Raw genomic sequence first — 72,089 nt, 5'->3', positions numbered from 1 at the left:
TGAATCCTCAGGCGCCCTGCAGCTGAAGGCCCCCCAGTGGAACTGAGAGGAAGCGCGCTGCCCTCAGGAGCCCCTCAGTCTCCCAACACAGCCTGACTCTGGATGCCCCCTGGCTCTGAGACTGGTGTTGTGAAGGAGCAGGTGGTGCAGAGCCTGCTGAGTCCAGGCAAGGTGCTTGCTCACTGTTGTATGCAACCAGGCCCTGGTGTGCTGACTGGGTGCAAACTGGGCTCATGCACAGGCGCTGGTCATGTGAACATGTGGTACAGAAGGCACCTGGCCAGGCCCAGCCTGCTGTTTCTGGTTGTGCTCCTCAAAAGCCTCCTCCAATCACGGACAGGGCAGTGGGTGTCACCCTGCGCAACCCCGCCCCTCACTCAAAGTTCTGGTGTAGGTAGATGGTAACTCGGAGGTATCCTCTTATCTCTTCATTAGCCAGAAAATGGAGATTTTGAAAGCTTAGAATCTTGACCTGACTGCAAAGAAGGAAGAAATGGTGGAACTTGAAAATGACTTCAGGTTTTCTCACTGTGCTGAATGAAGTCAAACACTGCTGCAGTGAAATATTTTACCCGTTGTTCTCCCCGCATGAACTACAATAATAATGTGCTTTGTGTTGACATTTACTGCTGTGTTGCTGACAATTACCTGGAAGAGAAGTTAAGGGGATTCAATGGGTTGGAAAAAGTTGAGCTAAATCAGAAAGCAGGTCTAATTAAGCAAGTTTATTCTCTATCTATCTAAAGACACACACACACACACACACACACACACACACGCAGACACACACACACACACACACACACACACACACATTTATATGGCTAAGGTGACTCGTGCATGTGCCATAAGTTTGAACCTCTTGCTGGCGCCAATTGCATGCATGTGTTTCAAATCGGCATTGTCAATCTGAATTTGGTTGACACTGCTATTATAGAGAAAGGGCAAATAGCAGTACTAAAATATTTCTTCTAATTAATCTCCTTTCAATGTGCACAAATCCATGCACCTGGCCACTGGTATTCTAATACTGGCAAGATATCATCTGTGAATACTAATATTCTATTGGGCCAGGACATGCCAAATTGGTCACACATATCTATATATATAATAGCGTAAGAGACATTATGATTGGTTGGTACGATGCACACCGACCACCAGGACGCAGACGCTCAACACAGGAGCTTCCCCCAGGTGGTCAAGGCTCTCCCACAGCGAGAGCATCACTCAGCCAGAAGGCGGGCTAATGGCTGGAAAGTGCAGCTGTGACAGCAAAAGCCTCTGCTGCCTATGTGACAAGGCTACGAAGCAGTGGTGGCAGGTGGAGTGGGGCTTGGATGAGCGGGATCAGAGCACCTGACTCCAGCTTGGGCTCCTGCCCGGCTGCCTGCCATTTCGTGCACTGCTACATCCCTCAGGAGGTGTCAGACCTAACCTGGCAGTCCCACATCTCCCAAGGGGTCCCAGATTGTGTGAGGGTGCAGACCAGGCAGTGGGACACCACTGGTGCTTGAATTTCGTTCACCGGGATTCTAGTCATTTTATTATTTATCACCGATTTAGCATGGTTCTCTTCTAATGCTGAATAATTTAAAGGTATAACCTGAATTTTGGTAATGATGGCCATTGAGATTTAACTGCTCTTTAGCGGTATTATTTAATGGCTTATATGAAGGGCACTAATCTCCCTCAAAATATGAGAACTATTACATGTCCCACAAACAGTACTATGCTTCAGTGCTAATTCTTTCCACTAATGCCCCTAAGTGAGCCTTTCACTAATTTTCTTTGCTCACTAGCTCATCCAAAATTGAAATGGGCAGGCTGCTTGTCTATATTCAAGTGCAGAGGCATATTCTTCTTAACTACACTGATGCTATCAATACTTTCAATTTTCCAACATAATTTATAGTGAGGGTCTCTATGTTAGACTTTAAAACATCTCTTTACTAATATGAATAAGTCACTTTTATCTTATTTCTTCACAACTATGTGCACGCTCTGATGTAGCAACTTTCAGTGTCTGACTCTTTCAAGTGTCCCTTTACACCCTTCTTTTCATTAAAAACAGGCCATCTGAATCCACACTGATCACTTTTCAGCCTGTTGTGATAATTCAGACATTCCTTGGGTTACGTTGGACTCGAAGTACATAAGTTTTGTGGTTACGTTGCCATTCCCCATTTATTTATTAAAAAAAAAAGTTTGAGCATTTCTACGTATGTATATATGTGCTTTATGTTTTCTTATTATTCATTTACCACAAGAAAGGTCAGCAATTGTTATCTTTCTTCTAATTTTTTTTAAACTGTTGCACGCCATTACTGCTGTGTATGTGTCTCCATGTGAGTGACATACGTGCTTATGTAGGTGGGTTCTGACTTACGCGAATATTGCATTACATCCCACTGCAGGAACGTGTCAACAATGTAACGTGAGGAACTACTGGACTTGTATCATGTTGATTAAGATGTAGTTATTTGGTCTCCATATTTCTTCAATAAGTATATGATTGTTGGAAGTACAAATTATATCTTTATATATTAATGTGTTCATTAGAATTTTCACTCAATAAAAATAAATGCCTTGTCCTTACAAAAAGATCTGGCCTTATAATTGAATGGCCTAATACATATTAGAGTAGGGCACGACTACCAAAGTTTCTCAGAAGAACACGGGTTGAAATGAAGAGTATATCCTGCCTACCCCTACTTGAAACAAGAGCCTTAGTTGAGCTCCATCATGATCCAAACAGAAACAAACACTAAGAGACATGGCAGGTTTCTGTTACTATATGCCTACTGAGCATGCCTGAGTGCACATTTCCTGACGGTGCTACTGATCAGAATGTGCACTCACAGGACATTAGGGCCTTCATGCACAACTCCATCCTGAAACCACATGAAAAGGAGCGTATTGGACAAGAATGTTAGCAGGGACTTTACAATGCAGAGGGATTCTGAAGAAGATTTTAAAAGGTGGCATAACCCTAGCCAGTTGGGAACAGGGGAAGATCAACGACCTTCATACTGAAAGGCCCCAGTTTCGATTCAGGTCAAGGGCACTTGCCTGAGTGTGGGATCAATCTCGAGTCTGAGGCTTGCAGGAGGGAGCTGATCAAAGAATCACTCTCATCACTGATGTTTCTAACTCTCACATGCTCTCTGTTTCTCTCTGAGAGAAATAAAAATATATGTAAAAGCATGGTGGCAGAATAAGTGGATGCTACAGGGACATGCTCCCAGGAACAAACTGATATTCCAACTAAAATACAGAACAACTTCCGGAATAATCAATGGAAAACTCACAGGAGAGAACCCTGACACCTAGGACCGAAGGTGGAGGCCCCGTAGACACTGGTACGAGGAGAGGAGGCTTGAAGGGGCGGGCCTGACACCCACAGACAGCAACTGAAGTCTCGGAGAGATATCTCAACTATGGAGGACTGCCACTGAGAACTCTGGGTCTAATCCCCAAGCTACGCCTCCTAGCAGAGAGCACAGAACTGAGGAGGGTACCCATATAACCTGTGGATGTGAATAGCAGCAGGACACTGTCTGCCAGTGAGAGACAGCTAGAAATTCAGGTATCCTCTTAAAGAGCCAGCGCACAAATTTCCCTGTGGAGCCACACACCTTGTGCCCTGTCAAAGGGAGGGTGAAGTGGACTGGAGCTGTGAGGGTAAAAGCCAGAACTGGGGAGTCAAGGGTTCCAGCACAGAAGACAGACACTTCAAGTTTCCTTGGAGGAGTCATTTCCTCATGCAGCAGAGAAAATCTTTCCCATGCAGACATTTACCTTTCCTGGAGGGGAGACAATTAACACATGCTACTGGGAAACACCTTGCCCTGAGGACACTTAAGAGATTATAAATAACAATTAACCTCCACGCAGAGGCAACTGTCCAACCCTGTTGAAACAAACTCTTGCTATAACCTGAGGACCATTGCCTTGGAGGCAAGTTAAGTTGGAATCCTATCAGTCTATAGACAGAGGAGGTCTCTGGAGGCTTTGAGTCTTTGCCTGACCTAATTAGTCAGAAACATCCTTTAACAATTTTCTGCACTAGAGACTGATAGGCAGACAGGTCTGCCTAACTTGTCACCACAAACCCACACAGAAAGCCAGAAAGAGGAATTAAATAAAAAATCCTCAAATGAGAGAACTGGATAATTCTCCAGATATTGAGAGAGATGAAGCACACAGAAGACATTTATCTGAATCTGACTTCAGAGCTATGAAGGTAAAAGAGCTCAACAGCATGAAAAAAGATATAGTGACTACGAAAAGAAGAACAGTCCTAGATATAAAATGACATAATACAAATAAAGAACACATAGAAGGAATAGGCAGATATTAGGGAAAGCTGAGGATCCAATCACTGATATAGAACAGAGTTAAAAATATCACCCAATAAAAAAAGGCAGAAAAATTAAGATTTAAAACAAACAAACAAACAAACAAACAAACATCAGGACCACTTACATAACAGTATTAGAATAGCCAGTGTGCCAAAAGAGGCAGGAGGGGAGAAAGGCATAGAGAAGGTCTTTGAAGAAACAATGGCAGAACACTTACCTAACCTGGTAAAGGAAAATCCCACACAAGATCAAGAGCCAAAGAGAACCCCAAAGAAGAAGTACCCAAACAAACCCGTGACCAGACACATCATAATTAAAATGACAAAAATTAAAGACAAAGAGAGAATCTTCAAGGCAGCAAGACAAAAGAAAACTGTTAGCTATGAAGGAGTTCCCATAAGGCTGACTCCTGATCTCTCATCAGAAACTCTACAGGCCAGAAGAAGATGGCATGAAGTACTCAAGTTAATGGAAAGCAAGGATCTGAGACCAAGATTACTATATCTGGCAATTCTTTCATTCAAAATAGACGGTCAAATACAGAGCTTCCTAGACAGAAAAAGGCTGAAGGAGTACATCATCTCCAAGCCAGCTTTACAAGAAATGCTACAGAGATTGCTGTAATGAGAAGGAGAATCAGAGACAGAAACTTAGCCACACAGAAACAAAATGGAAAGAAATAAATACCTATGAATAATAACCCTAAATGTAAATAGGTCAATGCTCCAATCTAAAGGTGTAGTGGAGCCAAATGGATACAGAAACATGATGCAAGTATATGCTGTCTACAGGAGCACCATCTCAAAACAAAAGACACACACAGGATGAGAGTGAAAGAATGGGAAAAATTTCCATGCAAATGGAAAAGAAAAAAAAAGGCCGAAGTAACAATACGCATATCAGAAAAAAAAGACTTTAAAATAAAGGCCATCCCAAGAGATAAAGGTCACTGCATGATACTAAAGGGACCAACCAACAAGACGATATAACCCTAGTAATCATATATTCAGCCAACATAGGAGCACCTCAATATATATATGTCAAACAAACAAATAAACAAAAAATCAAAACAAACAAAAATTCTAGAAGACTTTAACAGAGAGTGTGACAAAAGGACAGTCACAGTAAGGGACTTTTATCACCCCTCTGACATCACTGGATAGATCTTCCATATGAAAAAATAACAAGGATGCAGAGCCTCTAAAGGACACACTGGATCCATTAGATTTACGTGACATTTTAGAATAGCGGTTCTCAACCCGTGGGTTGCGACCCCTTTGTGGGTCAAATGGCCCTTTCACAGGAGTCGCCTAAGTAAAGGGTGTCCCACAATTCACGCAAGAAGTAATTTTGATAGAAAACAAGGTTTATAATTAAAAACTGCACATTTTTATTGATTCATAAAGAAAGTAAAAGAACTGCACTTGGAAAACTACAGGACATTGAAATGGACATAAAGATATCAACCAATGGATTCATATACCATGTTGATGGGTTGGTAGACTTAACTTCATTAACATGTCCATACCACCCAAAGCAATCTATAGATTCATTGTTATCTCCATTAAAATATCAACAGAATATTGCACAGACACAAAAAAATCCTTGAAAAAATTCAAATGGTGTAAAAATAGTCTGAGGAAGAAGAAAAAAGTTGGCGGGCTCACAATACCAGATATTAAGCTATATTATAAAGCCACCATTCTCAAAACTGCCTGCTACTGGCACTAGAAAAGACATATACTCCACTGAAACAGAACAGAGAACCCAGAAGTGAACCCAAGTCATTACGCTCTAATATTAATTTACAAAGGAGGCAAGAGCATACAATGGAATCAAGACAGTCTCTTCAATAAATGTTAGGAAAATTAGAAAGATACATGCAAAATAATGAAACTAGACCACCAACTTACACCATTCACAAAAATAAACTCAAAATGGATGAAGGACTTAAACATCAGATGAGAACCTATAAAACAAACTTATAAGATTGCCTATGTAGCAATATATCAGATATGTCTTCGCAGTATCTTTATTGATACAGCTCCAAAGGCAATGCACACAGAGGGTAAAATAAACAAGTGGACTCCGTCAAAATAAAAACCTTCTGCACAGCAAACAAAATCCTGAACAAAACAACCAGAAAGCCCACTGCATAGGGAGAACATATTTGCCAATGGTATCTCGGATAAGTGTTGAATCTCCAAAGTTTTCAGGGAACTCACACAAATTAACAATAGGAAGATAAACAATCCAATCAAAACATGGGCAAAGGACCTAAATTAACACTTTTTAAAAGGAGACCTATAAAAGGCCAAGAGACATACGAAAAATGCTCAAAGGCACGAACAGTCCAAGAGATGCAAATCAAAACGACAATGAGGTACCATCTACACCTGTCAGAATAGCTGTCAGAAAAATATCAACAAACCACAAGTGCTGGTGAGGATGCAGAGAAAAAGCAACCCTTGCGCACTGCTGGTGGGAATGCAGACTGCTGCAACCACTGTGGAAAACCATATAGAGTTTGCTTAAAAAATTAAAAATGGAGCTCCCCTTTGACCCAGTGTTCTCTCTTCTAGGTATGTATCCCAAGAAATGAGAAAGGCCAATCAGGAAAGATATATGCAACTGTATGTTCATACCAGCCCAATTTACAATAGCTAAGATTTGGAAACTGTCTAAATGCCCATTAGCAGATGCACGGATGAATAAACTGTGGAACATCTATACAATGGAATACTCTACTGCTGTAACAAAGAATGAACTATTATAATTTGAAACAGCATGGATGGACTTGGAGAGCATTACAGTAAGCAAATTAAGCCAGTCAGAGGACGATAAATATCACATTATCTCACTCATTTGTGGAATATAATGAACAACATTAGCTGATGAACAACAAGACATCCAGACACAAAGAAGCATTGATCACACTGTCAAACCTTAGAGTAAAGTGCTTGAGGCAAAGACCAACAGTAGTATGGGTGTGTGTATATGTGTGTGTGTGTGTGTATACGTGTGTGTGTGTGTGTGTGTGTGTGTGTGTGTGTATGGAGGGCTAATGAACTTTGACATGAACTTTGATATTCAGCAGGGCTGAAAATCAGCATTATATTAAACGGCTGTTGGGAAAATGCTGAAGGCAATCTTGCTAACCTGATAATTAAAGTTTACTACTGATATGCCTGTCTGCTTTGCTAAAGGGCATATATGAGAAACCTACAGCCAAGTAAATGAAAGCTGATGGGTGCTGCATTTCAGACAGCCTCTCCCCAAGAGAAAAAGGTCTCCGCCTGGCTCCCCAATGCCTTCTAAATTTATATTTGTTGTCTAGTGTATTCATTTGTGTGCAGCTCCTTTCCCAGATCCTGAATCATTGCAGCAAAATGTTGCAACATTCTGGCGCCCAATGTGGGACATCTGGAGAAGAAGTCTCACCAGAGCAAAAAAAGAAGACTGTCAAGGGCATGTACCTTGGTTGCGGGGACATACCCAGTGGGGACTGTGCAGGAGGCAGCTGATTGATGTTTCTCTCTCATTGATGTTTCTAACTCTCTATCGCTGTACCTTCCTCTCTGTTAAAAATCAATAAAAATATATTAAAAAAAAACACAAAAAAACTCATTCAAGCATTAAATCTCACCATTAATAAGACACAATAAGTAAAAAGATAGTTTTACTTAAACTGTATGCATTACAGCATTTGCCAGCATATCTCTCTCCTATTGGTATTTCCGAAAAGAAACCAAGTTTGTAGCACTATTTAAAAGAAAGAAAAAGGTTTTTAAAAGAAACTCCATAACTGTGGCCTAAAAATTTGTCTGGAAGAAGAAACGGAAGGAGATTCCCTTCAAATATCTAGAAAACTGCATATAAAAATAAATGTATCAGGCCTCAAAAAGAAAACAATTTGCATTATGCTTTCCTAAAAAAAAAATTATGTCAATATACTCAAAGACTGATAGCAGAAATCCAATTAGTGTCATTCACTGTCCCCACCCAATGAGAAAGGAAGATAGAAAATAAGCCTTGTTTTAGACTGATTTAAATTAGCAAATGGAAATAAAAGAATATTCAGGGGAACATAGTTGGAATAGGCAGAAACCTATTCCTGGAGAAGTCACTGTTTTTACTGATAGTTCATCTCATGGTAAAGCTGCTTATACTGCAATGATTTCAGACCAAGTCATGCAGACCAGTCATACTTCTGTGCAAAGAATCGAATTAGAAACAATCAAGGCTGACTTGCAGGATTTCCAAAAGCCTCTTCATATTATCTCTTTATCTGCTTATGCTGCTGGCTTTGTAAACAGAACTGCAACTACTCAATTTAAATGACTCGGTGACCGAAGCCTTTCTATACTATTTGAACAAGTCCTGGTCCTTTAACAAAAGGAAATGAATATGCCTGTCAGTTAGTTATTTTATTAAACAAGTCACAGAATTTCACAAGCTTTTACATCAGCCTGCCAAAATATTGTACAGCCGGCAAAACAGATTATGAAGAAATGCCCTCCTTTCATGTTACATCTACTACAAGGGCTCTAAAATCCCAACTTGGAAAACAAAAGTGGCGGAATAGTGAAGACATCTCTTGTAAGTAGACCACACTAAGCCTTAATTACTTTAAATTTTACCCTTGTAATGCTGATGGTAAGACACCCATAGAATTACACTGGTGTCAGAATAAGCCAAAGCAAAATGGTCTGGTTAAATGGAAAGATACCGAGTATGGTTCAAGGAAGGGTCCCTTTATTAATCTTTGGTCAAGGATATGCTTGTGTATTTGCAGAAAACTCCTCCAAGCCTGAGTGGATTCCTGCAACATGAATCTGAGAGAGGAACTGACCAAACTACTCCAACTACAGATAGCAGTGCCCCAAGCAACATGCTGAGAAGACAGAGGAGAAACATCCAGAGATGGGGGATGGTGACCATGCCTTGCCACGCTAGCAGTCATCAGCTGTGCCTATGTGCCGGTGGCTCTTGACAAATCCAAAAGAGGTCAGACCTGCATTGTCATTTCTCACCGTTTGCCCACCATCCAGAACTCGAACATCATTGCTGTCATGTCACAAGGGAACAGTGACTGGAAAGGGACCCATAAAGAACTGATAGCCCAAAAAGAAGCCTACTATGGACAAATCACTTAAATACCTGAAAACGATATTTAAAGGGACATGAAAGAACTCAATCCTTTTCATTGAATCTCCTTACAGTTGCTTTTTAGAATAACCAATATTGTCTCTCTTTCTTGTTCTTCTATGTTTTCTTCCAGTCTGAAGAAGAATCACAAGTCTTAAAAGAATCTGAGCCCAGAAGATGGCATTCACCTTTCTAAATTAATTAAGAAAACAAAAAGGGGGAAATGATGGGGCAAAGACCAAAAGTAGTTAACATATCAATGCGAGAAGTCCCACAGAAGGCGAATGGACTTTGATATTCAGCATGGCAGAAAATCAGCATTTTGTTATCCTGTTGTGGGGAAAATGGCTGAAGGCAACCTCCTAACATGAAAATTCTTCTATTGTTTACCAAACTTTACCATTGATATGTCTGTTTGCTTTGCTAAAGGACAAATGTGTATTCAAGTAAATAAAAGCTGTTTTGTCCTGGGCTTCAGAGTGCCTCTCCATTAGAGAAAAAAGCCCACAGTACACAAAAAGAAAGAGATAAAAAAGGTCAGAACAGAAATAAATGACGTAGGGACGAAAAAAAAAAATAATACAAAAAATCAATGAAACCAAGAGCTGGTTCTTGGAAAGAATAAACAACACTGATGAACCTCTAGTCAAGCTCAGCAAGAAACTAAGAGAGAGCACCCAAATAAACAAAAACAGAAATGATAGAGGTGAAGTAACAAACGACCCCACAGATATACAAAGGATTATAAAAAATTACAATGAACAACTCTACTACAACAAACTGGACAAGCTCAATAAAATGGACACATTCCTACAAAAAGACAAGCTTTCAAAACTCAATCAGGAAGAAGCAAAAATCCTGAACAGACCGATAAATACTGATAAAATTGAAACAGTAATCAAAAAGCTTCCAAAAAACATAAGCTCTGTACCAGATGGCTTCACAGGGGAGTTTGACCAAACATTCAAAGAAGAAGGAAAACCAAACTTTCTCACACTATTTCAAATAATTCAAGAGGACGGCATACTTCCAATCTATTTTTAAGAAGCCAGCATTACCATAATCCCAAAGCCAGAAAAAGACACTACAAAGAAAGTGACTTACAGGCCAATATTCCAGATGAACATTAATGCTGCAATCCTCAACTAAATTCAGCAAACTGGATTCAACATTGCATTAGAAAGATCATACACCATGACCAAGTGGGATTTATTCCAGGGATACAAGGATGGTACAAAATCTGCAAATCAATGAACGTGAAACATCACATAAACTATTTGAGGGAGAAAAACCACACAATCATATCAATTGGTGCAGGAAAGGCATGTGACCAAGTGCAACAGCCTTTTCTGATAAAAACACTCAGCGAAGTAGGAATAGCAGAATCATCCTTCCACATAATAAAAGCCTTATATGACAAACCTACAGCCAACAACATACTCAAAGTGCAAAACAAAAACCATTTACCACTAGGACAGGAACAAGACAGGGACGCCCACTTTCATCACTCCTGTTCAACACAGTACTGGAAGTCCTAGTCAGTGTGATCACACAAGAAAAAGAAATAAATCGTTCCCAAATTGGAAAAGAAGAAGTAAATTGTCATTATTTGCAGATGACGTGATACTGTACATAGAAAACCACAAACACTCCTTCAAAAATTTAATAAACTTACTAAATGAATTTGTCAATGTAGCAGACTACATAATTAATGCCAAGAAATTTGCTAAAGGACAAATGTGTATTCAAGTAAATAAATGCTGTTTTGTCCTGGGCTTCAGAGTGCCTCTCCATTAGAGAAAAAAGCCCACAGTACACAAAAAGAAAGAGATAATAAAGGTCAGAACAGAAATAAATGACGTTTATGGCATTTTTATACACCAATAGTGAACTTACAGAAAAGGAGATTGAAAAAAGAATCCTATGTATCATCCCACCAAAAAAATTAAGACACCTAGGAATAAATTTAGCTAAGGAGGTAAAAGACCTACACTCAGAAAACTAGAAGATGTTGAAAAAAGAGATAGAGGAAGACATAAACAGATGGAAGGACAAACTTTGTTCATGGATTGGTAGAAACAACCTCATTAAAATGGCTATACTACCCAAAGCAATCTATACGTTCAATGCACTCCGCATTAAAACACCAACAGCATATTTCACAGACCTAGAATGAACTCTCCAAAAATCCATCTGTAATGAAAAAAAAGACCCTGAGCCCAAACAGGTTTGGCTCAGTGGATAGAGCCTCGGCCTCCGGACTGAAAGGTGCCTGGTTCAATTCAGATCAAGGGCATGTACCTTGATTGAGGGCACATATCAAGTAGGAGGTGTGCAGGAGGAGGCTGATCTATGTTTCTCTCTCATCGATGTTTCTAACTCTCTATCCCTCTCCTTTACTCTCTGTAAAAAATCAATAAAATATATTTAAAAAACAAACAAACCCCAAAGAGCTGCAGCGATCCTGAGAAAGAAGAACAAAGTAGGAGGGATCTCAGTACCAGATATCAAGCTGTTTTACAAAGCCACTGTTCTCAAAACTGCCTGACACTGGCACAAGAATAGACATATAGGCCAATGCAATAGAACAGAGAACCCAGAAACCAATCCAAACCAATAAGCTCAATTAATATTTGACAAAGGAGGCCAAACCATACAATGGAGTTAAGACAGTCTCTTCAATAAATGGTGCTGGGAAATTTGGTCAGACACATGCAGAAAATGAAACTAGGCCACCAACTTACACCATGCACAATAATAAGGTCAAAATGGATAATGACTTAAACAGAAAGCTGGAAACCAGAAAAATATATAGAGGAATCCATAGGCAGCAGAGTCTCAGATATATGCTGAAGCAATCTCTTCACCAACGCAGCTCCTGGGGGGATGGAAAATAAAGTTAAAGTAAACAAATGGGACGACATCAAAATAAAAGGCTTCTTCATAGCAAAAGAAACCATCAACAAGACAACAACAAAGCCCACTGCATGGGAGAACATATTTGCCAATGTTCTCTCTGATAAGGGTTTCATCTCCAACATTTACAGGGAACTCATACAACTTAACAAAAGGAAGATAAACAACCCAATCACAAAAATGGGCAACGGACCTAAATAGATACGTTTCCAGAGAGGACAAAAGGAAGGCCAAGAGACACATTAAAACATGCTCAGAGTCACTGATCACCCAAGAGATGCAAATCAAAAGGACAAGGAGGTACAACCTCACAGCTGTCAGAATGGCTATCACCAACAAATCAACAAAGGGCGAGTGCTGGTGAGGATGGGGAGAAAAAGGAACCCTCCTTCACTGCTGGTGTGAATGCAGACTGATGCAGCCACTATGGAGAAGAGCATGGAGTTTCCTCAAAAAACTAAAAACAGAACTCCCATTTGACCCAGTGATCCCACTTCTAGGAATATATCCCAGGAACCTAGAATTACCAATCTGAAAGGATGCATGTACCTCTATGTTCACTGCAGCACAATTTACAATAGCTAAGATTTGGAAACAGCCTAAGTGCTGGTCAGCATATGAGTGGGTTAAAAAGCCGTGGTACATCTACACACTGCATAGTATGCTGCCACAAAAAAGGAAGGGGCAGTGACCATTTGCAACAGCATGGATGGAGCTGGACAGCATTATGCTAAGCAAAGCTAGTCAGTCAGTGAGTCCGAGAAAGAGAAAAATCACATGACCTCACTCATCTGTGGATTATAATGAACAACATAAACCAATGAACAAAAACAGATCCAGAGACAGAGAAGCATGGATCAGACCATCACCCTCAGAGGGAAGGTAGGGGAGGGTGGGGCTAAGGGGGAGAGATCAACCAAAGGACTTGTATGCATGCCTATAAGCCTAGCCAATGGACGCAGACACCAGGGGGTGAGCGTGAGGGCATGCTTGCGGGGTGGGGGTGGGGGTGGGGGTGTGGGGGGAGTGGGGGATAAGAACACATATGTAATACCTTAATCAGTAATAGGAATGAAAAGGAACCCAGGAACATATCATCAGGTGAGAATTCACACACTCACACTCACGCACACTCAGGCACCCGCACACTCACACCAGGAGAGGGCTCTGCCGCTCTCAGTGGAAGTCACCTCTTATCTCCCAGCCTGACCACCGCTTTCTCACCAGCTGAACCAGAGGACAATGATGAGTGACGGCCCTGGTGCTCTGCGGAAAGCGACCTCTCCCTCCCGGAAAGTTCCCACCATCCAGCAGCCTCTTTTCGGCCCCCTCTCTGTCCCCACGCCCTGAGCAGGGCTGGGCTGGCCTGAGAGCCCACAGACTTGAGGACCCAGATCCCGGGGGAGTTGGCGCCAGGGCCTGTGGGGGTCCCCTTGGTCAACTGGAAACTCGGCCAGCTGAGGTCACACAATAAAGGCCGACGCCAGAGTTCCATGAATTGTTGCGTGTAAGTCCCCTCAGCGAGCTCCCACTCTGGCGCAGCAAGCGGAAGGCCTCACGCCAGCGAGCCAGGTTTGGACCTCAGGCCTTCACTCCAACCAGGTGGGAACTCATTTTCAGATGGAAAAAGCCGACTGGGGAGGGGCTGCGGGTTGCCAGTGACTAGAGCAAGTTCACCCCTGGAGACAGCAAGTTCACCCCCTGAGACAGCAAGAACCCAGAGTGTGCGCTTACCTTTTCCACAGGCCGTGCTCCTCACCACGTGGACTCCTGCACAGCAGGGAGGCTGGTGGAAAGGAAGAGGTGGGGGGCTGCGCCTGGCAAGCTTCCTGGGACTGCGCCCTGGTTCCTGCCAGGGCGAAATCTCGCGGGATCACGAGATCAGGAACAAACCAAGATCAGGGGGCAGGAGGGGGGGCGTGTTTTAACAGGCCCAGAGAAGGTGGGGACAGGGGCGCCTGTGCCACACCCACCAGGCTGCAAGGGGTGGCAGAGGGTGGGGGACTGTCAGGGGGACCCTGTTCTTCCAGGCATGAGGTTGGGGGCGGTCGCGGAAGTGGAGGGAGAAACAGGAGGCCGCGACCCCCAGCTAACCTCCCACTCGCCACCCCTGGTCTGTGTTTCTGGGGACCCCTTTCCCTCTGTGGTTGTGGCTGCCACTTACCTACCTTGTTCCCTGGGCCAGGCTTGGCGCCCCACTCCCACCCCACCGCAGCCCTCTGTCTAGAAAAGAGCGCCCTGCCCTTGGCTAGCCCACTGTCCCTACTGTCTGGATGGGGACATTTTAGTAACCCCCGGGGCAGAGGAGAGCTGGCCAGATGCAATTACATTGTCTCTCTCCACAGGTGCCCTACTCAGTCTACCCCTGGGGTATGGGTCACCAGAGCTCTTTGACAAGCCTGGAATCCAGCCTTTGCTCTGCTCACCTCCCCTAAGCCTTCAGGTGATGGCAGCCTCCCTGCCTTCCTCCCGCCTCAGGAAGGGGTTCTCCTCTCACCAACAAATCCCTTTGGCGAAGTCACACCTGGGCCTGAAAGCAGAACCAGTGGGCAGGTGGCTCCTGAGGAGGAGCAGGCCAACAAAGCTGAGGAGAGGTGGGGAGGCACCAGCCACAGCCTGGTGCTCAGGCTCTGGCAGAGCTGCCCCTTAGCTGAACCTTAACCCAGGGTTCTCCTCTCAGGTGGCGCCTCCAGGGGGCACAGGGGGCCTGGCACGCTCAGTCTGACAGGGTTTGCTGCCTGCTTTTCCATAGTCTCTTTAGGAGACAAAAGTCAGGCTTGTGAGGAGAGAGGGAGACGGGAAGAGCAAAGCTGAGGCCCAGCCCTGTCATCCAAGCTGGCCTGAGGCATCTCCTGGGCGTCCTTGGAAATCAGCTTCTCTTAGTGAGGAAGGGCATGTAATAAGAATAGAGCCGCAGTTGTTTAATCATTACTTACAAACTATAAATACGAGGCCCTGGGACACTGGAGGATGAAACAGGCTCTACTGAAAACATAGGCTGCCTCCATGGCCCACTACTCAGAAAAGAATTGCATTTTGGGAAGAGACCAGGCACAGGACCGGCTTTGATTTGGCAGCTGTGCCTGCACCCTGACCCCCTCCTGGGGTCTTCCTCAGGAAGGCTGACCATTCCAATCTCATCCCAGGAAGGGGCTGAGCTGTTCCTAAAGTCTTGGGAGATTAGCCACCTTGTGGTCAGCCTTTGAGCTCCTGAAGGGCAGATAGTAGGCCCTCCCCTCCCCTTTGCATGTGACACTTGCAGCTGGCAGCTACAGGTAGCTATCTTCTCCCCAAGAGGCTGAGAGCCGAATTTCCAGGGTGAGCGACTGCTCTCCCCATACTGACAGCATCCTTGGATAAATACTCATTGTGTGGTTCAACCCTCTCTCTGCTTAACTTGGCTCAAGGAGTGACAGGCAGCCTCAGACACATTGTGCTGCCTTTCTCTTCCCCACTCAGACTTGGGGAATATTCAGACTCTGCAAACTGTGAGACCTTATCTGAGAGGGAGAGTGGGCAGAGGACACTGCGTCCCTGTCATGCAGGTGGCCCTGCATCTCTTCACCATAGGCTGTGGGGAGGTCGTGTCGGCGGAGCGTAACAGCAGGGTGGTGAGGCTGGCTTCTTGTGTGTCCCTACCCTGCCATTCCTCCAGACGTTCCCCATGCCTATGAATGAGCAGAGTTTAAGGTTTCCAGCTACATAGATGGAGGAATGTGGACAAATGAGGCGACTGCTCTCAGCCCCAGTGGATCTGGGATTGTCACCTAGAGCAGAGCAGATAAAAAGCAGAAACAAACAAACAAACAAACAAGAACCAACTCTATTATTTTATACTAGAGGCCCGGTGCACAAAAATTTGTTCACTTAGGGGTGAGGGGGATCCCTCAGGCCGGCCTGTGCCCTCTTGCTGTCTGGGACCCCTTGGGAGATAATGACCTGCTGGCTTAGGCCTGCTGCCGGGTGGCAGAGGGCAGGCCCAATCCCTAGGTGCAGACCCTGGTCAGGCTCAGAGCAGGGCCGACTGTGGAGTTGGGGTGCTGCCTCCTGTCATGCACAGAGCAGGGCCTATTGGGGAGTTGGGGCGCCGCCCCCTGTCATGCACAGAGCTGCAGGGTGATCAGGGGTTTGGTCGCTCCCCCTGTCACGCTGATCCCGGTGCCGGGAGGTCTCCTTGCTCCGCTGACCCTGGGGCCAGGACCCCTCTCGCTCCGCTGATCCCGGGGTCCTGAGGCCTCGCGGCTCCGCTGATCCCAGGGGCTGGGAGGCCTCTCAGCTCTGCTGATAACCTGGACAGGGAGGCCTCTCGGCTCCGCTGATCCCCGGGTCCTGAGGCCTCGGGGCTCCGCTCATCCTGGGGTCCTGAGGCCTCTCAGCTCCGCTGATCCCGGGGTCCTAACGCCTCTTGGCTCCACTTATCCCCGGCCAGGAGGCCTGTCTGCTCCACTGTTCCCGGGGCCCTGAGGCCTCTCTGCCCTGCTGCTTCAGGGGTGTATGGCTTTGCTCAGCTTGCAGCCTGAGTATGCAAATTAACCGCCATCCTTTAGCCTCTATAATTAAAACATTGTATCTTTTGGAGTTGTTGCTTCAGGAGCTCAGAGCCCCCCAGCTGCAGATGGGGAACCTTTGCATCCTCATGCTGGGGCAAGCAAGCCTCCCTGTTCCCATCAACTGCCTGCCTGCCGGCGGCCATGTTGGCTGCCAGTTAATTTGCATATCTCGCTGATTAGCAAATGGGAAGGGTAGCGGTCGTACGCCAATTACCATGTTTCTCTTTTATTAGTGTAGATTGGAACTAGATATTCAGCCTAGCTCTCCCACCTCTTTCCTAGATGCATTTGGCAATTATTTGTCCTGGCGGGGTCTCCCCCATGGCCTGGGCTCTACTCCCTTCTTTCTCGTCAGGACACACGAGACCGTTCCCAAGGCAAGTTCATGTGGGTGCCTGCACTGACGCCTCTCCCTCCCCTCCAGGTTCACCTGAGTCATCCCCCTCTTCTCCTCTGCATTTCCCCCTCTTCTCCAGGCCCTGGGCCCAGCAATCCTGGACCCAGCCTCTGCCCTGTCCAGCTGTGGGCCTACGAGGTGTGCTGGGTGAGCTGAACTGCCACCAATTCCAGCACTGGACACAGCAGCCACTGGAATTTATAACCCTGCCTCCTGGGACCAACAATGTCTGGGAACCGCTCCCACACTCCTGATTGATGGTGACAGGGGAGGAGGGGTATCTAGCTAATAGACATCTGCTGAAGACTTGTTGTTTACCATGTTTCACTCCAATCAGGAAAAGGCAACAATCTTCTGAAGAAGGTCTCTCCCTCTCTCTCTTTTGGCCAGGAGGGTGCTGGGGTGCCCAAAGGTGCTCTCTGACACTTTGGCTACTTAATAAACAGCTGAAAATCAATATCCCCAAAAGAAGCTTCAGGGTGGCAGAAACTTGGTTTCCTTTATTTCTTAACCGTTGGCTAAGAGGGTTCAGACTGGTGTCAGTTGGCTAGATAACCCGTGTCTCATGGTTTCTTAATTTTCCTGACACGTGTGTTCTGTTCTTCCTCAACTACCTGCAAATTGCCCATTCTCACTTCTGAAAAGTAATGTCCCCCCGTTCTCCTTTGTTCAAAATATATACTACATAGTCCAATCGGCCTGGCTCAGTAGTTGAGCATGGACCTATGAGCCAGGCATCAGCATTCATTTTCCTATCAGGGCACATGACAGTTTTCAGGCTGGATCCCCAGGGTGGTGCCCACGGAAGGCTGAGGGTCAATGATTCTCTCTCATCGTTAATGTTCCTAGCTCTCTTTCCCACTCCTTCCTCTCTGATAGCAATAAAAAACTTGCTTTAAAAACTTTAAAAATGTCATATACCCAATGTTGCTTCAATGAGTTTGTAATTTTATGGCTACGTCAATTCTATGTGAAACCTTCTTGCACATGTACTAACCCCTGATGTTCTCCTGTTTATCTCTGTGTGTTAATTTGTCTATTCGCCTGGCCTAGAAGAACCAAGCAGCCACAAATAAAGGACTTGTATGCATGCATACAAGCAAAACCAATGGACATAAGACACTGGGGGGTAGGGGAGGCCAGGGGATTGTCAAGGGTGGGGGGAAAAAATTAGACATATGTAATACACTCTGTAATACTTTAAGCAACAAAAAAAAAGGAAAAAATGTTAATGAGGTATTTTACCTTCAAGTTTTGCACAAAGTCTTCTTAGTTTGATGTCTCTCACAGGCCATCTCACTAAGGATTGAGTGCTAAATTGTATCTTTTTAAATCAGGAATGCTGAGTGTGTATTTGCATTCCCTAACATTTGATAAAATAGATTCATTGACACACTCAAGGTGTTCTAAACAATAAACAAAGTATATGTTACCTTGATAGATTAAAATAAAAACTCAGCTCCTCAAGTGCACTGCATATATTTCAAGGGCTTAATCATCACATGGGGTTGGTGGCTACCGTACTGGACAGGGAGGCCCTGACCATCTGCTATGTGCAGCACAGGAGGTACTACAAGGCTGAGTACCTTGTTTCCAGGGGTGGGGAAGGCTGCTGTTGGTGAAACTGGTCCCAGGGGAGATGCTGCAAGCACTGGTCAAGGGAAGACACTGCAAGGGTAGATGCTGCAGCTCTGTTTGGCTGTGTGGCAGCTGCAGCCACAATTAGGGACACAGCAGGGAACCTTTGTTTGTGCCCCAGTGTCCCCAACCTCAGTCCAGGGCTCACTAAGTTTTGTGCTGAGCAGAGGTCTCTGGGCTCTGCAAACCTCCAAGTGGGGTGTGTGTCGGGGGTGTGGGGTGAGGCTCCGGGCTCCCTAAACTGCTCCTTATATTTGATTTGCACCCATAGATGAGAAAGTGAATCATGCGCAGGTATCATGAATGTTTGTTTACCAGCTGTTGTCAACCTCTGGGTCAGGAACAATGGAACTACATCCTGCATATCAGATATGTACATTACTATTCATAACAGTAGCAAACTTACAGTTATGTAGTAGCAACGAAAATAATCTTATGGTGGGGGGTCACCACAATATGAGAAGAAATAATGACAGAAAACTTCCCCCACCTGGTGAAAGAAATAGACTTACAGGTCCAGGAAGCACAGAGAACCCCAAACAAAAGGAATCCCCAGAGGACCACACCAAGACACATCATAATTAAAATGCCAAGAGCAAAAGACAAAGAGAGAATCTTAAAAGCAGCAAGAGAAAGAAACTGAATTACCTACAAGGGAATACCCATACGACTGTCAGCTGATTTCTCAAACAGAAACTTTCAGGCCAGAAGGGAGTGGCAAGAAATATTCAAAGTGATGAATACCAAGAACCTACAACCAAGATTACTTTATCCAGCAAAGCTATCATTCAGAATTGAAGGTCAGATAAAGAGCTTCACAGATAAGGAAAAGCTAAAGGAGTTCATCACCACCAAACCAGGATTCTATGAAATTCTGAAAGGTATCCTTTAAGAAGAGGAAGAAGAAGAAAAAGGTAAAGATACAAATTATGAGCAACAAACATGCATCTATCAACAAGTGAATCTAAGAATCAAGTGAATAAATAATCTGGTGATCATAATAGAATCAGGGACATAGAAAGGGAATGGACTGACTATTCTTGAGGGGGAAAGGGGTGTGGGAGATGCGGGAAGAGACTGGACAAAAATCATGCACCTATGGATGAGGACAGTGGGTGGGGAGTTAGGGCGGAGGGTGGAGCAGGAACTGGGAGGAGGGGAGTTATGGGGGGAACAAAGAGGAACAAATGTAATAATCTGAAAAATAAAGATTTAATAAAAAATAAAAAAAGAAAGAATTGTAGGTACCATTATGAAGTTTCAGGATTGGAGGCAAGGTTTGAATTATACAAGGTTGTATCATAAGTGCTGATTTAAATTACAATATACTTAAATGTTTAAATTTTACATATTTTATTGTTAAAATATTCAGAATATAAGCACAACGAACAGACCAACAGAAGCAAGACACTGGGAGTGGGTGACGAGAACAAGTGACTAGGAATAGGGGAGGCCAGGGGGAGGTAAGTAGAAAAAAAGAAAGAGACATATATATTACTTTTTGTAAAACCTTAAACACTAACATTACAAAAAATTTTCAGAAGAAAGTGCTCTGCAACATGGGATTTCTTGTCTGATTTTACTACACATAAAAGCAATGTGTTTGGATGGTGAGTTATATTCATAGCCCTAAATTTCCCAGGGTGTCTATGACCATAAGTGCATAAAGTCTTTGAAGTGAACTGCATACAAAATGAAGCAGTGTGTTATTTCGTCATGGCATGCTGCCCTGTTTTCCAGTTAGGGAGGGTAAACAAATGAGGTATTCTCCTTGGAAAACCTAAATGGATAAAAGGATTGAAGAACCTCTGACAAGGTTGAAAAACAAGGATTTCTCTAGTTCTGTGGCCCACACTTCGCACCCTAAGATACTGATAAGGCGCAGGCTTCTCCCACTGGCCCCAGGAGGAAGAAAAGACCTTGGGGAAATAGGAGATGGGGGTGAGCAGCAATAGGGCAATGCGGCGTGGAAGCACAGCAGCCTAGGCCTCGGCATGAGGAAGATTCAGAGACACGAGTATAGGAAGAACATGTCATGCCAGCTCCTGTTGAGGGGCTGGTGGCAAGGCCTGAAGGTGCTGTGGGAGGCCTAGAGGGAGAGTTCAGAGGAGTGGCGCATGTAATCTGCATTTACTCTGAGTGACAGTGGACATGCACACTCCCTCCTCCTGCCTAAGCCCCCCTGCCTGAACTGGAATTGCACTGCCCTTGTTGTGCTGGTAGTTCCTGTCTCAGCCACACACCCTGCGGCACTGGTGTCACAGGCTGTATCCCTCCCAGCATACAGGTGTCCCTGTGAGAGAAAAGTAATGGCCCAGGAGGGAGCCTGGCAGCACACCGGGGGAGAGCCCAGGCAGGCCCTCCTCACCCGTCCTGTCTGCTCACTGGGGGCCATCGTCCTCTCATAGTTCTCCAGGGGATTGAGCCACAGGTCCTTGCTGATGATCTGGTAGGGCAAACAGGAGACCACAGGGACCAGAATAGAAACGCAAGCAGCAGGCAGACACAGGAAGCTGTATGCTGACATGGCCAGTGACATCCCACCACAGCAATCCTGCCAGATTCTGCCACACTGTGGTCAGAGAACCAGTAGAAGAAGCTGGCGCTGCTGTCCTGGAGCCTGTGGCTGTAGGCTTCTCATTCACAATGCTGGTACCACTGAATTGGAGTGGCACGGGACACCCTGTATCCTGCAGGAGAGGGGTATGTGAAGCTGGGCACATCGCCTTCCATCCATGCCCACCACCAGCTGAAGCCCATGCAGGGAGCCTCCTCTTACCTGTGAGGGTGATGAGATACTCCTTCACAATCACATGGTTGTGGAAGTAGGGGTTGCTGCAGAAGTACAGGCTAATGGTGCAGCAACCCCAGGGATGCCTGACTTCCCTCACCTGCAGAAGGAAAGTGGATCCAGGGAGTGAAATCACAGCCCAGTGCTCACGCATGTAGCTCTTTTCAGGGACAGGCCACTTACCCACCTGCCCTCCACCACTCCATGGAGCAGGTGGACTGACCTTCAAATTGATCATGTGGCCAAGGATGTTTTCTTCTTGGACCCTAATCATTGCCGACAACTCTGGGTGGTTGACAAACTGCTTTGGGTCAAGCAACCTGCACCTTGGGAGCTGGGCATGGACCAGCTAGAAAGAGCAGCCTGGCCTGGCCTCTCCTTCCCTTAAGGCCACTCCTTCTCCATCAAGGGCAGAAAGGGGCACAGCACCACTCTGTTTCCTGACAGACCCTGATGCCCACCAGACTGTGTTGTGCTGAGGTTTTGACAGGCTACACATCACACATTCCTGCTTCTGAGCAATTGGACATAGAGACGGCCTGTAAGGCAGCATTAGTTAGTCCCAGAACAGCCCGTGCAACACAGCCCTGTCTGTGGGCATCAGCCCCTGGTGTATGCGTGCCTCTGCGTTGGAGCTCTGCCCCTGGACCCCCTGGTAATGCTTCTATGGTGCCTGTATAAGACAGAGGGTGTCTCCAGGGTCCTGGGCCAGACTGGGGTGCACTGCCCCTAGATTGTCCTCAATGTTTTTTTCTATGGGAATCATCCCCGCTTACAACGTTCTCCTGCACTGTCTCATGCTCCTTGTGATCCTGCTCCTCTACCCTTAAGGATAGAGCTGTGAGCCAGAACACAGGGATGCGCTGGATATTGAGGCTTCTCCGTTTGAAATAGGGCTTGAGCCTCTGCCGAGTCCTGCACCTGAGCCGAGAGAAGGCCCTGCTGGCTTGCTCGTTCATGGGCTCCATCTCCAATTGAAGGGGCTGGAGCACCTCCAGAGGGGACCAGGTTAACTTGGCCCCGGGCCCTGACTGGGCCTGCTCCTGCTGCACTGGCTCCTCTTCTTCTGGCTTTGCTTTGGCCTTGGACTGAGGCTCCACCTCTCCCACCTGTTCCACTGCCTCCATGGTGCACTTCCCCTCCCCCTGCAGGACAAACTGCTCCCCTGCAATTAATTACTCCTCCATCCACCCCTCCTCCTGGTGGTCACTCGCTTGCCGGTCACCTGGAGCATGTGCCTCCAGCCTCAGCTCTTCACTCACCACCTCCTCCTGCCTTCCCACCTGCAGATGTGGGAAAACCTCCTCACCTGCCCACATGGCCTGCCATGGCACCACCTGCAGAAGGCCCTCTGTCCACAGGACAAACTGAGCCTGTGCCTGCAACTCCTCCCCCAGGCCTTCCTTGTCTTCCCCTTGCTCCTCACTCTGGGTTCCCTGCTGCACCTCCCTCTCCTCTCCCTGCACACACTGCTCTGCAGCCACCCAGTCCTCCCCTGCACCCCACTGAAGATCTAGCCAAACTTCTTACCTGCATCCAACCTCAGCTCCAGGATCACAGCCTCCCTCACCTGCATGAAATCCTCCCTCTCCAGCCCTATAGCTTTCCTCCAAACCTCCTGTGCCCTTGTGTCCTGGCTATAACCACTTTCCTGCACCGAGGTGAAGCTAAAAGCCTTTGGGCCATCCTGCTTGCCCTGTCCTTCCTGGTGCAATGGCCCTGGGGTGCACTGTGAGTCCTCAGGCGCCCTGAAGCTGAAGGCCCCCTAGTGGAACTGAGAGGAAGCGCGCTGCCCCCAGGAGCCCCTCAGTCTCCCAACACAGCCTGACTCTGGATGCCCCCTGGCTCTGAGACTGGTGCTGTGAAGGAGCAGGTGGTGCAGAGCCTGCTATGTCCATGCAAGGCGCTCGCTCACTGGTGCATGCATCCAGGCCCTGGTGTGCTGAGTGGGTGCACACTGGGCTCATGCACAGGCGCTGGTCATGTGAGCATGTGGTACAGAAGGCAACTGGCCAGGCCAGCCTGCAGTCTCTGGATGGGCTCTTGAAAAGTCTCCTTCAATCAAGGGCAGGGCAGTGGGCGTCACCCTGCGCAACTCCGCCCCTTAGTCACAGCCCTGGTGTATGAACCTGGCCCCTGCAGCCCCAGGTTCCTGAGGAAGCCCACCCACTTTCACACACCAAAATCCTCCCCAAAACCTGAGTGTGAAGACTGGAATGGAGAAAGGCACGCCAGGCCCCCACTTCAACAAAAGGCAAGTTTTGTTCATGTGATTGCCTCCTTTGGGAATGGGTTTCCCATTTCATTCTTGCTTGACAGGAAAATAAACTTTGTTGTGTTGAGGTTCCCCCCTCTAGAATGTTCGGATTGGCTTATGCGGTTGTCTGTGTACAAGGAAGGCTTTGGTCTACTGACAGAGTTTTGACCTTTTCCCTTTCCCAAGTGCAACCCATGCAGGGTGCTGCAGTGCGCACCTGCCTCCATACACCCCAGGCCTTAGCACCCTCCCTGGCGTGTAACTCCTCTCCTCTGCCCCACACCCCACATCACTTCCATGCAAGTCTGCCCCACACAGGGAGGGTGGCTCTACCTGTAAACTTTCACGTTCACAGGACAGGCCCATGGCTTCTGTTGAGCAGTGCCTCCATCTTGAAAAGGCCAGCTGTCTTCTGTCTGACCATGGCATGTCTATGTGAGTGACCGCCCAAGCCAAGGGAGTTGAGAGCCTAAGAGACAGGATCTAAAGTCGCCCCCTGCACTCCTGCCCAAATTATAATACTTGTCATCAGAAGTCAGCCATTCTTCCTTCCTCCTCCCAGACAACACCCTGAAAGAAGGGAACAATATCAGAAGGCCTTCCGAGGCCTGGTGTCTCCTCTTCTGTAGCCCTGCCTCTTTCCAGGCAGGCTGAAATGCTGGAGATGCTGCTCCCACAGCCCCTTGTGAGGTCTTTGCCCAATACTTTTACATTTCCCTGCTACCAACAACGCAGAGTCAGCAACACCTTGCAAGCTTCTTTATGGTTCTTTCAGTGACACTCATGTTAGGTGGCATATGCTCTCTGACTCTTCCGCAGGCGATCCTTTTCTCCTCTTTTCCTCCTGTGTAAAGGGAATGGACAGAATCCCTCAGCCAACCTTGGTGTGTGCCCAAACACCACATCGTTTCGGTCCTTCGGGGCCATATTTGATGTTCTGCTCCATCTCCTCTGAATCTGGAGTGTCCCCTTCTATACACACACACCCACACTCACAGACACTGGCATGTGCCTGAAGGTGTGTGGGGCCCCTCTGAAGCACATGTCCACAGTCAGTACACCGTGCCTTTTCCTGGCCTGTTTAACTTTCCTACCCCAGGACTTCAATAGTCTCGTCCAGATCCTGCTGCCATTGCCAACATTGTGGGCTCAGCTCAGCGGAACTGAGCGGTGGGTATAAAAACAAAGAAACGTGAATTAGAGGCACTGAAAACGGGTAAGGCATGGGAAGGTAGGACTCCACTGGAGTGGCAAGAGGCCTAAGTGGGTGGTGAAAGCACCTACAACAGGATTGCAGAAACATGATGAAGAACCATGTTTGTTGCCCAGGGCCCGAGGCCAGTCATCCTGAAAGCCATGGTGCTTACAGCGCCCCCATCTGCTTACATTCTGTGGGCACCAGGACTCCCAGTTTCCCTTTGCTGCTCTCACACACATTCCTGGTGCACTAGGGTACCTCCAATTTACCCAGGCCCGGTTTTCCACATCCACTTTTCTAAGGAGATTCACAGGGGCAACTACTCACCTTTTAATGCCCAGCAGGGGGGCTCCTCCTCTCCAACAGGTCCCCTCTGCAGCTCCCTCCTCTGGGTCCTGAGTCTGCGGGGTAGTACTGCAAAGGATTGGGCCACAGGTCCTCGCTGATGATCTGGGAAGGAACACAGGGAAGAGGGGGACCAGACCAGTCTGCTACTCTGCTTTTCAAGCACGTGGGGCTTCCACCATTACATTTTCTGACAGTGGCCAGAGCAGTATCAATCACCTCAGCAATCTTGCCTGACCCGGGCAGGGTATGTTCAGACAACGAGTTGAAGAAGCTGACGCTGCTTGTATCTCTCCGGCGGCTGGGGGCTCCACGTTCATAATCCCAGAACCAGAGGATTGGAGTGGATCTGGAGGCCCTGTACCCTGCAGGAAGGAAGTTGGAAGGCTGGATTCCCATCAGTCCAATGTCAACACCCACCCACCATTTTCCTGCTCTTCCAAAGGCCCATCCTGGGAACTGTCACTCACCTGCAAGGCTGACATCATATTGCTTAACGATCAGGTCATTCAGGAAGTAGGGGTTGCTCCGGAAGTAAAACATCAACTTGCAGCGGTATTTGGGAAGGCTCACTTCCTTCACCTGCCAAGAGATGCAACTAGTAAAGTGTCTTGTCTGCCAGCTTCTGGAGTGAGCCTGCCTGCAGGAATCACCCACCTCCCCTCCCTTTCTTTCTGCTGGGACACGTCCCACTGGGTGCCAAAGCCCTCATCCCACGCTCCACTCTGCCTCCCAGTCTGACCTCCACATTGATCAAGTAGTTCAGCAGGTCTTCATCTTCCTCAGTGATGATGGCTGATATCTGCGGGTGGTTCCGGATCTGCTTTTGGTCAAGGAGCTCTCAGAGGCTGTGAAACGAAATGGGCAGCTAAAAGACACGGAGCCATCCTAGGGGCATACGAGAGTTGGCCGTGGATGGCAGACATTGCCCCTGTTCCAACATCCTCACCAACTACACTTTCTTCACACATGCTCACAATAATGGTACCTGTGGGTTCATGTTCACCTGAGCATGAACCTGCCCTAACAATCGTGGGTTCATTTCCAGACATGTTCTGAGCCCTCCCTGTCCTCCGTGTGCCTGTGCAGATGACGCAGTGCTTAGGGCAGCGGTTCTCAACCTGTGGGTCACGAACAATGAAAATACATCCTGTCTATCAGATATTTACATTATGATTCATAACAGTAGCAACATTACAGTGATGAAGTAGCAACGAAAATAATTTTATGGTTGGGGGTCACCACAACATGAGGAACTGTATTAAAGGGTCGTGGCATTAGGAAGGTTGAGAACCACTGGCTTAGGGTGTCTGCATGTACCCTGGCCTTGTCCCTTGGGATCGCCTACATGAAATGTATGGTCTCCAGAAACAGTGGCAGCACACATCTTCTAGAGGTCCATGTGGGTCACAAAGGCTGCATTCCGGGTTGGAAATAAGCCTTTTTTTGCACACGAGTTGCAATAAAAGGGTGTGTGTGTGTGTGTGTGTGTGTGTGTGTGTGTGTGTGTGTACCTCTGGTCCTTTGTGTATACCTGTGTTTGTGTGTCTGTGGAAGGAGGGAGGAAGCCTGCCTGGAATTCCTATGGGCATCTGATGTGTTGAGAGAGGACACTGGAAGCATTCGCCTTAAACCTGGCTAAAACGAGCTGAGTGTTTACACTGAGCTTTTTGGTCAAAAAGGGAGAAACACAAAACACTACCTCCAAGCATCTTTCCACTGCCCAGAAAAGGTGCCCTTCCACTATCTGATTGCGGTGTGGTACGTTGTGCCCATACTTCCTGACCTGACACCTAGAAGCCGGCCATCGCTTTGCCCAGTGCTGTGCCACTGGGGAGTGGAGGCCCTTTCCTCTGTCCTCCTCCGCTTCACCTTCTCCTGGCTCCTCCTCCATTTACTCCCTGTGGTCTTTGTCAGCAGTGAAGCCAGAAGGGCTCAGGCAAGGATACAGCTTGGGCCCAGAAGTTGGGGATGCACTGGATGATGGCCCTTCTGCACTCAAGAATGGGCTTTCTACGCCGAGAGGTCTTGCGCTTCACCCGAAGGTAGGCCCTGCTGGCTCGGGCACTCTCAATGCTCAGCTGGACCTGAAGGGCCGCCAGCACCTCCAGTGTGGGCCGGGTGCTTGTCCCACTGGGCCCTGGCTCTGCTCGCTGCTCCTCAGGCTTCGCCTCTGCTTCTACTTGGGACTCCGCCTCCTCTGCTGCACTCATTTTGTCCCCAGCCTCAGCTTCCACCACCTGGGAGAGAAGGTCCAAGTCCAGTAGCTGCTCCGCCCCAGCAGCACCTGGGCCCTCGCCTCCTAGGACCTCGGTTTCTGCACAGCATCACGCTTAACTTGGAGGTCACCTCGCCACCACTCCTGCCCTGGGTTGCGTGGTCCCTCCCACGCCCCGCCCTGCACCTGTACACACAAGCTCCTGTGTTCACCCGAAGGGCCCTTGCGGGTACACTTCTGACACAAAGTGCTGGCGAGATCAGCAGTCTACTGACCCAGCAGGACCCGCCCCTTCCCCCCCACCCCCCACCTCCAGATGGCACTGGTCCTGAACTGGGCAGATGCCAACAAGCAGGTGGCAGTGCTTGGAGCTCACTGCATGTCCCCAGGTCCCTTATCTGGATCCTTTAGGCATAGTCTTGGTTTCATAGGGTGCGTCTCCTACACAGGGGGTTTGGGGCCTCCTCGTGGAAAGGAGGATGCACCAGCTATGCTGGGTGCACTGGCCATGCACAAGATGCTCTTTGCACATGAACTTCAATCAGTGAGCAAGACTGCACTTGGCCCCATTCTGCTCCGCCCCTCCCTTCGCCAGCACCACTGCAGGCCACCAACCTCCATGCAAACTCCTCCTTGCACCCCCCTTCTGAAGTATAAATAATCCTCTGTCCTTTTCCTGACCGTTACCACCTGCTCTTCGCATTGATGCAAGCGCCAGAGTTTGCACATGGCGAATTTGCTTTCTGTGTCACTTACAGACTGGTACACATTTGCCCCTGGTAGAATGGACAGTCACAGTCCTGGCTGGTGTCTCCATGAGCTGGAGCCTGGTCCCAAACACCAGAGGTTGCTAGTCTGGCAGGTCAGGGAATTCACCTCGGTTTTGTGTTGGATTCCTGGTCAGGGTGATTAAGGGAAGCAAGGGACTCTCTCTCTCTCTCTCTCTCTCTCTCTCTCTCTCTCTCTCTCTCTCTCTCTCTCTCTCTCCTCTCACCAGTAAACATATCCTGGGATGAGAAATAAAAATGTAATAATAAACAGGTTCATAGGATCTAGGTAAGAGGGCACTTCAACATGGAAGGTCTCTGAGGTCCAAGTTGGAGCCAAGGGGAAGGCTTATGGCTATAGGGGGCTGTAGCCTCCATTCTTGCAGATCCAAGGCTTAGGAGAACAAAGCCAAGAAAAGGGCTCATTCTCTGGGCCTGCAGGTCATTGCTTTGCTATCTGCATCACATTTCTTTCATTCTCACTGGCTTTTCTTCTGAATATGTGGGTGCATATGCTCTTTCGGATTGGTGTTTGTCATTTCTTGAGATATGTTCCTAGTAGTGGGATTGCTGTTCAAATGGGAGCTCCATTTTTTCAATTTTTTGAGGAAACTCCATAGTATTCTGCATAGTTGCTACACCAGTCTGCATTCCCACAAGTAATGCAAGAGGATTCCTTTTACACCCCATCCTTGCCAGCACTTGTTGTGTGTTGAACTGTTGATGATAGCCATTCTGACCAGTGTGAGATGGTATCTCATTGTCCTTTTGACTTGAATCTCTTGAATGATTAGTGATTTGGAGCATGTTTTCATATGTCTCTTGGTTTTCTGTATGTTCACTTTCGAAAAGTATCTAAATCCTATGCCCACATTTTGAGTGGAATATTAATCTTCCTTTTGTTTGAATGAGATCATTATGAATTTTGGAGAATAGGTCCTTATTGGATATAACGTTGGTAAATATATTCTCCCAGGCAGTGGACTTCCTTGTTTTGTTGTTGTTGTTGTATTTTTTGGCTGCTTCTTCTCTACAGAAGCATTTTAATTTGACGTCGTCCCATTTGTTTCTTTTCTCCTCAGTTTCCATTGCCCTAGGAGCTGTATCAGTAAAGGTACTGCTGAGACAGATGCCTGCTATTTTTCTGCCTATGGATTCTTCTAAGATTTTCAAGGTTACCCACTTACCTTTAAGTCCTTTACCCATTTTCAGTTTATTTTTGTGTATGGTGTAAGTTGGTGGTCTAGATTCATTTTTTTTACATGTATCTGTGCTATTTGTCCAACATCAATTATTGAAGAGACAGTATGACTCCATTGTATGATTTTGCCTCCTTTGTCAAATATTAATTGAGCATAACTGCTTGGATTGACTTCTGGGTTCTCTATTCCATTCCATTGGTCTATATGTCTGTTTTAGTGCCAGTAACAGGCAGTTTTGAGAATGGTGGCTTTGTAATATAGCTTGATATCTGGTATTGTGATCCATCCAACTTTGTTCTTATTTGTCAAGATTGCTGTGACTATTTGGGGTCTTTTGTAATTTCATAGGAATTTTTGGAGACTTTGTTCTAGGTCTATGAGACATGCCATTGGTATTTTAATGGGGAATACATTAAAACTGTAGATTGCTCTAGGTAGTATGAACGTTTAATGATGTTGATTCTACCAATCCATGAATGTGGTGTGTTCTTCTATTTGCTTTTGTCTTCATCTATCTCTTTTAAATTTCCTGTAGTTTTCCAAGAACAGGTCTTTTACCTCCTTAGTTAAGTTTATTCCTAGGTATGTTAACTTTTTGTTGCAAATGTAAATGAGATTTTTTGTTTTGTTTTGTTTTGGTTTCTTTAGTTTTTATTTCTGTAAGTTCATTATTGGTGTATCAAAAAGCCATAGAATTCTGGGTGTTAATTTAGTATCCTGCTGCATTGCCAAATTCATTTATTAAATCTCCTAGTTTTTTGATGGATTCTTTATGTATTTCTATGGACAGTACCATGCCATCTGTGAATAATGACAGTTTTACTTCTTCTTTTCCAGTGGGCATGCCTTGTTTGACTTCTTCTTGTCTGATTGCATTGCCTAGCACTACCAGTACTCTGTCAAACAGAAGTGAGAGTGGGCATCCCCGTCTTATTTCTCTTCTTAATGTTTTTTGCCCATTGAGTATGTTGTTGTCTGTAGGTTTGTCATATAGAGGGTATGATCCCTCTGTTCCCAGTTTGCTGAGAATTTTTATCAAAAGTAGAGGCCCAGTGCAGAAAAATTTGTGCACTTGGTGGGGATGGAGGGGGGGAGTCGTTCAGCCTGGCCTGAGGCCTATGCCTTCTTGCAGTCTGGGATCCTTGTAGGATGTCCACCTTCTGGCTAAGGCCTAATGCCTGAGGGATCAGGCCTAAGCTGGCAGTCAGATCTCCCTCTGGCAGCCCAGGATCCCTTGGGGGATAGCCACTTGCCAGAGGGTGCAGGCCTAAGCTGCAATCGGATATCCTGAGCGGTGATGAGGAGGCGGGAGAGGCTACCACCACCAACACTGTGCTGGCAGTCGTCAGCCTGGCTTGTGGCTGAGCAGAGCTCCGCCTGTGGGAGGGTACTGACCACCAGGGGGAAGCTCCCGCATTAAGTGTCTGTCCACTGGTGGTTAGTGTGCATCATATTGACCAGTAATTCCCAGTCGTTTTGCTGTTAGGGTCAATTTTCATATTACCCTTTTATTATATAGGAGGACAGAGGCCTGGTGCACGGGTGGGGGCCGGCAGTTTTGCCCTGAAGTGTGTCCGGATCAGGGTGGGGGTCCCGCTGGGGTGCCTGTCCAACCTGGGTAAGGGGCTGATGGCATTTTGCAGTCTGTCGAAGCCCTCCAGTGGGGATCCTCAACCCGTGGGGGTGCCTGCCCCGCCTGGGTGAGGGGCTGAGGGCTGTTTTCAGGCTGGCCACATCCTCTTCAGGGTTGGGGGGTCCCTACTGTGGTGCCTGGCCACTGTGGGTGAGGTGCTGATGGCTATTTGCAGGCTGGCCGAGCCCCGCAGTAGGGACCGTCACCACATGGGTGTGTAGCCAGCCTGGGTGAGGGGCTCAGAACCATTTTCAGGCTGCTCACAGCCCCTTCAGGGTGGGAGAGTCCCGCTGGGGTTCCCGGCGAGCATGGGTGAGGGGCTGATGGCCATTTCCAGGCCTGCCATGTCCCTGGGCAACCTACGCTCCCAGCCTCTCCTTTTTCTCTTTTTTCTGTTTTTTCTGGGATTTAGCTATCTTCTATAATTGAAACTTTGTAGCCTTGAGCAGAGCCCAGGTCTGGCTGGAAACCTGCATTGTCCCTGGCAACCCAGGCTCCTAGCCCGTCCTTGAGTAGAGGTTGGCTGGAAGCAGGTATCAGAATTTATTTATCTTCTATAATTGAAACTTTCTAGCATTGAGTGAAGCCAAGCGCTTGCCAGAGCAGGCGGGAAGCTTGGCTTCCTCCATCACAGGGAGCAACCCAAGCCTCCTGCTTACTCCAGCTCCATGGCCACCATCATCTTAGTTGGGTTAATTTGTAAACACACTCCTGATTGGCTTGTGGGTGTGGCGTGTAGGTGTGGCTTGAGCATAGCAGAGGGATGATTAAGTTGCATGTTTCTGTCTTATTATATAGGATTGGGTGTTGGATTCTATCAAATGCTTTTTCTGCATCAATTCCTATGAATATCTCTCAATTTGTTTACGTGATGCATCATGTTTATTGATTTCTGGATGTTGTATTATCCTACTTCCCCAGAACGTATCCACTTTGTCATGGTGTATGCTCATTCCAAAGTAATGTTAACCATGATGTCTCTCCCTCTCTCTCTCTCTCTCTCTCTCTCTCTCTCTCTCTCTCTCTCTCTCTCTCTCCTCACTCCCACCTCCCCTTCCATGCTTTCTGTTGAAAAAAAAAACAATAGAAAAAGGTCCTCTACTTGGATTAGCAACAACAAAACACACAGATACATTATGCTGCCTACATATTATAAAACCAACATTGAAAAAATTCTGCAGCCACTGTGACTGAAAATTTTAAATTCATAAGCTCAGGTACAATAACATTTGCTATTTACTTGTAGAATTTTTCGGAGAATTTTCTGGGTTTTGAAGTAATGCTTTTAAAGAATATAAAACGATGTTCAAGGTTAACTATACTATAAATTATTTTATTGTAAGTGGAAGGTTACAAATTGTTTTAAGTGGGAGAAGGGGTGGAAGTATTTCTGAAGGTAAGATTTAGTCAAGAATTTCCTCAATATAGTTATTTTGATAAGATACAGAATGCCTCTTTTTTGTCTGTTTTGATGTTGTCTTATAGCTCCAACTAAATGTACTTACCTGTGCAAAAGATTTATTAAAGCATAGAAAAAGTGAATGAAAAAAAAAATGACTGAAAATCCCAGTGCACCAAAAGAGACTGAAAATGATACTAAGAAATGGATGATATTTAATTTTTAAAAAGTAGGTCTTCTGTTATTTAAGAATGGGTGAAATCAAATGGTGGGTTTGGGGAAGAAGCAAGACTAGAAGGTCCCTTTATGAAGTTGCAATAAAAAAACACCATTGAAAGTTTCAACAGTAGACTAGGAGAAATGGAGGACCGAATTAGCAAATTAGAAGACAGGGAAACAAAACACACCCAAACTGAACAGCAACTGGAGAAAAAAAATTAAAAGAGAGAAGGAGAGCCTAAGGGAACTATTGGACAACATGAAATGAAACAACATACGAATAATAGGGGTGCCAGGACTATAGCAAGAGGAACAAGGGTTAGAAAACCTACTGGAAGAAATAATATCAGAAAACTTCCCTGAGGTGGGGAAGAAAAAAAACACTCAAGCACGGAGAGTCCCAAACAAGGTGAATCCGAAAAGAAACACATCAAGACACATCATAATTACCATAGCAAAAGTTCAGGACAAAGAGAATATCTTAAAGGCTGCAAGAGAGAGACTGAAAGTTACATTCAAGGGATCTCCCATTAGATTATCAAATGATTACTCAAGAGAAACATCAGGCAAAAAAAAAAAAAAAAAAGGACGATATTTGCAAGTGATGCAAAGTAAAGGACTGAATTCAAGAATACTCTATCCAGCAAGGCTATCATTCAAAGTTGAAGGGGAAATAAGAAGCTTCACAGACAAAAAAAGGCTAAGGGAGTTTATCACCACCAAGCCAGCAATGCAAGAAATGCGAAAGGAACTGGTGCAAAAAAGAAGAAATAAAAAGCTCAGAAAGAAAACAGCCACACACAAAAAGAAATGGCTACAACAAGTATCTTTCAATAATAAATTTAAACGTAAATGGACCAAATGCTCCAACCAAAAGACATCGAGTGGCTGAATGGATAAACCAAACATGACACATACATTTGCTGTCTATGAGAGACCCACCTCAGAAGAAGGGACTCACACAGTCTGAAACTGAAGGGATGAAAATATATCTTTCAGGTAAATGGAAACAAAAAAAAGCTAGGGTAGCTATACTTATATCAGACAAAATAGACCTCAAAGTGAGGCCATAACAAGAGATAAGGAAGGCCACTTCATAATACTAAAGGGATCAATAAAACAAGAAGATATAACCCTGATAAACATATATGCACCCAATGCAGGAGCACACAGATACATTAAAAAAAACAAAAACACACACACACACACAAAAAAAACCTCCTGGAAGATATCAAAGGAGAGATCGACAACAATACAATCATAGTAGGGGACTTTAATACACCACCTCCATCACTGATTAAATCCTCTAGAAAAAAAATCAGCAAAGAAACAGCAATATTAAATGACTCACTGGACCCGATGGATTGAATTGACATCTTGAGAACACTGCACCACAAAGCCAAGGAATATACATTCTTCTCAAGGGCTCATGGGATATATTCAAAAATAGACCACATATCGGGACACAAACAAAGTCTCCCCAAATTCGAGAAGATTGAAATCATACCAAGCATCTTCTCAGATCACTATGGCATAATATTAGAAATAAACGACAATAAAAACAACCCAAAATACTTAAACACTTGGAAGCTGAATAGCATGTTATTAAATATTGATTGGTTTACCAATGAGATCAAAGAAGAAATTAAAAACATCCTGGAAACTAATGACAATGAAAACACAACAATCCAAAACCTATGGGACACAATGAAAGCAATCTTGAGAGGGAAGTTTATAACTCTACAGGTCTATCTCAAAATACAAGAAAAAATGGTAGTAAATCATCTAACTCTACAACTCAAAGAACTAGAAAGAGAGCAACAAGAAAACCCCAGAGTGAGCAGAAGGAAGGAGATAATAAAGATTAGAGCAGAAAAAAATGACATAGAGATCAAAAAATATATATATAAAATCAATGAAACCAAGAGCTGGTTCTTTGAAAGGATGAACAAGATTGATGAACCTCTAGCCAGGCTCACCAAGAAGCAAAGACAGAGGACCCAAATAAACAAAATCAGAAATGATAGAGGCGAAATAACAACAGACCCCACAGAAATATAAATGATTGTTAAAAAATACTATGGACAACTCAACTCCAACAAATTAGACAACCCGGAGGAAATGGTCATATTCCTAGAAAAATACAACATTCCAAAACTCAATCAGGAAGGATCAAAACATCTCAAAAGGCCAATAACTATGCAAGAAATTGAAGCAGTCATCAAAAAACTACCAACAAACTAAAGCCCGGGCCAGACGGCTTCACAGGGGAGTTTTACCAAACATTCAAGGAAGAACTAAAACCTATCCTGCTCAGACTACTAAAAAAAATCCAAGAGGAAGGAACACTTCCAAGATCATTCTATAAAGCCAGCATCACCCAAATACCAAAACCAGGTAAAGACAACACAATGAAAGAGAATTACAGGCCAATATTCCTCATGAACAAAGATGCCAAAATCCTCAACAAAATCTTAGCAAATCGGATCCAGCAGTATATCAGAAAGATCATACACCATGACCAAGCTGGATTTTTCCCAGGGATGCAAGGATGGTACAATATCCGAAAATCAATAAATGTGATAAATCATATAAACAAATTGAAAGAAAAAACCACATAGTCATATCAATTGATGCAGAAAAAACATTAGCCATAATCCAATACCCATTTTTGATAAAAACTCTCAGCAAGGTGGGAGTAGAAGGATCATACCTCAACATAATAAAAGCCATATATGACAAACCCACAGCCAACATCATACTCAATGGACAAAAACTAACACCATTTCCCCTAAGAACAGGAACAAGACAGGGATGCCCACTCTCACCACTTCTGTTCGATATAGTACTGGAAGTATTAGCCATTGAAATTAGACAAGAAGAAGAAATAAAAGACACCCAAATTGGAAAAGAAGAAGTAAAACTCTCCTTATTTGCAGATGACATGATATTAGAGATAAAACACTCTAAAGACTCCATCAAAAAACTATTAGACTTAATAAATGAATTCGGCAATGTAGCAGGATACAAAATTAAGGTCAAGAAATGGATGGCATTTCTATACACCAATGGTGAACTTACAGAAAGAGAAACTAAAAAAATAATCCCATTTACCATCGCACCAAAAAAATTAAGCTACCTTGGAATAAACTTAACTAAGGAGGTAAAAGACCTCTACTCAGAAAACTACAGTGTGTTGAAAAATGAGATAGAGGAAGACATAAACAGATGGAAGAACAGACCATGTTCTTGGACTGGTAGAATCAAAATCATTAAAATGTCCACACTACCCAAAGTAATCTATAAATTCAACGCACTTCCCATTAAATACCAACGGCATATTTCACAGACCTAGAACGAACTCTCCAAAAATTCATCTGGAATAAAAAGGTCCCCGAATAGCTGTAGCGATCCTGAGAAAGAACAAAGTAGGTGGGATCTCACTACCAGATATCAAGCTGTATTACAAAGCCACTGTTCTCAAACCTGCCTGGTATTCCCACAAGAACAGACATATAGATCAATGGAATGGAATAGAGAGCCCAGAAATCGGCCGGAACCAATATGCTCAATTAATATGTGGCAAAGGAGGCAAGAACATACAATGGAGTCAAGATAAATGGTGTTGGGAAAATGGGACAGATACATGCAAGAAAATGAAACTAGACCAACAACTTACACCATACACAAAAATAAACTCAAAATGGATAAAGGACTTAAATGTAAGACAGGAAACCATAAAAAATACTAGAAGAATCTAAAGTCAACAAAATCTCAGACATATGCCGAAGCAATTTCTTCTCTGATACAGCTCCTAGGGTATTGGAAACTAAAGAGAAAATAAACACATGGGACTACATCAAAATAAAAAGCTTCTGCACAGCAAAAAACCATCAACAAAACAACAAGAAAACCCACTGTGTGGGAAAACATATTTGCAAATGTCATATCTGATAAGGGCCTAATCTCCAAATTTATAGGGAACTCATACGACTTAACAAAAGGAACATAAGAAATCCAATCAAAAAATGGGCAAAGGACCTAAATAGACACCTTTCAAAAGAGGACATTCAGAAAGCCAAGAGACATATGAAAACATACTCAAAGTTACTAATCATCTGAGAGATGGAAATCAAAACAACAATGAGGTCCCATCTCACACCTGTCAAAATGGCTATCATCAACAAATCCACAAACGACAAGTGCTGGAGAGGATGTGGAGAAAAATGAACACTTGTGCACTGCTGGTGGGAATGCAGACTGGTGCAGCCACTATGGAAGACAGTATGGAACTTCCTCAAAAAACTAAAAATGGAACTCCCATTTGACCCTGTGATCCCTCTTCTTGGAATATATCCCAAGAAACCAGAAACACCTATCAGAAAGGATATATGCACCCATATGTTCATAGAAGCACAATTCACCATAGCTAAGATCTGGAAACAGCCTAAGTGCCCATCAGTAAATGAATGGATTAGAGAACTGTGGTACATCTACATGATGGAATACCATGCTGCTGTAAAAAAGAAGGAACTCTTACCATTTGCAAAGGCATGGATGGAACTGGAGAGCATTATGCTAAGTGAAATAAGCCAGTCAGTGAAGGAAAAATACCACTCATTCGTGGATAATAGAGACCATTATAAACTTTTGAACAATAATAGATACAGAGGCAGAGCAGCCTCAAACAGATTGTCAAACTGTAGCAGGAAGGCCGGGAAGGAGTGGGGTGCAGGAGGGAGGGGGGTAAGAGATCAACCAAAGGACTTGTATGCTGCATATAAGCATAACCAATGGACATAAGACACTGGGGGGTAGGGAAGGCCAGGGGATTGTCAAGGTCGGGGGGAAAAAAAGGGACACATATGCAATACCCTTTGTAAGACTGTGAGCAATAAAATAAAATATAAATAAAATAAAATAAAGAAAAAAGGAGACAATTATAAACTTAAAATAAGAAGACTATCGGCTCATGAAAGAGTGCATTCATTCATTCTTTTAAAAACATACTGAGATCTTAATGTTTCCATATGATACATATAGTTATTAAAAAAGAAAGAGAACTGTGCTTGCTTCGGCAGAACATATACTAAAATTGGAACAATACAGAGAAGATTAGGATGGCCCCTGCGCAAGGATGACATCAAAATTCATGGAGCGTTCCATATTTTTTTATAATTAATGCTGAAAGGTATTCTTTAAGAAGAGGAAGAAGAAGGAAAGGTCAAGATAAAAATTATGAACAACAGATACATATCAACAAGTGAATCTAAAAATCAAGTGAATAAAAAATCTGATCAGAGTAAACTGGTGAATATAATAGAATTGGGCATAGAGAGGGGGTGGACTGAAAATTTTTGCAAGGGAAAGGGATGTGGGGGGGTGTGGGGGGCATGGGAGGAGACTGGACAAAAATCGTACACCTATGGATGAGGACAGTGTCAGGATAAGGGCAGAAGGTGGGGTGGGAACTGGGTAGAGGGGAGCTATGGGGGGAAAAGTGGAACAACTGTAATAATCTGAACAATAATGATAAAAGAAATAAATGAAGCAGTGTGTTACTTCTTCATGGCATATTGCCCTGTTTCCAGTTAGGAAGGGTAAACAATTTACATATTTTCTTTGGACAACCTAAATGGAAAAAGGATTGGGGAACCTCCACCAAGGCTGCAAAACAATTCTTGACCTCCTTCCTGTGACATTTTGTATGTCCTCAACCTTGAAAGGAATAGTAGAAATAGAGAAAAATTGAATACGGAATGATATAAAAGTTTGAAGAAGTATAAATGCAGGCATCCTTTTGCTTATTTAAATGACATCAGCACTTTCTGAAGTGGTTATACTAAGATTGAAATAGAGATTACCACTTAAATGGAACCAGTTAGCTTTCCGGACTATGCTTCTGGATGGAGTAAACAAAAGCACCCCTAGATTGTGATATGTATTTTATTGGTGAACTATTCATGCACTTTCTCTGCAACTATTTGACATTTAATGCACCACAAAGGGTATGATCACTCAAACTCTGAGTTATCTTGAATCCTCAGTATTTTTATTAGTGAATATAAACAAACATCATGAATGGGAAAGGTTTTTAAAAACTCACCTCTTGGACTGTTGAGTGTATAGTTATCAACAAGCCTTCCAACTTCAATTTTAAATATTACCCCAATAATGTGTGTTTTTTTAACATTCTTTTTATTGAAATAGTGTATGTGAAATTAGTTGAAAATTTTGGAAGCTGGGACCTCAACTTTTTAAGGATTTTAAAATCTAGCCTGTCAGATTGCGCGTTGTGTGGTGGAACAAACCATGGATGGTATGGCTCAGTGAGCCCATTTTTCATTGCCAGCTGGTATGCTCCTGGATTGGTGAAATACTTAATAAAGCCATTTGGATGCCCAATTTACTCAGCCTAATTTTTCCACTGTAGGTTTGTATTGATAACGTATTATGGTACAGAGAAATACAACAAGACAAACAATACAAAACGTCCCAGCATGAAATAGATCACTTTATATACAATCCCATGGGGAAGTGGACTAGAAAGGAAGATTAAAGGGGAAGAAGGAACAGCATAAAAATCCTGACTATGACGCCAAAACCGGTTTGGCTCAGTGCATAGAGCGTCGGCCTGAGGACTGAGGGGTCCCGAGTTTGATTCCGGTCAAGGGCATGTGCGTTGGTTGCGGGCATATCCCTAGTGGGAAATGTGCAGGAAGCACCTGATCGATGTTCCTCTCTCATCGATGTTTCTGACTCTCTATCTCTCTCCCTCCCTCTCTGTAAAAAGTCGATGAAATATATTAAAAAAAAAAAGACTGCTAAAAAAAAAAAAGAAATCCTGACCATGACAAAAGGCTCCTTCTTGTATTTCTAAACGGATATTCAGGGTATCAAAACCCTAAGCTATGTACATACTTTTAGATATATATTTTTTTATTGATTTCACAGAGGAAGGGAAAGGGAGAAAGAGTTAGAACCATCAATGGTGAGAGAGAATCATTGATTGGCTGCCTCCTACAAGACATCTACTGGTCTAAAAGCCCACAAAATGGGCATGTCACGACCTGGGAATTGAACCCTGACCTCCTGGTTCACAGGTCGAAACTCATCCACTGAGACAAGCAGGCCAGGCTTTGGCTCTTCTTTATTCAGAGTCTTCCCTTTGACATTCGTGTGCTCCAGCTGCCCTGTATCCAGCCTGCCTGACTGCTGGGCAGATTGTTGGACTCTGGGGTACATTCTAGTAGTAAGGAACCTACTGTGTGTGCCTTGCTCTCCCCGTTTGCTTTCTGATGGCATAGAGACCCTGCCCATAGGGCCTTCATGTACAAGATGCCTGTGCACCAGCAGTCACCTCCTATCCAGGCCCCTTCTGTGCCCATCTTCACAGATGTGGTCTCTATCTAAGCTTTCTAAGCCTCATTGCCTTAATACTATGCTTTTCTGAATATTTTGGTGGAAAAGTCCAGATTCCAATAAAGAATTGTGCTAGGTTTCTCATTGTGGTCTCGAGAACAAATAAAGCGTCAAGTGCAGGACACTTGGTTTTAGAGGCAACATGCAGCAATGAGTTTTCTTTTGTTGTGTTTTAATATGGTGGATTTTTAAAATTAATTCTTTAGAGAGAGGTGAATGGAGAGAGACAGACACAGAAGCATGCATTCCTGTGAGAGAGAAACAATGTTGGATGCCTGGGTCTGAACCTGCAACCTGGACATGTGCCCTGGCCAGAAATCAAATCGGTGAACTTTCTGGTGCACAGGACAATGCCCAGACACACTGGCCAGGGTGCACTGACTTTTATTTTCTTCCTTATCTAGCATGTGGTGGTTAATAAATACCATCAATGCTAATACCAGTGGGCAATTCCAGAGGAGGACATGCTGACAGGAGCTTTACATAAGTTGGCCCCACAGGTGAATCTCCACACAAGGTAATGGGCACGATCTCTTTGTGCAGAGGAATTAACACCCAGACCACAGGATGTTTTGCCTATGTCCTTCCTCCCTCAGAACCTGCCCATTTGTATACTTTTCCCCAAATTCCAAAGGTTCTGATTCCCATTATGGACACTATTTCCTGTGAAGGTTGGGATGGGAAAACAAGGTGCATGTCAGACAGAGGGACAGGGAGAGGGAGACGTAATAGGAGAGAGAGAGGATGAGAAAGAGAGCGTTTGCAGTAAGAGATATACCTTTTCTGAGCCTTGTTCTCTTATCCTCTTTTTTGGGGGGGTGGGGAGCTCACCGACTGTTACAGAGACTTTAGCATTTTCTCTTCCCACTAGAAGAAGCAGAGTGTGATGGCCAGTGTGGCTCAGTAGGCCTATGAACCAAGAGGATATAATTCAATTCTCAGTTGGAGCAGGGGCCGGAGTTCACAACTGGATCCCCAGGTGGATGTGCAGGAGAAAGCCAACCAATGATTTTGTCTCATTATTGATGTTTTATCCATCTCTCCCTCTCCCTTCCTCTCTGAAATCAATAAGAAATGTACTTAAAAATGGGAAAATGAGCTCCCTCGTTGATGGGCCCAAGTTAGAAGAGTGGAAGGTAGAAGAAAAAGAAAGGAATAGCAATAAAAAGTGAACGAAGGGCCAGGTGCTGTGTGTGACAAGCTAGGAAGCTGCTGACACCCAGCAGAGAGCAGCAAGCACATGAGTGGCTGGCACTGGACCAGATGGCTTCACAGGGGAGTTTTTCGAAACATTCAAAGAAGAACTAAAACCAATCTTTCTAACACTATTTCAAAAAATTCAAGAGGACAGCATACTTCCAAGATCTTTTCATGAAGCCAGCATTACCATAATCCCAAAACCAGAAAAAGACAACACAAAGAAAGTGACTTACAGTCCAATATTCCAGATGAACATTGATGCTGCAATCCTCACCTAAATTCTAGCAAACCGGATAGAGCATTACATTAGAAAGATCATACACCATGACCAAGTGAGATTTATTCCAGGTATGCAAGTATGTACAATATCTGCAAATCAATGAACATGAAACATCACATAAACAAATTAAGAGAGAAAAACCACACAATCATATCAACTGGTGCAGAAAAAGCATTTGACCAACTGCAACAGCCTTTTCTGATAAAAACAGTCAGCAAAGTAGGAATAGAAGGATCATCCTTCCACATAATAAAAGCCTTATATGGCAAACCTACAGCCAACATCATACTCAATGGGCAAAAACTAAAACCATTTCCTTCTAGAACAGGAACAAGACAGGGACACCCACTTTCACCACTCCTGTTCAACACAGTACTGGAAGTCCTAGTCACAGTGATCACACAAGAAAAGGAAAGAAAAGGTTCCCAAATTGGAAAAGGAGAAGTAAATTGTCATTATTTGCAATTGACATGATACTGTTCATAGAAAAACCCAAACACTCCTTCAAAAGTTTAGTAAACTTAATAAATGAACTCGGCAATGTAGCAGACTACAAAATTAACGCCACGAAATATATGGCATTTTTTATACACCAATAGTGGCATTTTAATACACCTACAGAAAAGGAGATTGAAAAAAGTATCACATTTACCATCCCACCAAAAAAATTAAGAAAGCTAGGAATAAACTTAGCTAAGGAGGTAAAAGACCTCCACTCAGAAAACTAGAAGATGTTGAAAAAAGAGGTAGAGGAAGACATAAACAGATGGAAGAACATACCTTGTTCATGGATTGGTAGAAATGACATCATTAAAGTGGCTATACTATCCAAAGCAATCTATAGATTCAATGCACTCCGCATTAAAATACCAACAGCATATTTCGCGGACCTAGAACCAACCCTCCAAAAATCCATCTGGAATTAAAAAAAGACCACGAATAGTGGCAGCAATCTTGAGAAAGGAGAACAACGTAGGAGGGATCTCAATACCAGATATCAAGCTGTATTACAAAGCTACTGTGCTCAAAACTGCCTGACACTGGCACAAGAATAGACATATAGGCCATTGGAATTGAATAGAGAACCCAGAAACCAATTCAAACCACCAAGCTCAATAAATACTTGACAAAGGAGGCAAAAACATACAATGGAGATAAGACAGTGTCTTCAATAAATGGTGCTGGGATATTTGGTCAGACAAATGCAAAAATGAAACTAGGCCACCAACTGACACCATGCATAAATATAAGCTCAAAATGGATAAATAACTTGAACATAAAGCTGGAAACCATACAAATAATAGAGGTATCCATAGGCAGCAGAGTCTCAGATATATACGGAAGCAATCTCTTCACAGACACAGCTCCTGGGGCAATGGAAAATAAACTTAAAATAAACAAATGGGATGACATCAAAATCAAAAGCTTCTTCATAGCAAAAGAAACCATCAACAAGACAACAACAAAGCCCACTACATGGGAGAACATATTTGCCAATGTTCTCTCTGATAAGGGTTTCATCTACAACATTTACAGGGAACTCATACAACTTAACAAAAGGAAGATAAACAAACCAATCACAAAAATGGGCAATGGACCTAAATAGATATTTTTTACAAAGAGGACAAAAGGAAGGCCAAGAGACACATGAAAAAATGCTCAGAGTCACTAATCATCTGAGACGCAAATCAAAAGGACAATGAGGTACCACCTCACAGCTGTCAGAATGGCTATCATCAACAAATCAACAAAGGGCATGTGCTGGTGAGTATGGGGGGAAAAAGGAACCCACCTTCACTGCTGGTGGGAATGCAGACTGGTGCAGCCTCTATGGAGAACAGTATGGAGTTTCCTCTAGAAACTAAAAATGGAACTTCCATTTGACCCAGTGATCCCACTTCTAGGAATATATCCCAGGAACCTAGAATAACCAATCCGAAAGGATACATGTACCTCTATGTTCACTGCAGCACAATTTACAATAGCTAAGATTTGGAAACAGCCTAAGTGCTGGTCAGCAGATGAGTGGGTTAAAAAGCCGTGGTACATCTACACACTGGCATAGTACGCTGCCACAAAAAAGGAAGGGGCACTGACCATTTGCATCAGCATGTATGGAGCTGCAGAGCATTATGCTAAGCAAAGCCAGTCAGTCAGTCCAAGAAAGAGAAATATCACATGATCTCACTCATCTGTGGATTATAATGAACAACATAAACCGATGAACAAAACCAGATCCAGAGACAGAGAAGCATGGATCAGACCATCACCCTCAGAGGGAAGGTAGGGGAGGGTGGGGTTAAGGGGGAGAGATCAACCAAAGGGCTTGTATGCATGCCTATAAGCCTAGCCAATGGACTCAAACACCAAGGGTGGTGGTGAGCGTGAGGACATGCTTGCGGGGTGGGGGTGGGGGTGTGGGAGCAGTGGGGGATAAGAACACATATGTAATACCTTAATTAGTAATAAGAATGAAAAGGAACCCAGGAACATATCATCAGGTGAGAATTCACAAACACTCACGCACACTCAGGCACCTGCACACTCACACCAGGAGAGGGCTCTGCCGCTCTCAGTGGGAATCACCTCTTATGTCCCAGCCTGACCAGCGCTTTCTCACCAGCTGAACCAGAGGACAATGATGAGTGACGGCCCTGGTGCTCTGCGGAAAGCGCCCTCTCCACTATCCAGCAGCCACTTTTCTGCCCCCTCTCTGTCTCCCACGCCCTGAGCAGGGCTGGGCTGGCCTGAGAGCCCACAGACTTGAGGACCCAGATTCCGGGGGAGTTGGCGCCGAGGGCTGTGGGGACCCTCTTGGTCAACTGCAAACTCGGCCAGCTGAGGTCACACAATAAAGGCCGACGCCAGAGTTCCATGAATTGTTGCGTGTAAGTCACCTCAGCGAGCTCCCACTCTGGCGCAGCAAGCGGAAGGCCTCACGCCAGCGAGCCAGGTTTGGACCTCAGGCCTTCAGGACAACCAGGTGGGAACTCATTTTCAGATGGAAAAAGCCGGGGCGGGAGGGGCTGGGGGTTGCCAGTGACTAGAGCAGTTCACCCCCGCAACAGAAAGTTCACCCCTGGAGACAGCAAGAACCCAGGGTGTGCGATTACCTTTTCAACAGGCCACGCTCCTCACAGCATGGTCTCCAGCTAAGTTGGGAGGCTGGAGGGAAGGAAGCAGTGGGGGTCGCTGCCTGGCAAGCTTCCTGGGGCTGCGCCCTGGTTCCTTTGGGGGCGAAATCTCGCGAGATCACGAGATCAGGAGCAACCCAAGATCAGGGAGCTGGAGGGGGGTCGTGTCTTAACAGGCCCAGAGAAGGTGGGGACAGGGGCGCCTGTGCCACACCCACCAGGTTGCAAGGGGTGGCAGAGGGTGGGTGGCTGTCAGGGAAACCCTGTGCTTCCAGGCATGAGGGTGGGGGCGGTCCCGATGTGGAGGGAGAAACAGGAGGCCACGACCCCCAGCTAACCTCCCACTCAACACCCTGTCTGTATTTCTGGGGACCCCTTTCCCTCTGTGGTTGTGGCTGCCACTTACCTACCTTGTTCCCTGGCCAGGCTTGGCGCCCCACTCCCACCCCACCGCAGCCCTCTGTCTAGAAAAGAGCGCCCTGCCCTGGGCTAGCCCACTGTCCCTACTGTCTGGATGGGGACATTTTAGTAACCCCCGGGGCAGAGGAGAGCTGGCCAGATGCAATTACATTGTCTCTCTCCACAGGTGCCCTCCTCAGTCTACCCCTGGGGTTTGGGTCATCAGAGCTCTTTGACAAGCCCCGAATCCAGCCTTTGCTCTGCTCACCTCCCCTAAGCCTTCAGGTGATGGCAGCCTCCCTGCCTTCCTGCTCCCTCAGGAAGGGGTTCTCCTCTCACCAACAAATCCCTTTGGCAAAGTCACACCTGGGCCTGAAAGCAGAAGGAGTGGGCAGGAGGCTCCTGAGGAGGAGCAGGCCAACAAAGGTGAGGAGAGGTGGGGAGGCACCAGCCACAGCCTGGTGCTCAGGCGCTGGCACAGCTGCCCCTTAGCTGAACCTTAACCCAGGGTTCAAATCTCAGGTGGCGCCTCCAGGGCACACAGGGGGCCTGGCATGCTCAGTCTGACAGGGTTTGCTGCCTGCTTTTCCATAGTCTCTTTAGGAGACAAAAGCCAGGCTTGTGAGGAGAGAGGGAGAGGGGAAGAGCAAAGCTGAGGCCCAGCCCTGTCATCCAAGCTGGCCTGAGGCATCTCCTGGGCGTCCTTGGAAATAAGCTTCTCTTAGTGAGGAAGGGCTTGTAATAAGAATAGAGCCGCAGTTGTTTAATCATTACTTACAAACTATAAATACCAGGCCCTGGGACACTGGAGGATGAAACAGGCTCTACTGAAAACATAGGCTGCCTCCATGGCCCATTACTCAGAAAAGAATTGCATTTTGGGAAGAGACCAGGCACAGGACAGGCTTTGATTTGGCAGCTGTGCCCGCACCCTGACCCCCTCCTGGGGTCTTTCTTAGGAAGGCTGACCATTCCAATCTCATCCCAGGAAGGGGCTGAGCTGTTGCTAAGGTCATAGAAGATTAGCCACCTTGTGGTCAGCCTTTGAGCTCCTGAAGGTCCAGACAGCAGGCCCTCCCCTCCCCTTTGCATGTCACACTTGCAGCTGGCAGCTACAGGTAGCTATCTTCTCCCCAAGAGGCTGAGAGCTGAATTTCCAGGGTGAGCGACTCCTCGCCCCATACTGACCGCATCCTTGGAGTAAACAGTCATTGTGTGGTTCAACGCTGTCTCTGCTTAACTTGGCTCAAGTAGTCACAGGCAGCCTCAGACACATTGTGCTGCCTTTCTCTTCCACACTCAGACTTGGGGAATATTCAGACTCTGCAAACTGTGAGACCTTATCTGAGAGGGAGAGTGGGCTGAGGACACTGTGTCCCTGTCCTGCAGGTGATCCTGCATCTCTTCACCATAGGCTGTGGAGAGGTCAGGGGGGTGGAGCGTAACAGCAGGGTGGTAAGGCTGGCTTCTAGTGTGTTCCTACCCTACCATTCCTCCAGACGTTCCCAATGCCTATGAACTAGCAGAGTTTAAGACTTCCAACTACATAGATGGAGGAATGAGGACAAATGAGGCCACTGCACTCAGCCTCAGTGGATTTGGGTTTGTCACCTAGAGCAGAGCAGATAAAAAACAGAAACAGAAACAACTCCACTATTTCACCTGGGAACTAGAGATTCAGCATAGCACTCGCACCTCTCTCCTTGATGCATTTGGCAACTATTTTTTTCCTGAGTGGCTGCTTATCCCATGCTCAGAGCTACACACAGTCTCTCCTCACAGAGTTTAGGATGACAATAGAAAACACACACACACACACACACACACACACACACACACACACACACACCAAAACCCAACAAGACCATTATCTACAAATGGCTCTTTGTAACTAATTCTGTCAAGAGAACAAAGGTGCTGGTATGGAAAGGTACAGAGGTAGGTAGACTTCTGCCTGAGAGTTGTACAAGGAGGGGCCATCAGGGGCTTGGAAGGATCCTGTTCAGGGCATGAGGACAGACTGCACAATTTCTGAGAGAGTAAAGTGCTTAGCCAATTTGAGAATGCAAGAGACACTGGGGCACAGTGACAGAGAGGGCAATGGATGTATCCAGGGAAGGTGAAATTCAAAGGGAATCTATTTGAAGTTTGTCCATCCTTATGTTCATGATGATCCGGTTGTTTGTCAGCATTGCAGAGGTTGATGCACTAAAAAGACATGGTCTGTTATATCAAAAGCAAAATGCAGGCCACCCGACTGATTACATAATGCAACCCTATTCTTGTAAAGTTAAATGTGAATATAACATTCATTTATTCCATTGCTTCACCCATTGCCTCACAATGTTCACCATGTTCCTAGGTGACAGTAAGCCTGCATAAGGAACAGGGACTAACCGTTCTTGGGCCCTACTCTCCTGGGAAATCAGCAAATCATATTTATGAATATCTTAAAGCAGTCCACATGTCCACTAAAAATGATAATGCTAGTCATTGTAAAATATCTTCCTGTATTTTTTACAGGGTTCTTTATTACAATTTCCTCTCCTGGACTGGTGGTGAAGATGTATTTTCATTTTAGAAACATGAAAAGTGTCAGTCAACCAGCACTGCATAATAATGATCACGATCATGACTTAAAAACCCTTCCGTAGTGGAAGAGAGGGAAGCTGGATGCTTTTGAAGGAGCTGCTGTGTGTTTGTGTGTGTGTGTGTGTGTGTGTGTGAGTGTGTGTGCATACACACACTCCTGCACAGCTGAGAGAGGCTGAGTCTAGCCTGTCCTGTGAGGGGATGAAATAGAGGTGAGGTGGAAGGGGTACATACTTTTGTCTACAATCACCTACAGTAAGCCTAAGTACGAAGGAAGCTGCATTCTCAAACTAAGCATCATACAGCCCTTACAGACTAAGGAAAACTTAGCCTTTTGATGTTGTAGTCTGACTCATGCCATGACAGTTTGAACTTTAATGCTGTCAGTTGTTTTCAGGTGAAGACACTAAGACGAGGGAGATTAAACAGGGGTCCAAAGCAGGGAGGGCAAATCAGGAAGGCATTGGGGGCTGACTTGTGCTTCCAGGACACCCACTGTACAATAGGCTCCTGATTTCCTAACAGGCACATGCAATGGCCTCTGCACTCCCAGTACACTGCAGGATTAGCCGATGTGAAAGATCTCGGAGAGAATTCAGGGTGGCCAGAGTGCATTCGCCACAGTGTGTGTCCCGATTTCTGTGAACCACACCTTTTGAAAATTCTTTTGGCGTAAATATCCAGGAGCCCAGAGGGAAAGGCAGGAACCTCCATCCCTGGGCGGCATCCCTTCACCAGATTCGGGCCTCCAAGAGACTGGACTCGAAGAGGGTACAGCCCTCCCCATGAGAGTAACTTCTGGGTTAGAGGTTGGTTGTTTGGAGAGGAACACTCAGCTGAAGGCCAGCTGCCCAATGACAGATGGAGCTCCCACAGCTCCAGGTTCATCTGAGTCATCCCCCTCTGTTTTCCCCCTCTTCTCCAGGTCCTGGGCCCAGCCAGCCTGGACCCAGTCCCTTCCCTGTCCAGCTGTGGCTCAGGAGGTGTGCTGGGTGAGCTGAACTGCAGCTGCTGGAATTTATAACCCTGCCTCCTGGGACCAACAATGTCTGGGAACCCCTCCCACACTCCTGATTGATGGTGTCACAGGGGAGGAGGGCAAACTAGCCAATAGACATCTGCTGAAGCCCTCTTGTTTACCATGTTTCATTCCAATCAGGCAAAGGCAACAATCTTCTGAAGAAGGTCTCTCTCTCTGAATTTTTGGGCAGGAGCGGGTAGGGGTTGCCCAAAGTTTCTCTCTGACACTTTGGCTTCTAAATAAAGAGCTGAAAATCAATATCCCAAAAGGCAGCTATAGGGTGGAATAATCTTGGCTTCCTTTATTTCTTAACTATTGGCTAAGAGGGTTCAGACTGGTGTCAGTCAGGTAGGTAGATATATATATCAAACAAACAAACCAACAAACAAAAAACAAAGAGACTTCTAGGGGACTTTAAAAGAGAGCCTGAAAACACGACAGTCATAGTAGCAGACTTTTATCACTCCTCTGACTTCACTGGATAGGTCTTCCATGTGACAAAATAATGATACAGAGACTCTAAAGAACACACTGCATCAGATGGATTTAATTTACATTTTAGGACATTTCACCCCAACAGAGCAGAATATACATTCTTCTCAAGTGCACATGGATCATTCCCAAAGATAGACCACATGGTAGGACACATAACAAGTCCCTACAAGTTCAAGAAGTTTTAAATCATATCAAGCATCTTCTTGGATCACAGTGGAGTGAAATGAGAAATCAAATAGAGTAAAAACACCCAAAAACATTTAAACACTTAGAGACTAAATAGAAGGCTAATAAACAATTGAACTTGTTACAGTGAGATCAAGAAAATATCATAGATTATTTGGAAAAATAGGAAAATGAACAAATAACAACACAGAATCTCTGGGAAACAGCAAAAGCAGTTCTGAGAGGGAAGTTCATAGCACTATAGACATATCTCAGAAAAATAACAAAATCAGCAATAAACTATTTATCCCTACAACTGAAGAATTAGAAAGAGACCAACAAGAAGAGCCCAGAGTAAGTAGAAGGAAGGAAAAAATAAAGATTACAGCAGAAAAAATAAGAGAGACAAAAAATTCAATGAAACCAAAAGCTGGTTCCATGAACGGATAAACAAAATTGATAAACCATTAGCCAGACTCATTAAGAAACAAACACATATGATTCCAATAAGTAAAATCAGAAACAAGAGTGGAGGAGTAAGCACTGGCACCACAGAAATTCAAAGGATTGTAACAAAATACTATAAATAGCTATATGCCAAAATGCTGGACAATGTGGATGAAATAGATGAAGTCAGTAAAAAATGCAATCTACCAAATGTGATTCAGTAAGAATTAAGAGACCTGAATAGGCTCATAACAACTAATGAAATGGAAGCAGTAATCAAAACGCTTGCAACCAACAAAAGCTCCGGCCTGGACACCTTCACAGGTAGTTCTACCTAACATTCAGAAAACTACAATCTATACTCCTCAAATTATTTCAGAAAATCAGAGGAAAGAATACTTCCAAACTCTTTGTATGAGGCCAGCATTATTCTAATTCCCAAACAAAGTAAAAACACTACAAAGAAAGAGAATTACAGGCCGATATAGCTGATGATGACAGATACGAAAGTCCTTAACCAAGTATTAGCAAATAGCATCCAGCATTATATTAAAAGGACCAAATGCCATTATCAAGTGGGATATACACCAGGGATGCAAGGCTGGTATTATATTCACAAATCAATAAACGTGATACAACTCATAAACAAACTGAGAGACAAAAATCTCGTGATCATATCGATAGACACAGGAAAAGAACTGGAAAAAACCCAACACCCAATTGTGATAAAAACTCTCAGCAACTTGGTAATAGATGGAGTATACCTCAACATGATAAAGGCCATATATGAGAAACCCACAGCCAACATCATACTCAATGGGCAAAAACTAAAACCATTTCCTCTAAAAGAACAGGAACAAGACAGTGATGCCAATTTTCACCATTCCTGTTCGACATAGTACAGGAAGTGCTCCCATAGTGTTCAGACATGAAGAAATAAAAGTCATCCCAACCGGAAAAGCACATAATTAGTGAATTTGGTCATGTATCAGTATACAAAATTAACACTCAAAAATATGTCTTTTGATACACCAAGAATGAACTCATAAAAAGAGAAACTAAGAAAAGTATCCCACTTACCATTGCAGTAAAAGAATTAAGGAAAAAACTCAATGAAGGAAGTAAAAGAACTGTACTTGGAAAATGACAGATCATTGAAAAGGAGATAAAGATATCAACAATGGACTAATATACCTTGTTGATGGGTTGGTAGAATTAACATCATTAAGATGTCCATACTACCCAAAGCAATTTATAGATTCAATGTAATCTCCATTAATATATCAACAGAATAATTCACAGACAAAGAACAAACTCTCCAAGAATTCCTATGGAGTAAAAATAGCCTCAGCCATCCAGGGAACAAGAAAAAAATATGGAAGGCTCACAATACCAGATATTAAGCTATATTATAAAGCCACCATTCTCAAAACTGCCTGCTACTGCCACTAGAAAAGATGTATACACCACTGAAATAGAACAGAGAACCCAGAAGTGGACCCAAGTCATTACGCTCTATTATTAATTTACAAAGGAGGCAAGAGCATACAATGGAGTCAAGACAGTCTCTTCAATAAATGATGAAAATCAGACAGAAACAAGGAAGAAAATGAAACTAGACCACCAACATACACCTTACACAAAAATAAACTCAAAGTGGAGAAAGGACTTGAACGTTAGTTGGGAATCTATATAAAAAAATCTTAGAAGATTGCATAGGCAGCAAAATATTACACATATGTCTTAGCATATCTTTACTGACACAGCTCCGAAGGCAACGCACACAAAGGGGAAAATAAACAAATGGTCTATATCAAAATAAAAACCTTCTGCATGGCAAACTAAATCCTGAACAAAACAACAAGAAAGCCCACTGCATAGTAGAACACATTTGCCAATGGTATCTCTGATAAGTGTTGAATTCCAATGTTTACAGGGAACACACACAAATTAACAGTAGGAAGATAAACAATCCAATCAAAACACGGGCAATAGACTTAAATGGACAATTTTTGAAAGGGGACTTACATAAGGCCCAGAGACATAGGAAAAAATGCTCAAAGGCACTAACAGTCCAAGAGATGCAAATCAAAATGAGAGAAGTACCAATCCACACCTGTCAGAATAGCTGTTATAAAAAAAAATAAAAAAACCACAAGTGCTGGAGAGGATGCAGAGAAAAAGCAACCCTTGTGCACTGCTGGTGGGAATGCAGACTGCTGCAACCATTGTGGAAAACCATATAGAGTTTCTCAAAAAATTAAAAATGGAGCTCCCATTTGTTCAGTACTCTCTCTTTTAGGCATATATATCTCAAGAAATGAGTAACATTAATCAGGACAGATATATGCAACTGTATGTTCATACCCGCCCAATTTACAATAGCTAAGATTTGGAAACAATCTAAGTGCCCATTAGCAGATGCACGGATTAAAAACTGTGGAACATCTATACAATGGAAAACTCAACTGCTATAACAAAGAATGAACTCTTATAATTTGCAACTCCCAAGGGGTACCAGACTGTGAGAGGGCACAAGTGGGGCTGAGGGACACCCCCGCACCAGTGAACAAATTTTTGTGCACTGGGCCTCTAGTACATATATTTATATGTGTGTGTGTGTGTGTGTGTGTGTGTGTGTGTGTGTGTGTGTGAAGGTATATATACACAAATATACAGAAATACGTATATGTATATATATGTATGTATATGTATATGTATATGTATATGTATATGTATATGTATATGTACATGTATCTCCCTTAGAGGGCCAATGAACTTTGATATTCAGCAGGGCTGAAAAATCAGCATTATATTACCCTGCTGTTGGCAAAATGGCTGAAGGTAATCTCCTAACCTGATAACCCTGTTTGCTTTGCTAAAGGGCATATAGGAGAAACCTAAAGCCAAGTCAATAAAAGCTGATGGGTGCTAGGGTTCAGAGAGCTTCTCTGCTAGAGAGAAAGGTCTCTCCCTGGCCCCCCTATGTCTTCTAAACTTATATTTGTTGTCTAGTGTATTCATTTGTGTTCAGCTCCTTTTCCTGATCCTGAATCCTTGCTGCAAAAGGTTGCAGCATTCTGGCGCCCAATGGGGGGCATCTGGAGAAGAAATTTCACCAGAGTGAAAAATGAAGACATTTTACCAGAAAGCTGAGAAGTGCACTGAAAAGGTGGGGAAAATTCTCTGTGCACAAAGCCCATGCCAGCTTTGGAAATAGTGAAACAAAAAGTGGGCGGAAAATCTTTCATTTCTGCCAGGCTATAATGAAGGAAAGTTTGATTATAAAGCAAAATAAATAAATAAATAATTGTAAACATTTACTTGTATGCTCAAGGATAAAGAAATTAAAATATCAAAAGGTACTCCCTGAAATCAGGCTCAAGGAAAAAAAGTAACATTGTCATCTTGAACTATGTGTGCTCTTGTTCGCACTGCATTATGCCTAATTCGTATTGGGGATCAAAAGTCTGTAATACCTAAGCCCTGGGTCCTCCACTCTAGTGTGGAAAGGCACAGCAGCTAGAGAAAACGGGGTTAACAGTCATTTTACAAAAGGACTCTTTAATGCTTTGTCTGAAAATTACCATATGACACCTTGGGACAGGCAGATTTTAGCTAAAATAACTTTAGAGGACAGCCAATGCCATGAAGAGCAGAATAGGATAATATCTATGAAAACTACTCTGATTCATTAAGCCTTGTCTCTATGTTATGGGCACTTGTCTGTTGATTATTATCAATCTGTCTTGGTGGTTTATTGTCAGTCTATTAAGCATGCCTTCAATTTAATTTAATAAGAAAAGAAACAGTAGATGGACAGGCCATTACTAAACATCTAAAACACCTCCCAACCCATTAATTACTAGTCTCTTGGTGATCCTGTAACATGTATGCCCACTCTCGAGAGTGTTATTAAAAGTCTCCTTTTATTTCCCAGACCGTCATTTGAAATTTGGATTTATGAGACATTCCTCACAACTTAAGGGATATCTCTGGGATTTCTGTACCCGTGAAGAGAAAAACACTAGCTTAAGAGAAGTCACACCCCACCTGATTTTGGATGGCCTCTTGGACTGACCCCCATTTCCTCACAGATGTTATAGTACAAACACAAGACTGTTTTTCTTAATAAGATGGTGAAATGACACAAGGAAAATATACAGGCTGTGTTTAGGCAATAAGATTAGTGTTTCCATAATAAGGGGCAGTTCTTAAATAATAATGGACCATATTCCAAGGTTCACGTTAAAGCCAATGAAAGCCAGTAAGTTTTTTCTGCTGCAAAATTTGCCAAAGTAAAGCGCCTTAGATGGTGATAACTGGCTTTGGAAGCTCAAAATTGTTAAAAGTTAAATAGATAGATATAACTAAAATGAAGGCTTTGTGGCAAAGCTTTCCAGTAATAATTATAAATAAATATATTGATGGTGAGGGTGTAGTCACTGAGGAGAGGGCTGACTGCAATCTCTGTTGGTGGAAAGGTCCAGTGGATCTTCTCCCTGTAAAAGTGGAGAACCAGGTAGAGCAACCTTATATTTTATCTCTGAATGAAAAATGTGGTGGTTTTAAAATTCAAATGGCTACAGGCCTTCATCCCTTCTTCCCCTACTTCTTTGGCAACCTCATATCTCTAAACATATTTTTTAAATTTTTGGTAACTTAAAAATTTGGAGTTGGTTACATTAAGGAATGAAACTTACTAAATCTCTAAATGTTTTGAAATAACAAAATACTGAAATATTATTTTGAGTGTACCAAAATGAAAAAAATAAAGCACAAAATGAATCTATTAATTAAATAAGTCTTTGTTAATTTTATTGGAAATATATCCTTAAAAATGTGACGGTATTACTAATCTAAGAAATGCTAAGTATTTAACTTGCCACCTAAAATTTAAGGCTTCCAAGAGTTAAAAGTTCAAATTCAATTGGCAGAAATTATATGCTTGTAATGATAAAATGCATAAAGTTTAGAATTTCATTATCAAGAAAAATAATTCTTGTGATTTCTCTGGAAAATATTAGTAGTAAAAAAGATATTGTAGTCCTTATGTGTACTATGTGTGGTAAAATTTCAAACTAATATATAATATTTTATTGGACTGATTAAAAAAGAGGATTAATTCTATGGTCTGAAATTAATTTTTAATATAAAAACCAATTTAAATTTTATTGATCTATTTTAGAATAATTGCAACAAATGTATAATGTAATGTTTGGGTTACACATATTTGTGATAGTCTTTCAATGTTAAATTTCAAGACTTTAACCAAGAGATAGCTTTGAAAGTTTTCAAGTGCCCTGGAATAATTCAAGGGTTTACTCTCTTCTTAAAAGAAATATTTTAGGAAAAGAAATATCTTTAAACCAATTTACGCCAAACTAATATACTTGAAATCACTTGCAGCTTCATCAAATAAAAATTAATAACTTTGTTCTCTTTACATACACATATTTTAAATGTTATAAAAGTTTCAACCTCTAAGGGAGGGCAGGAAAAAGTTGCTGAATACTTCTTAAGCAACATGGGACTATTCAGCAGCAGAATTTTAAGATGGGAGCCCTGACAGCCTGATCTTTAGATAGGCCAGGGGGCAGTGCAACATCTGTAGTTCATAGGTCAAATGTATAAGTTTACTTACTTTGCTTTCTCAATAAGGGTGCATACTTTAGTCACTTAACAAATTAGCTTTTTACAATATAATCAAGTTCTCATATAAACTCAGTTATATGGAAGCAGATATTTTATTAGCAATTGGTTCTAACAGAGTCCAGAGTGTACCTATGTAAATGAGCACCAGCCAAAAGAATGCTGTTTAAAAGTAAATTTTAAGCTTAAGAAAAAGGAGACATTTTTAAGTCTCTTCTGCTACTATTTACAAGGTAAACAAAAAGTTATTCAAATATTAAATCTCACCATTAATAAGACACCATAAAAAAAGAGACTTACTTTTACTTAATCTGTATGCATTGCAGTATTGGCCAGCATACCTCTCTTTTAGAGGTATTTCTTAAAAGGAACTAAGTTTGTAGCTCTATTTAAAAGAAATAAAAAAGCTTTTTAAAAGAAACTCCCAAATTGTGTCCTAGAAATTACTCTGGAAGAAAAAACAGGAGGAGATTCCCTTCAAATATCTAGAAAACTGCAATTAAAAATAAATGTATTAGGCCTCTAAAAGAAAAGTAAACAATTTCCATTCTGCCTCCCTAAACAAAGCTTATGTCAATACTAGAGGCCCAGTGCACAAAAATTTGTGCACTCGGTGGGGAGGGGGATCCCTCAGCCTTGCCTGTGCCCTCTGGCAGTCTGGGACCCTTGGGGAGATAACTACCTGCTGGGTTAGGCCTGCTCCCGGGTGGCAGAGGGCAGGCCCAATCCCTAGGTGCAGCCCCTGGTCGGGATCAGAGCAGGGCTGATTGGGGAGTTGGGGCACCGCCCCATCATGCACAGAGCAGGGCAGATTGGGAGGTTGTGATGCCACCCTCAGTCATGCTCAGGGTAGGGCCAATTGGGGGGTCGGGGCACCGTCCCCTGTCACACTCAAGGCTGGGTAGATGGGGAGGTTGCGGCGCCACCCCCTGTCACGCACAGAGCAGGGCCAATCAGGGGGTTGGGGCACTGACCCCGTCACACACAGAGCAGGGCCAATCAGGGGGTTGGGGCACCACCACTCTCACACTCAGGGCAGGGCCGATGGGGAGGTTATGGCTCTACCCCATCACACACAGAGCAGGACCCATGGGGGGGGGTATTGGGGAGCTCCCCCCTATCAGGCACAGAGCAGGGCTGCTCAGGGACTTGGGGCCCCGCCCCCTGTCACACACAGAGCCTCAGAGCGAACGGGGGTTTGGGCGCTGCCCCCTGTCATGCTGATCCCGGTGCCGGGAGGCATATTACCCTTTTACTATATAGGGTAGAGGCCTGGTGCATGGGTGGGGCTGGCTGGTTTGCCCTGAAGGGTGTCCTGGATCAGGGTGGGGGTCACCACTGGGATGCCTGGCCAGTCTGGGTGAGGGGCTGAGGGCTGTTTTCAGGCTGGGAGTGACTGAAATTCCCAACCCCTCCTTCTTTTCTTTTCTTTTTTTATTCTGGGCCTGCTTTACCTTGAGGCTTGGCTCCAGCTCTTAGGCCTCCGCGGCTGAAAGTAGGTTCTGGCCTTTGCTTACAATGTTGCGAATCTGCTGGTTGAAGTCCAGCGGTATTTGTTACAATGTTTCTTAAACTGCCTGCTCCGAGGCCTGCAGCCGCAGGCGGGAAAGTTGGTTTCCTCCAATGATCCTCCCTCACTGAGGCAAGCAAGCTGCATGTTAGTTTCAAGCTGCCTGGCTGCCTGCCGCCATCTTGGCTGACAGTTAATTTGCATATCTCGATGATTAGCCAATGAAAAGGGTAGCAGTCGTATGCCAATTACCATGTTTCTCTTTTATTAGTGTAGATACTCAAAGACTGATAGCAGAAATCCTATTAGTTTCATTTACTGTCCCCAGTGAGAAAGGAAGTTAGGAAATAAGTCTTATTTTAGACTGATTTAAATTAGCAAATGAAAATCAAAGAATATTCAGTGGAACTTAGTTGAAATAGGCAGAAACCTATTCCTAGAGCAGTCACTGTTTTTACTGATAGTTCATCTCATGGTAAAGCTGCTTATAATGCAAAGAATTCAGACCAAGTCATTCAGACCAGTCATACTTCTGTGCAAAGAATCGAATTAGAGAGTTGAGTCCCATCCTTTGGTTTTAGAGCAGGAGCTAACTCCCAGGGTCCTTGGCTGCTGCTTGCCAGTTCTCCGGAGCTGGGGACAGAAGGCAAGGAAATGCTGCAGGGGAGGCGGAGTCCCTGTGACCCATTCTGCTGTGGCCCCGGGCGGCGCAGCTGGGCTCCTGAGCCTTGTGCATCCGAGTGACTCAGGCGCGGCCTGGCCGGTGGCGCTGCTGGTCTCCCCATGTCCCTGACCCTGTGCCCGACCGCCCAGGGCGGCTTGGCCTGGGAGCTGGGCTCTGCGCCGCCCCTCCCCGCGCTGCTCCACCCCAACCCCTCCCCCAGGCCTCCTTCCCAGCTGAGTGCAGTGTCCCTGCTGCCACAGCTCTGGGCTGGCCTGCCCCATGGCCAGCGCTGCTGAGGCCCCAGCTCAGCCCGCAGGTCTTGCCTACCCTGAGGCCCTGGACGCGGCCCTTCTGCCCAGACCTGGCTCAGGTGCCTCCTGTGCCTTCGGGTCCCCACCGAACCGCCTCATGTGCTCTTGGAAGGTCCGTGTTCCCAGGAAGCGAGGCCGCAGTCTCCATGGGAGCGCATCAGTTCAACGCAGGGCTGTTATAGGGCGCCGGGAAGCGCACACACAGTTGGGGCTGCAAAGAACTAAATATACTAATCAGCACAAAGTGGTCATTGTTCTGTGCAGGCGATTCTTTAATTACTGATTCTGTGGCTTCCTCTCAGAGTTAATATGTTGGTTAACCCGTTGACTAGAACATAGGAAGGTCGGCTGGATTTTATGGGTGTTTGGTGTAAGTTTTATAAGGCACTGTGGGGTGCACAGTCCTCTGCCAGGGGCTGTACCCACGTGAACGCCGGGTAGTAGACAAAGAGGACATGAGAAGACAGAGGCATATAGGAGAGTCTTTTTAAAAAAATATTTTCATTTTTTTTACGTAGAGGAAGGGAGAGGGATAGTTAGAAACATCATGAGAGAGAAACATTGATCAGCTGCCTCCTGCACAACCCCTACTGGGGATGTGCCTGCAACCAAGGTACATGCCCTTGACTGGGACCCTTCAGTCTGCAGGCTGTTCTCTATCTCCTGAGCAAAACCGGTTAGGGCAGGAGAGTCTCTTTTGCAGGCCATGTAGCCATTGCTAACAAGGAACCATCAGACAAAACAGTTCTTCAAAGTAGCTTCACACAGTGGCTGCGCCAAGCAGCCCTTGCTAATACAGTAGCAAACAGGAACCATACCAAGCAGCCACCCACTGGCTGGTTAGTAACACATTTATACTAACTTAGACACAAAGGCTTCCTGCCAAATAGTGACATCAGTATTTGGGTTATAGTAAGGTACTCCTGCCCAGTGTGTACAGTACAATCTCTGTGTCCTTGCTTAGATTGGCCTTGACCATCCTGATTAGGATTCTCCTGCTCAGATTGGCCTTGAACATCCGGCGTACACTGATTAGGCTCCCACAGGCATTATCTCAGTCATGGCCCAAGTTTAAGTGTTCTCAAAACTGACTTATCAGGAGGAAAAAGTGTCATGAATGTGACATACCCGTTCTCTCAGGAATAACACTTAATTCACAGAAAACGTAACTGCAACCCTAGAGGAGCTGCATGGGAACCACAGGCTCAGATATTTCAGCCAAGAAAGCTGCTGGTGCCAAAAAGACCTCAGAGGAGAAACCAAGTCAAATTAAACTGTTTGTGATGTGAAAGCCATTTCCAACACTGTTTTTAAAGGTTGTCTAGTGCTGACATGAATGTTTGTTTTGATTCCTGTATTTGAGGATTGCAGCTTAACCTCTATGCCACAAAACCGTTTTCCTTATAAGAGTTGTCAATCCACCTTCTACAGTGGCCAAATTTGACTGGCTGTCAGTTACTGTTCGTAGAAATGTTCTGGAGGTAATGGGTGAGGGCTGTTTCCACCCACAGCTCATTCACTTCTTTGTAGTAATAAGCTGAACTGTAGTAGATTATGTTCTTTCAAAGCTAGAACTGTTAAGTTTGCAAACAATCATGACTGTTCCATTGCCAGTAATTTTATTCATGCCTTGGTCTTTTGGGTTTGCACCAGAAATTGGAATTGCTTGCAATTATATGGTTAGGTAGATTGAGGCTCAAAATTAATGATGACATTTAATAGTTTCTTAAAGCACCAAGTGGTTCAACTTTTGATGAATTAGAAATGATATGTTGTTTTTGTTTGTTTCATTTCAATATGCCAGTGATCTGTTAGGTGTGCTTTTTAAATGTTGTTCCAGCATTTGAACAGAAATGCCCTTAAATGTTGAGAGCCATTTACTATAAAGTAAAACTTGTCTAAATCCTTAAATGTGAAATGTGGAGAAATTAGTGAGTAGTAGTAGGAAATGTAGGGTCAATATTGTCAGACATAAGTGCTTATCTCTCAGCCCAGTGATTTCCTACAGTTGATTTTGTCAGCAACTAACATGTAGCTGTAATGTTAATTATGTTCTGATAGTGTAAGGTAACTATGAAATGGTAACTAATTACCTGAAAGAATCAGATCTGGAATGCCCTTTGATGTTATGATTACTTGTACACCTACAATGTGATAGGATTGTATGACACTCATCTAAGGATTAATGGCTCTTCTGTAAACTTCTGATAATTTTCTTCTCGTTTTGATTCCAACAGCGGTCCAGAATGTGTTTGAATTCACACAGAAATAATATTGATATCTGAAAGCCATGTTGAACTTCTCTGAAGAAAGGGAAACAATGATTGCAGCTGGGGATTTGCAGGAATTTGTTCCTTTTGGTCGAGACCACTGCAGACACCACCCTAATTCTTTGAACCTTCAGCTTCGGCAGCTGCACCCAGCCTCTGAGTTGTGGTCCTCTGATGGTGCTGCTGGCTTGGTGGGATCCCTGCAGGAGGTTCCAATCCACGAAAAACAGAAGGTTTTATCAAGGTTCTCAGTTTGCTTTTGAAATGTAGAGAGATTCGATCTACCTGTAATTTAAGGCTACCCAGATGCAACTGAGAAATGAGTATGATGCTACTTCTAGGGTATAGGTTAAGATTTGGTCATTTTTGTCAAAGCTAAAAATAATGACCTTAATTGTATTATAGTGTCATGGCTGTTTAGACATATAACTCAGGGATTTATAATGAGAGTCACTATGATTATGGTCCATTTAAATCTCTTTTTCTTCACTTAGTATGTGGGACCAGATTTCATGTTATTTGATGGTTAGATAGTAGAGTTAGCAATGGTCCCTGCTGCCAAAAACTTACATGTTTCTAGAGGAGAAAAGAAATGCCACATAAGTAGATACAGTACTAGTTTTTAAATAGGGGAATGAGATACTTCCCCTGTGCATGTTAAACAGTCAGTCTTTCTAATCTTAATTCCATTTCTGTATCCCTTTTGGGATACCAAAATTTCCAGGAGCGGAAGTCTGTAGTTAGGAATCCAAACCTTTCTCTGCCCTGTTCATTTTGATGGTTGGCACAAGGGCAGGAAGGTGAATGCATATGCAGTTGTGAAGCAGGGAAGTCTGCATGGTGGGTAAGCTCCCCCAGTGTCCCATGTGCACTTCACTGCCATCTCTGCTTCACCCCGCATATGCTTAATATGTCTTTAGTCTCCCAAGAATGTTGGTTTAATTTTTTGATATATAGGTAAGGTCTAGTTTTTGTTTATTTATGTTTTTGGCAGCATAAAATGGTAATGTAATAATAAAATACTTAATATAGAGAATTCTTGAGGTAAATTCCCATTTTTGAAATCCTGTAAGATACAGTATGATACATACACCCACACCCCCTCCTCTGTTAATCAGTGGCACCAAACCTAAGAGTTGGGCTTGGACTGAGTCTTACTCCACAGACAGAGTAGGAGACTTGTATCTGGATTGCTGTTCAATTTTAATTAATAAATCTTGCTCCATAATGTTGCAAAAGAAATAAAAACCGCGTAAACATGTCTTACATATGTAAATTTTTAAGGAAAGCTGCCAGTTAAGGAGAGGTGGAAATGAAATTGGAGAAGTGGATGATGACGAGGAACTCTATGTGGCTGGAAATATGGTGATCTGGAGCAAAGGAAGTAAAAGCCAGGCATTGGCTCTTTACAAGGCCTTTACAGTTGATAGTCCTGTTCAACAGGTGAGTTGATTGGAATTTTAGTATTTGATTGATTATTGAGTAATTTTTTTTTTAAAAAAACCAAAGCTTTTATCCTAAAATTTAACAGAAATAATAAAAACAATATATAATGATCCCAGTAGCTAGATATATGTTTTAACATATAGTGAAGATAATGGTAGGGAAATAAACATTTCATTTATTTTCTATATCATCATTTTTTTGCACTGTTCTTTATCCATTTAATGGTAATATTTAAACACTTGAGTAATTCAATTAGTTATTGCCAAAAAAATTTATAAGACTTAAATTTAAGGCTATAAGACTATATTAGCACATGATTATATTTGGTTGCAAAGTGTTAAATAAATAAAAATCAAGTTCATAGTAAAAATACTCAGAGAGTAAGGGAAAGGAAGAAAAAATCTAATTTGCTGTCATTGCACATGCTTGGGTTGCACTCAGGGGGAAGACTCAGTGAGCACCAAAGCCCCACTGAAGCAAGTCTTGCCCCAGAGAGGTGTGTCCAGCACAGAAGTTCTCCCTCTGCAGACACAGCTGATTCTCACAGCCGATTGGCCTGGAGGTCAATTCCTCCCAGTGATAACTACAACAATCAAGGCTTAACTACAACAAGACTGTGCACAAAGACCACAAGGGGGTGCACCAAGAGTGTCCTCCTCAGGTAATTGGGGAGGCTGAACCACTGGGCCCTAGTGGACACTCAGCACAGAAAACCACTTTATCAACACAGGGAAGCATAAAAAATGCGGAGACAAAGAAGAAGGACACAAATGATAGAAATGGAGGAAAGCAAACTATTGGATATAGAGTTCAAAACCACACTTTAAAGGTTTTTCAAGAATTTTCTAGAAACTGCCAATAAACTTAATGAGGTCTACAAGAAATCTAATGAGACCCTCGAGGTTGCGATAAAGGACCGACTAGAAATTAGGCATACACTGACTGAAATAAAGAATATTATACAGACTCCCAACAGCAGACTAGAGGATTGCAAGAATCAGGGCAAAGATTTGAAATACGAAGAAGCAAAAAACACCCAACCAGAAAAGAAAATGAAAAAAGAATCCAAAAATACGAAGATAGTGTAAGGAGCCTCTGGGATAGCTTCAAGCGTACCAACATCCGAATTATAGGGGTGCCAGAAGAAGAGAGAGAGCAAGATATTGAAAACCTATTTGAAGAAATAATGACAGAAAACTTCCTCTACCTGATGAAAGAAATAGACTTACAAGTCCAGGAAGCGCAGAGAATCCCAAACAAAAGGAATCCAAAGAGGACCACACCAACACACATCATAATTAAAATGCCAAGAGCAAAAGACAAAGAGAGAATCTTAAAAGCGGCAAGAGAAAGAAAGTCAGTTACCTACAAGGGAGTGCCCATACAACTGTCAGCTGATTTCTCAACAGAAACTTTGCAGTCCAGAAGGGAGTGGCAAGAAATTTTCAAAGTGATGAATGCCAAGAACCTACAACCAAGATTACTTTATCCAGCAAAGCTATCATTCAGAATTGAAGGTCAGATAAAGAGCTTCACAGATAAGGAAAAGCTAAAGGAGTTCATCACCACCAAACCAGTATTCTATGAAATGCTGAAAGGTATCCTTTAAGAAGAGGAAGAAGAAGAAAAAGGTAAAGATACAAATTTTGAACACCAAATACACATCTATCAACAAGTGAATCTGAAAATAAAGTGAATAATCTGATGAACAGAATGAACTGGTGATTATAATAGAATCAGGGGCATAGAAAGTGAGTGGACTGGCTATTCTTGGGGGGCAAAGGGGTGAGGGGGATGTGCCGGGAGCCGGTCCATCCTTGCTGTTTCAAGGGACCTGGCATATATAGCATACTGTTCTTAATATGTTTGCTCCCCTTAGCGCTGTGTGTTTTAACCAAGGTCACCTCTCCAAGAAAGGTTGTTTCCCCAGGTAGGAATTTTTCCCTGAAGTCAGGGAGGCGATGCCTCTTCTAGAAAGGTTGTTTCCCCAGGTAGGAATTTTTCCCTGAAGTTAGGGAGGGAATAAAACCCCTCAACTAAGTGCCAGGCGGGTAATTAATCACTTTAACTATGAACAATCATGCTTAAGCTACATAATCTTTACTCCCTGGACTGGAGATAAGAAACGCCCTAACCTTTGTAATAGAAATTGACAGGATTAAAATCAACTGGTATAAATATGGATGTAACAAAACAATAAACAGCATAACCTCTCTGGAGATCCAGACCAGAACTTGGCAGGAGACCCTGACAAGAGAACCTGGCTATGATGATCAACTGAACGCTGCCTCCGTGTCATTCCTTCTTCGCCGACTCCGTCTACACCTTTGGGGACCCCTGGACCCGCTGGGGTTGGACCCCGGCATATGGCGCCCAAACAGGGACCCCTAGGTAAGCACCCCACACTCGGGACGGATAGGACTCCACCGTAGGAAGAGGGTAGATAGTCTTCGCCGACTCCGTCCACACCTTTGGGAACCCCTGGAACAGGATTCCCTTAGGTAAGCCCCCCCCATTGAGAACCCCCACACTGGGGACGGATAGGACTCCACCAGGGTGCTACAGACCCCCCTATAGAGGATAAGTAGGGTAAGAAGGTGGATAGTACAGAACTTAGATTGAGAAGATGTGCCATACTGAGTCCAAAGAAAGAAGACTCTGTATTGATCTTTAGATTAAGAAGATGTGCCATACTGAGTCTAAAGAAATAAGACTCTGTATTGATCTTTTAACACATATGCTTGCTAGCAGAGGAATTAAGGTTACTCCCAGTCAGACAGAACGTTTTATATAAGAAGTATGTCCATGCTTTTCTGAGGAAGGAAAGGTAAATGTAAAGGCATGGGAGGAGGTAGGCCCAAGGAGCCTTATCCTTAACCCCACTGCAGCCTTTCCACCCCAGGAAAGTTCAGGATTGGCAAGCTCTCCCTGGGGTGATAGATCAGGACTCAGGTAATAGCGGAAAACGCCAATCCTATTCTTAAAATGGATACAAGAGAGCATTTGGGGTTTTTCTTTTTAATGCCTGCTTTTAAAAAATAAAAAAGGGGGAATTTGCCGGGAGCCGGTCCATTCTTGCTGTTTCAAGGGACCTGGCATATATAGCATACTGTTCTTAATATGTTTGCTCCCCTTAGCGCTGTGTGTTTTAACCAAGGTCACCTCTCCGAGAAAGGTTGTTTCCCCAGGTAGGAATTTTTCCCTGAAGTCAGGGAGGGGATGCCTCTTCTAGAAAGGTTGTTTCCCCAGGTAGGAATTTTTCCCTGAAGTTAGGGAGGGAATAAAACCCCTCAACTAAGTGCCAGGCGGGTAATTAATCACTTTAACTATGAACAATCATGCTTAAGCTACATAATCTTTACTCCCTGGAATGGAGATAAGAAACGCCCTAACCTTTGTAATAGAGATTGATAGGATTGAATCAACTGGTATAAATACAGATGTAATAAGACAGCAAGAGACAGAACTTAGGAGACAGAAAGAAGACAGCACCTACACAGAACCTACAGACAGAAGAACTTCGCTGGAGAGAACATGGCAAAAGATCCTGGACTGAACCTGACTACAGAAATTGGCAAGAGAACCTGACTAGAACCTGGTGACTGAACTTGGCTGGAGAACCTGGACAGAACCTGGCTGGAGAACCTAGCGAGGGAACATGGCTACAGAACCTGGCTGGAGAATATGGAGAACCTGGCTGGAGAACCTAGCAAGAGAACATGGACACAGAACCTGGCTGGAGATCCTAGCCAGAACTTCGCTGGAGATCCAGACCAGAACTTGGCAGGAGACCCTGACAAGAGAACCCGGCTATGATGATCAACTGAACGCTGCCTCCGTGTCATTCCTTCTTCGCCGACTCCGTCTACACCTTTGGGGACCCCTGGACCCGCTGGGGTTGGACCCCGGCAGGGATGTGGGAAGAGACTGGACAAAAATCGCGCACCTATGGATGAGGACAGTGGATGGGGAGTGAGGGAGGAGGGTGGGGTGGGAACTGGGTGGAGGGGAGTTATGGGGAGAAAAAAGAGGAACAAATGTAATAATCTGAACAATAAAGATGTAATTAATTTTTTAAAAAAAAGAAAAAAAAAGAACAGTAGTAAAAATAAAAAAAAAAGAGTCATGGAGGGGGGAAAAAGGTGGGGCCTATTCTAGGTTAAAAGAGACTAAAGGACATCACCAAATGCAATATTTTTTGCACCATTTTGAGTGAACTTTGATTGAGTCCTGGTTCTAGAAAATTATCTTAAAAAAACATTTTGGGGAAAATTTGAAAAAGTTGCAAATGGTCTGAATATTAGGCGATGTTAGAAAAATTTTTTCTTAGGCAAGATGATGGTTTTGTGGTGTATAGGAGAGAATATTTATTTTGGGGAAATGCATGATGAAGTCATGATGTGGGGGATTTTCAGGTAGTCAGCACCCCCCACTCAAATCCCTCACATCCACATAAGCAGATATGGCATAATGGTAACCACAGTTAGATTTATTTGTTTATTTTTAAAACATTTTTTATTGATTTTAGGGAGGAAGGGAGAGGGAGAGAGAAAGAGAGGAACATCAATAACATCAATGGTAAGAAGAGAATCATTGATTGGCTGCCTCCTGCATGCCCACTACTAGGGATTGAGCCCACAACCTGGGTATGTGCCCTTGACTGGAATTAAACGCAGGACCAGTCCGCAGGCCGATGCTCTATCCACTGAGCCAAACAGGCTAGACCTTAACAACTCTTAGATTTAGATGAAACAGGTGTTCACTGTATTATTTCAACTTTTCTTACTGAATATATTTAGAATAAAAAGTTTTGGGGCGAGGGAGAATATATTTATAGCAGTTTAATTAATTATTGGGCTATTGACAAGAGATTTCAAGACTTTTTGACTAATGTTAAATTCCTTAGTGGTAAGCACTGCAATCTTGGTACCTGGACATTGCTTTTTTTGTGTTTTCCCCCATTAACTGTTTCCTGATGAACATTGTACCCTTCTAACAATATACTGGGAACGATAAACTGAATTATTCCTAAACTTAAAAAAAAAAATGAATCGAATTAGAAACGATCAAGACTGACTTGCAGGATTTTCAAAAGCCTCTTAATATTATCTCTTATCTGCCTATGCTGCCAGCCTGGTAAACAGAACTGCAACTACTCAATTTAAATGGCTCAGTGACTGATGCCTATCTATACTCTTTGAACAAGTCCTGGTCCTTTAACAAAAGGAAATGAATATGCCTATCAGTTAGTTATTTTATTAAACAGGCCAGGGGAATCTCATCAACTTTTACACTAGTCTGCCAAAATATTGTACAGCAGGCAAAACAGATTATCAAGAAATGTCCCCCTTGCATATTATATCTGCTACAAGGGCCTCTAAATCCCAACATGAAAAACGAAAGTGGGGGAATTGTGAAGAAATCTCCTGTAAATACACTACACCAAGCCTTAATTACTTTGAATTTTTCCCTTGTAATGCTGATGGCAAGACACCCATGGAAAGACACTAGTGAAAGAATAAGCTAAAGGAAAATGCTCTAGTTAAATGGAAAGATACCGAGTCTGGTTTATAGAAGGGTCCCTTTATAAACCTTTGGTCGAGGATATACTTGTGTTATTTCCAGAAAACTCCTCCAATTCCTGCAGCATGAATCTGAGAGAGGAACTGACCAGACTACGCCAACCACAGATATCAGTGGCCCCAAGCAAAACGCTGAGGAGTCAGAGGAGAAACATCCAGATGGGGGATGGGGAAGACGGCTTGCCATGCTAGCACTCATCAGCTGTGCATTGGTGCAGGTTCCCCATAACAAAGCCAAAAAAGGGCAGACCTGCATTGTCATTTCTCACCATTTGTCCACCATCCAGTACTTGAACATCATTGCTGTCATGTCACAAGCTAACAGTGACTGGGAAAATGATCCATAAAAAACTAATGGCCCCCAAAGAATCCTACTATGAATGAATTCCTTAAATACCTGACAATAATATTTAAAAGGACATGAAATAACTCAATCCTTGTCATCAAATCTCCCTACATTTCCTTTTTAGAATAACCAGTATTGTCTTTCTTTCTTGTTCTTCTATGTTTGCTTCCAGTCTGAAGATGCAGAATGAAAAGTCTTAAAAGGATGTGAGCTCAGCAAATGGCATACACCTTTCTAAATTAATTAAGAAAGCAAAAAGGGGCAAGTGTTGGAGCAAAGACCAACAGTAGTTAACATATCAATATGAGAAGTCCACAGAAGGCAAATGGACTTTGACATTCAGCATGGCTGAAAATCAGCATTTTGTTACCCTGCTGTTGACAAAATGGCTGAAAGCAACCTCCTACCATGATAATACTTTTATTGTTTACCAAACTTTACCATTGATATGCCTGTTTGTTTTGCTCAAGGGCAAATGTGTATTCAAGTAAATGAAAGCTGATGGGTCCTGGGTTTCAGAGAGCCTCTCCAATAGAGAGAAATGTCTTTACCTGTATCCCCCATGCCTTCTAAATTTGTAATTGTTGTCTAGGTGTATTCATTTGAGTTCATCCACTTTTCCAGATCCTGAATCTTTGCTGCAAAATGTTGCTGCAGGGAAGGTAGGGGAAGGTGGGGTTAGGGGGAGAGATCAACCAAAGGACTTATAGACATGCATATAAGCCTGACTAATGGGCACAGACACCAGTGGGGGTGATGACATGAGTAGGAGGCAGGGGGGACCAATGGGGGATAAGGACACATATGTAATACTTTAATCCATAAAGAAAAATTATCCCTAGCTGGTTAGGAACTATGGATACATTATTGGCCTCCAGACTGAAGGGTCTCAGGTTTGATTCCGGCCAAAGACACATGTCTGGGTTGTGGGCTTGGTCCCAGTTTGAAGCATGCAGCGGGCAGGGGATCAATGATTCTCACCCATCATTGATGTTGCTATATCTCTCTCTCCTTCACCCTTTCTCACTGAAATCAGTAAAAAATATTTCAAAAAATAAAAGAATAAACAGATGAATAAAACAGAGCCAGAGTAAAAAAAAAATATGTTTTAGAATATAATAGAAGGAATCCTATTATTTTCAGATATTTAGTAATTTCTACAACTTTTGTGATAAAACAGGTTTGCACTGTTTTGGTAATATATATTTAATTTTTTTCTTAACATATTAATTTTTATTGCATGTAACACTATATCATAAAAGCATTAGGCTTTTATGATATGCAAGCATATCATAAAGCAATATGCAAATTGTCCCTTCAAACAGGAGTTTGACCAGGAGATCAACCATGGGGTGGGACGGTGTAGCTATTTGTCCCCAGCTGCACCCTTTAGCCAGTCCCACACTGTTCTGTCCAACACCCCACCCCCCTTCAATGATCGAGGACCCGCCGGCCAGTAAGCTTCCCACAGCCCCTTCCACTGACCTTCACCTTCCCCCACCTGACCCCCCGCTCGATCGGGGTGGGGCCAGCCAGCAAAACACCTGCATCGCCTCCCCATGGCCAACCCGGGATTGGGGTGTGCATGCCGGACACCACCCATGCAAGAATTTGTACACTGGGTCTCCAGTATTATTATATTTAAAATTGTTAATCTTGGAATGTTAATGCTTATGACATGTAAAATTATTACATTTAAAATAGTTTTTCTGGAAATATTAACATTTATTGAATGTAACATTATGACACTAAAACCATTTTTCTTAAAATATTAAAAAAGGTAAATATAAAAAAGAGTGACACTGTATCAACATGGATTAAAAGGAATGCATTCCTCACTCTGGTGTTATCTACTTCTTACCTCACTAATCAGAAGATGAAGAATTATTTCCTAACAATGAAACAATAAGGTAGTGTTCAGTACAGATGCCCATCCACTACTCACTTTCCACATGGCTTCCTGAAATTAAAGTGCAGCATTCCTTTTAAAACAGCTCATTACTCTAATACATGAGAGGCTGTACCATTTACCTTGACTTCCCATCCCAGTAGTGCTTTGCCTTGGAACAGAATGGGCAGGTCTTGTTGGTGGAGGATCCCAACTTCTTGAAGATGGAGCCCTTTTCAGTAGAAGGAAACCCACCCATGGAGCCACTGCTGTGAAGATTAATTTTATGTCTGCCATCCTCTTTGTTATAAATAACATCATTCTACTTGAGTAGGGTCAACATTTGTTAAATGATCAAGTCTGGTTATTGTGTATAAATTTTTACCAAACAGGATGATGGTCATAAGCATGCTGGTTAGCCCAAAATGATAAAATTCTATCTTTACATGTCTTCAGCACAGTGCTCAGAGTTATTGAAAATCAGTTTGGATAACTGAGAAAGAACTGAAGCAGCATTATATATATGTGCCAAAAAACAAAACAACACACACACACACACACACACACACACACACACACACACACAGAAACACACACCGGAATTTGAATGCAGCGTATCCAGTTATGGTAAGTGAAAGAAGTTATTTTAAAGATACAAGGTAATAGTCTCAACTAGTATTTAAATTAGTTTCATCTCAATAAAAGCTTTTAAAACGTGTAACGTCATAGTTAAAAATTAAAATATAAAAAGTCAAAACATGCATTACAAAAAAGTGTTATTTAACGAATGTTATCATATAATTCCTACAGTTCATTTATAAAATAATTCTTTGATCAGAATACTATACTCTATTTTAATAGTATTTAAAGTAAACATGTTGAATAATACATAATTAAAAATCACTCTTATCAATTTTAAATAGAAAATAGGCTTATCTTCCAATTCTGTAATTTGTCATGGGAAAGAAGAACTATGAGCATCCTCATATGTGGCCCAATATGAACTGGCAAACTCTTCTCAGTATCACCTCGGTGGGAAAAACAGGAACATCCACCTTCATCTTGCACAAACTCTGCAATAACACTTTAGGAAATTTCCCATGAAATGTCACACACCTAATTATCACAAATGGACACTAAATCTTTGAAATTGGGAAAACTGGTTAATATGAAACGAACTTTTCCTGCTACAGATATATTGAAATGAATATACCTTCCTTTCATAGTCAGTAAAATAAGTAAATAGATAAATTAATTACAAGACAACTTCCCTGAAAATAGCTCATCAACATTTTTATTCATGTTTCATATTCCTCATATACAAGAAAGAAAGAGAGAAAGAAAGAAAGAAAGACCAATAAACTTGGTGAATCATTGGTTTTTAGCCTTTTCCTGAGTCAGAGACCCCTTCGTGAATCTATTTAATACTATAGACATTTCCCTTATGTAGTTTCCAAATGGAAAGTTCTCTACACCAAATATAGGTACAAGATCCTCTTATCAAAATAATAATAGAGATTATTTTACACAGTACAGGGTTGCACATTCCTATACTCAAAGCTAGTATTTCAAATCCAATTCTAAATGAAGTGTGTGTCTTTGAAGTTTATATAGTTAGAGTAACTTTTATTTCAATGGGAATTTTCTAAGGTGAACTGATGTGCTTTTTTTGAGACGAAAGAAGTGTACTTTCAGAACAGATTCTTAGTAGTTCAGTAAGTATGAATCTTCATTTTAAACCTACATAGCTTCTCGTTCCCAAAGTGTAACATACTAACATTATATCAATAGAATTGAGTTCTTCGGAGAAATATTGAAGTGACTAGAGGCAAACAGTAATGCTAAAATAGACTGAATTTAGCTTGAGGTTTAAATCCTATCCCTATAAGGTGATTAGGAGTGTTTCACACATTACATATTTCATTCATTATTATAAGTGCTATGCCTCTTTAGCAATTACAAATGTTACTGATCATCAGTATACATTCTCAATCTAATGAATGGTATCATTTCTTTTGCTTCTAAAGATATAAATGAAATTGAGGTGTATCTCTTCATTCAATGGTACTGTTTTCATATAAATAATGGTTTCATGCTCATATCTTTATTCTTTAATTTTTTAAAAACATTTGAGTTACTGACCATTTCTGCACTTTTTATTGAACTTATAGGAGTCAATATGATCACATAGGCTTCAGCTACAGAAGTCTATGATACCTCATTTTC

The sequence above is a fragment of the Myotis nattereri genome (genome assembly GCF_964212035.1).
Source record: "Myotis nattereri genome assembly, chromosome: Y".
NCBI classification, from domain to species: Eukaryota; Metazoa; Chordata; class Mammalia; order Chiroptera; family Vespertilionidae; genus Myotis; species Myotis nattereri.
Note: the sequence above shows the minus strand (reverse complement) of the source record.